The sequence below is a fragment of the Adiantum capillus-veneris genome, chromosome 4 (genome assembly GCF_014529385.1).
Source record: "Adiantum capillus-veneris isolate H3 chromosome 4, ASM1452938v2, whole genome shotgun sequence".
NCBI lineage: Eukaryota > Viridiplantae > Streptophyta > Polypodiopsida > Polypodiales > Pteridaceae > Adiantum > Adiantum capillus-veneris.
This window is the reverse complement of record NC_140934.1, coordinates 37,815,238-37,887,326: the sequence shown is the minus strand read 5'-3', so window position 1 is coordinate 37,887,326 and position 72,089 is coordinate 37,815,238. Positions and strand designations below refer to the sequence as shown.

Here is a 72,089-nt window from a genome sequence, read left to right as displayed (position 1 = left end):
ATATACCATGTCATACGAGATGCATTGACTGACAAGCGTATCAAGCTTGTCAAGGTTCACACTGACGACAACCCCGCAGATGCTCTCACAAAGAGCCTAGCTTCGGAGCGATTTACACATTGTATAGAACTTATGGGTGTAGGATGAAGCCTCGGCAATGCTTCATCAACTTTGTATAGACTAACTATACTAATGCAACTATTGGCCACCATGAACATTAAGTGGGAGGTTGTTGGGGTGTAAGCGAGGTGGCCGTGGGAAACCACCCTTGTATACTTGATTTCACCTAATCAATATAGGGAGAAAAAGAGAGAGAGTTGACTCCTCTCTTTCTTGTCCACTAACCCAAACATAGGCTGTCTGTGTATCATCCCCTTCCCCATTCTCTTCTTCCCCTCTCTTGCACACACACCACGTACACGCGCACATCCTTTGGTCATCCTTGTTTTAGACCCTAACATAGATACACATCATCCTCTTGTATATATTTCTTCTACATCAACAATAAGGAATATCTACCCATATCAATCGACAATGACTTGGAGCAAGAGTTTCAAATCCCATCATACTTATCAAGATCATACCTTACATTCATTTTTATGGCTACAGTATCACAACTATGGAGCTTTGTGGTCACATGGAAGACACTTTAGAGTGCAACAGATAGAGGAACAAAGACTCACCTTTGGGTTAGGGCAAGCTTCGTCCAAGAAAGTAGGAGTAGTGCCAAGGATGACAACACAGAGACTAGCCAGCTTGAATACTTTGGCTACATCCAAGACATCTTGAAGATTAGCTTTAGGAAGTTTGATATATTTATCTTTGATGTCAAGTGGTTCAAAGTTATTATTAGCGGCCCTTATAAAATTTTGTGCAAAGATAAGAGTGGACTGATTGAAGTGAACTCTAGGTGGGTGTGGACATATGCGCGGGATACATTCGTACTTTTGCAGCATTGTGAACAAGTTGTGTTCATAATAGATACACTATGGAAAGAAAAAGATGAAAAACATATGTCTAAACCGCGATGGCTCTATGTTGTTCAAGTTTCTCCACGCAGCAAGCAAGTGTGTGAGGGATTGGAGGTCAGTGAGGAGCAAATGCCTGAACCGAGAGATGAACAAAGTGCACGGCCAAGGGATGATGTAAGTGAGTATTTTTTAGTTGGAGGTCAGTGGGGGGAGTAGATACATGAACCTAGAGATGAGCTTTCAAATATGCAAGTTGACGGATAAATCGATGAAAAGTGGAGTTTGAACAAAAAAGCTTCATCAAACAAGGCCAAGATAAAGAAGCATTCAAAGCCAAATGGAAAGCAATGACACTTCACCAAGCGAGCTATCCATTACAACCACATGTAGTTCATAGACTGCTTCAACATTGGCTACCTATTGCAGAAATCTCAAATTGCAGTGGACCTTGAAAGCAAACTAATACAGTCCACACCACAAAGAGGATCAAATCTACAAATAGACACATCAAAATCCATCTTCATGGTGTCCCAAGACTGGCAAAACAAAGAGGTGAATGCGCAACAAGAAGAAAAGTTGCCTTGATAATCAAAGCTCAAATCGCATATCAACAACACGAAAAATATGAATCACTCAAGGAAGGGGGAGTGTCATCATTGACAATGCACTTCCCAAGCTAAAGACCAACCTTGAGAAAAAGCTGAAGACAACCCCGATGACAAGGCTGCACATGGTCGTTTCAAGGGACGACACAATCAGGTAAGGGGGGTATGTTTGTGGATTGGCCCACCTGGTCGTACACATAGCCGGACACCACATTTGTACTCTATTATTTTTCCAAGCTAGTGTAGTGATAGTCTGTGTACATCCTGATTCCAGAGTAGCACGTCAATTCTCTGAGTTGTAATTATGTCATGACAATTGTAAAAGTCCATGTGAGTCAACCAACTAGCCATTTAGAAAGCCCTATGTATAGATGTCAATAACCTTAATGTGAAAGGAGGCTTATCTGTTGGAAGAAGAAGGATCTCTGAAAACCTACACTCAAGATACGAAGCTACTCCAACTTGTAATCAACTTTTCTAATGATTAGGTAATCCTTTTTTTATTCGGAAACTTGCATTGTGTTCCTCTTTCCATGCTCTTTCAATTAAGTGTAAGCATTGTCAGTTTTGTTGTGGTTTGCAACTACGCATTAGTGAGCCTAAATTACAGATTTGATTGCTTAAATCACTATTTTTTGATGTCTTGACCTTAGGAGAGTGTTTCTAGACCATAGGGTGACCTTTTTGGACTAATATGTTGCAATTTTCAAGACCTTTTTCATGATGGATTGTGATTTTGGTACCTTGTTGGATTGCTATCAGATTAGGTAGGATAGTTCCCTTAGGTGTCCTAGACCTCCTCCTAAAGTTCCGTTGCATTTTGAGTCTGTTCAAGTGTCGAAATGGCATGATGACCTAGAGCAGTGAGAGAGGACATAGGCACATTTTCTGATCATTGAGTGATTGATTTTCTTGTTGAGATGGTGTGATTGCTTGTTAAGGTTCACTTCTTGAGATCGACAACCTCAAAGAGTCTATGTGCCCCATCCGAGTCACTTCCTTGAGTATTGACATTATGTTAGTTTCAGATAGCTATGCTACAGACGTTTGAAAGGGGAAAGGGGGAAGTGAAAAAACACCCAACACTCACAGAAACGCCTCTCTATATCTCAAGGCTTTCACAACACCCATATCCTCTAATAATCACCTTCAAAACTTCACATTTACACACACAAACATCGATCACATCATGCAGCAACGCAAGCACATGCACTAATCGGGGAGCACGAATGCACACCACAAACTTGCTTCGATTGCACACACCCAAACACCACCTTTTTCCTCTTTCTTTGCACCATACCACAAGGATCTTGAACACGGGATGGATGCAAGACATAAAGAAGTGGTTTGGGAGATGGGATGCATTACACTTGCTACATGATGCCTCAATTGACTCCCAAGTGGATAAAGCTTTTCTACGACGCTAATGTATTACGACTTGGGAGGAATCTAGCGGGTCATGCTTCATACATTACAGCACATATATTGCCCCCAACTACAAAACCATGTTCTTTGTTGAAAGGAGAAACCGACCTCACTTACATGCTTGAGCCTATCCCCTTGTCAACAATATACACTATCGCATCCATTCGGCTTAGCTCCCACTCCCTTCAATGTGAGACACGACATTGGGGCAATGGAGAAGAGTCAAATTGATTGTGCACATTATGCTCACTGCAAGTTCAAGAGTTTGAGTACCACACACTACTAGAGTGCTCAGCTTTTGGTCACATCCAAATTTGTTTCTCTCACATTTTTAGCAATAACTTAGACCTACACACTTTCCTCTCCCAGCCACAATGTGGGATCTTAATTGCGACTCTCATCACCACAATTTTGGAGCATTGAGAGTCACTCATCAGTCACACGTATACTACATCACGTGTAACTTTGGTCCCATATGTCATATTTGACCTTCGAGGATGATAATAAAATCTATTTCTCTCCCTCTCTCTCTCTCTCTCTCTCTCTCTCTCTCTCTCTCTCTCTCTCTCTCTCTCTCTCTCTATATATATATATATATATATATATATATATATATATATATATATATATCTATCTATCTATCTATCTATCTATCTCTATTCTCTCCCTCTCCCCCTCTCTCTCTTTCTCTATCTCTATCTCTCCATGTTAGCGGGTTGCCACGACGGACGTTGGTACCAGCAAAGTTTGTCCGTACAAAAAGGAGCGCTATGCAAAACTGGAGATGTTGGTAAGGCAACGTGCAATTGAAATGTATGTTTTATGTGATTTCTTAGGCCAAAGGGCCCCAGAAAGGGCCTGACAGGGTGGTAGATGAAGGATGTTTAAAGTGCAAGTATTTTGCTTGAATATTTAGAGCTTGAAGTTTTGAAGAAGCTCGTCCATACAGCTCATCAAAGGGAGCCATGGTGTGCAAGATATGGTGCTCCGACGTTGGGAGTGGTTGCAAATCCATATCGGGTTGGGCAGTTAAAAATAGAGGACCAGCAATGAAGTGAATGCATGGGCCTCAAATTCTCATAATGTGGAGCCTTTCGATCCTTTTAGAGTGGGAATTGGAGCCCGGATGAGAGAGATATTAACAAATGAAGTTTCATGGGGGCCAAATCTGGGCCGGTTTGGCCGCCTTGGTAGGTGTCCCATCTGAGTTTTTTTTAGCCTCGCCAAGGTTTGTATGTAGACTATGTAGCATTTGAAGGCTACAGGAAGTGAGGACACGACAATCGGACTCCCGATAGGTGAGATATTGAAGGTCAAAGCCGATGACAGTTGTCAGCGGGGCTATGGCAGATTATTTTTTTCAGATTTTGGGCTCTCAATTCAAGGCCCACGGACAATCAAAATGCGTCGTTACCATGTGAAATGGAGGCTCAGTATGTAAGTTTTTTTGTGCGAATTGACAACTTGACCACTGGATCCTTGGGCACCAAGTTGTGGGCAATAGAATTTGGGGGAATAAAAAATTTTAAATTTGTGAAATTTTTTGGAGCCTTGGGGGCCAGGTCATGGGAGGCTACCAAAAGGCCAAATATCATCCCACATGGGTTGTGACCACACTCAAACGTGGGCTATAAGATCTAAGGTGTGTACATTCTATGGTCAACACAAGAGAGAGAGAGAGAGAGAGAGAGAGAGAGAGAGAGAGGGGAGATCTCTTGGCTATTACATTCGATGCCGACGTCACTATGTGCGCCCGCGTGGGGGCGACGGTGGCGGAGATGGTCGTCCGGCGGTTATTGCGGTGGCCTTTGCTGTTAACGACGCCCGCTGGAAATTGATGATGTGGCACCCCGTTCGGGTTTGGTTCACATGCCCACATGGGCAAAGCTTTTTGAAGGGGGAGAGAGGGAACAATGACGGTGCCGTGTTTCCCCCCTCAAGTGGTGGTTCATGTGCTTAAGGGGAGGGGATATCCAGAACCCATCAAGGGGTGGTTCTCATGAATTGTAAGTGGAAAGCCGATGAGGTGTCTCAGACATGCATGGGTTGCTAAAATAAGTGTGCCACTTGTAGACAATGCACAAGAAATTCCAAAAGAGGCTTGAGTTGCCTGCATGGGTCAGATAATACCCATTTTTTTCTTTTTTATGCTTTGTAAATCCCCATAAAAGGGAATTCACATGGATTTAGAAGAAATTTTTGGCCATTTGCTTTTGGGAGAGAGCTTTGTACCGGTTTTGAAAAGAAGCCGGAGTTCACCACCATTGAAGCTTGGCTAACAATTCTCCCCTTCCCCCCTCTTCTCTACTCCTCTTTGCCTCTCTTGTCGGATTAGTGTGTGTGCGTGTGTACTTGCTTTTATGCATCTTTTGAACTTTTTTGCTTGCTTCCCACGCGATTGTAGAAAGCCGATGTGAGGGGTTTTGATGCATATTTATTATGTACTCCACAACTGTTTCCATGCCCATAACCTCAATTGGAAGAGATCCCCGATCAAGAAGTAGGAGCATATATGGTGTTTTTGTGTCTTAACTTGAAGAAAGTTTGTAAGAAAACGCTTTTGGACATTCTCAAACTCTTTGCAAGTAGACTTTGAGATGCTCCCACCCCACGCTTCAAGTCCATGAAGAAGAACTAATTTCACCAATGTGTCACAAAGGTGCTTCTTGAGAACCCAACACTTGATGTTTCCTACATTACACATGTTCTCAAATGCATAGTATGCTCTCTTTCCCACTTCCAAATGACGCATAGCACATTCATGCCACTTGTGATTGGCTAGAACCTCAAGGCCAAGGTACTTAAAGCTCTCTACAACTAACATTTATGACACTTTGTTGCCTCTTTTCAGTGGTGGAAATACGAATGTAAGTTCCAATGAGGAAAATGTACACCTAAGGGGTTTCTGAAAATGTTACAGATCAGCCTATTACTAATGCAGATGTACATGATGTACTTGATGAGGAAAGGGCTGAAAATAAGCAGGCTAGAGGTATGCCAAAATGGCTAGTGCACACTTTGCGTGACAGTAAATTGGATGCACCTTTGTCTAGTCATACTCGTTCAGGCTCTCACCATGCATCTTATGCATCAGATTGTTATTCTTTGGCAATGTCTAGCTTACATGATGTTGAGGAGCCTCTATCTTTTGATGAAGCACAAAATTCAAAAAATTGGATGGCTGTTATGCAATCAGAATACGATGCACTTATAAAAAATGACACATGGACTTTATGTGATTTGCCTCCTGGAAAAAAGGCCATTGGTACGAAGTGGGTTTACAAGTTGAAATGCAAGCCGGATGGTGAGATTGATCGCCATAAGGCTTGACTTGTTGCAAAGGGTTATGCACAGCAAAAAGGCATAGATTATGAAGAGACTTTTACTCCCACTTGTAGTATGGCTACTGTGCGTTTTCTATGTGCATTGGCAGCTCATTTTGGTTGGGATGTACATCAATGAGACATTGTTACTGCTTTCTTAAATGGTGACATATTTGAGGAAGTTTATGTAACGCAACCTCGCGGTTTTGTCAAGAAAGGACAAGAGGACAAAGTGTGAAAATGTAACAAGGCTTTGTATGGGTTGAAGCAATCTCCTCGTGATTGGTATAAGAAAGCTAACACTCATTTGGTCAAACAAGGTTTTCGTAACAGTCAACAGAAAGCACATTGTATGTAAAGGGTGATGTACCTCTCATTGTGCTTCTTTATGAAGATGATTTGCTGATCACTGGACCAAATGAGAGACATATTGCTGAATTTAAGGCTGATTTGAATGCTACTTTGAAGATGAAAGATTTGGGGCCGTTGCATCATTACTTGGGTATACAGTTTAAGCAGTGATGGTGGTATTGCCTTGTGTCTGAGAAGTTACATAGAGACATCGCTATGTAAATTTGGACTCGAGGATTGCAAACCTATTGCCACTCCCATGGAAACGGGTTTGAAGTTGATTCTACATGATGTTGGCAATCTTGTTGATGTCACTCTTTACCCAATTGTTGTTGGCTGCCTCATTTTTGTATGCAACACGAGGCCAGATATTCAGTTTGCAATTTCACAGGCCAGCAGATTTATGCATAGCCCAGGGTCTAAGCATTGGCAGGCTATCAAGAGGATTTTCCGCTACCTTCGTGGCACTTTACATCTTGGCTTGTTTTATCCCAAGGGGGGATCATTGCCGCCAGATTTACATGCTTTTTCGGACTCAGATTGGGCTGGTTGTTTTGACATGAGAGTGTCCACAAGTGGTTTTTGTTTCATGCTTGGTAGTTCATGTATATCATGGTTGAGCAAGAAGCAACCTACTGTGGCCAGTTCAAGTTGTGAGGTTGAGTACAACTTCACAGCTACGGTTGAGTGTGTATGGCTCAGACGCCTTATGGCTGATTTGGGTGTTGGACAGGGCACTGCCAAACCTATCTACACTGACAGCCAGAGCGCATTGGCAGTTGCGAGGAACCCAATTTTTTCATGATCACACAAAGCACATTGAGGTGCATTACCACTATGTCAGGGAGAGGCTCTCAGCAAGGGAGATCAGCTTGGCTTATGTGCCAACACATGACAACCTTGCAGTTCTTTTCAAAAAGGCATTGTCTCGTGAGAAGCTTGAAGCTTTCCGCAAAGCTTTGGACTTACTCCCCTTCGTGGACTGATCATGTCCTCAGGGCATGGCACTTCCCTTTACTCATTTGCCACCTCTCGTTCACCGCATCACTCCAGGGGGGATTTGTTACCATATGCATGTGGTAGTGATGTGTGTGAACACACTAGGACCGCCGGGGCATTTTTTCCCTCTTTAGGAGGTTTTTTCCCCCGTGCATTATATATACACCCATCACTCTAGGGCTATCTATCTTTCCATTGCACACTAAGTAACACACTCTCTATTGTGTGCCTTGAGCTTCCTTCCTCTTCTCCAAGCTGTGTGTGTTTCTCTACAACCCTAATTCCAACAAGAGGGACAACTAAGCTAGAAAAGATGTACACAAGTGAGAATGCTGCAGACATGTTTAGAAAGGTGGTCAACAAGGAGAAGTTGAGATTTCTCTCATCTTCAATTGGCATTCAAAGATAGGAAGCCAAGATAAAAACTAGTCACAGGTTTGGTGTGGAGATGAGTCTCCAAGTGGGAGATTGTTAAGTATGAAGCCTGATTTAACCCTTGTAACTTTGTCTAAAACACGAACACTTGTAAGGCCCTTATTATGAGGAGAACCGATCGTGCATACGAAAAAACACTCGCCAAAAAACCAAAAATTCACACCCAGTCTCCAGCTTTGCTCGAGACTGGGTTCGCTGGAACATTCCCTTTTTGCTGAATTTTCATGGTCAGAGAGCGACCGAAAAGTGTTCAAAAATGACCGGTCAGTTGTCCGGTTGGCCAGTGGCCAATAGCCAATGGTCAGTGGGCGAAAGCCTTTGGCCGGTGGTCAATTTCTAGATGGACTTGTCTTTTTAAGGACGGCCATACATGGGTGCGTGGGAGAGTCCAACTTGGACTTTTCTACACAAGGGTGGCTACACATGGTTGCCTCTCATGAGAGAGGGCAGCCCTTTTGGCCTATAAAAGGAGGCCTCTTCTACACACAAAATAAAATTTTGAAGTTGATGCAAGGTGCATGTGGGGTGGTGAGAGTGACGCAAGGCGGGAGCTCCATTAAGGGTATGATCCCTATGCAACCTACTTCTAGTTTGAAGTACTAAATCCATTGAGTGGCTACTTTCCCATGGACATAGCTCATATTGGGTGAACCATGTATATTGTGCTCTCTCTCTCTCTCTCTCTCTCTCTCTCTCTCTCTCTCTCTCTCTCTCTCTCTACTCTATAATCTCTCGTGTGTGAAAATTATCTCTCTCCATTAAGTAAACTACTCCAATATCTACTTAGCTATATCCTATTTCCTAACAATCAGCTTATGTAATCTCCCAAGAAACCACACTTGGATGCAGTGAGATGCACATTGTGCTATGTGAGTGCTACTTTGGGTTATGCACTCTTTTATAAGGCTGATGTCGATTTGTAGCTCTATGGTTATACATATGCGGATTGGGTTGGTAGCACATATGATCGCAAGTCTACTAGCGGATTCATGTTTTCACTTCGAATTGCTGATATCACATGGAGTAACAATGTAAGATAGAGGGAAGATAAAACTACAAATAGCCAACCGTCCTAGATATAGGCCTCGGGTCCCATGGCTCTTAGCTATATATAGACCCATGTACTGCAAGTGTGTCCAGCACTTTGCAAGGGTTGTGCCCTCCCAGTCCTACCCTTGGCATGAAATTACTACCTCCTTGGAGAAGCATTTTTGTCCTCAAAAATAAAAGTGGTAAGATCTTCTCAAGAACACTAATGTTTTCCATAGTGGAACCTCTGAGAGGTCCAGTTGTTCATGTGGCCAGTACACATCTCAGTAGGAGGTTCAATGAAACGAAGAGAAACATCATGATTTTCCACATTGTTGTCCATGTGCAATTGTTTTCGTAAGTAGCTTAAATCCAACATAGTGTGTAGACTCTATTTATAACTCACTTGAGTATTGTAAACAAGTTACCACAACTAAGAGGCGTCTAGATGAATGACCAGGAGTCACACTTTGTAGAGATATTAGAACATTCAGAAATACATCTTCTCAACTTTCCATGAAAGTGACCTATTGAGATAGCTCATAAGCCAATACAAAGTCCTTGACTTGCTTTCATTTCTGTCAGTAGGCAACCCCACCATAACAATGGTCAAGGTTGACAACATTACATAAACATGCAGGGACTAAACCTAGTCGCAACATGCTTTGCATTATGATAAACAAACTCCAAACTAGAAAGGCTTGGTTGCTTCTTGCTAACGTATGCTCTTAGCATATGCTTTAGTACCAGGTTAATACATACCAATTTCCCATCTGGTAGTATGGGAAATTAGTATGTACTAAACCTAGTCGCAACATGCTTTGCATTATGATAAACAAACTCCAAACTAGAAAGGCTTGGTTGCTTCTTGCTAACGTATGCTCTTAGCATATGCTTTAGTACCAGGTTAATACATACCAATTTCCCATCTGTCTTTAGACGAGTGGTAGTATGTATTGTTGTTTCTCCCTAACCGTTTACAAACGGTCCTCCAAAAATGATTGATAAATGTGGATTCACGATGACTTATACAATGCCGTATAATCTATACAAATTGTGATCAACCAACTTGGTGATGAGTAGACTTGATTGAATAAATGTATACATCAAACGGTCCTCCAAAAATGACTGATAAATGTGGATTCACGATGACTTATAAAATGCCGTATAATCTATACAAATTGTGATCAACCAACTTGGTGATGAGTAGACTTGATTGAATAAATGTATACATTTTAGGAAATTTATCTTTAGGAAATCTATCTACAAACATCCATACCAAGTTCTCACTTTGTATGGTGGGTGGTAGACCACAACAACTCGCAAAGAAGTAATACACATGTGGTGCAATATGCTTCGTAAGCTATCATGTCCATGAATTTTCATGTCGTTCCAAACAAGCCTATGTTAATACTAGGGCCCATAACACTTAGTGTGCATGCATTTGACACAAACTTATTCAAACCTGCATTTTCATGACTAGACTATTCACGGTACGTATGTGAAAGCCTTGCAATAAAAGTTGGACCATGATAGAATGTGAAAACTCAATCACATCTAAGTACCAACAATGAAACATTTTCATTAACAAAACATGGCCTTGCTATATACGTAAACAACCATCTGTCAATGTTGTTTACCGTACTTGCAACCTCAACAAGTCTGTACTTAGCACCCAACAATTTTTAGCCACTGAAATTGTTTCTGGGTACTGTGTGCTCATAATGGTCTAAGAAATGGATGTGACCAGCACCTAGGGACTCTGTCATGACACATCATTAAGAAACAGGTGCCAGTGTCAGTCGTAGACACTCATATTCTCCACATGTGAAATATGTCTCAGAAAATGATGTCAAGAAAAGTGACATCTAGCAAGTATGAGATGTACTTGTATCTGGAGGTAATTGCAAACACTCAGGGACATGAGTGTGAGGGACCCTCATATACTTTCTCAACACTAGCTAAACCAAAATCCATGAGTTCCTGAGCCATGTTGTACACCGTGTGACTAACAACATGTGCCAAACAATATCCTACCATGTAGGTCTGTAACTCTTTCAATAGGGAACGAACCAGTCATGGTATCTTTATGAAAAATTAAGAGAGAAAGTGACAGGCTCCCAAAATGGTAGTTGAAACACTACTTTCCCAAAATACTATTCACTTACATCACCTTGTCATGTGGCTGAAGACCAAATTGGATGAAAGCCTTCTAGCTTATGCATCCTTGTTGCATAGCTTAACCAAACGTATTTTGGAATGAAATTGAACCAAGCCCATATACTTACAATAGGACAAGATACTTATTCAACCGGTAAGGATACATTACCAAAACTCCTTTGACCTACTAATCACTATAAATAGAGATTAGTGAAGATAAAGAAGTTGAAACTTTTAACCATGGGTGTTGCCTTGGCAATCCAAACCCCTTGGTTATATCCAAGAAAGAACTTATTGACTTCCCCTTGGCAGATGGAGAATTTCTTTCCCTTGAAAACAAAAGTGTGAAGGTGTCCAAAATTGACCATCAACACTTATGGAGTGATTTAGTAATCGCCATTGCGTCCTATCCCAAAAACATTACTCCTATAGACACTCCTTGTGCTATAAACAAAGCAGGAGATCCGCTCCAATTGGACTCCTAGTTCTTGTAAACAGTCATGCTGTATGAGATACTTGTTGCATCTATACATCATGGTATAGATAAGCCTATATGAGTTTAAGGTCATAAAAAACTCAACTCGGTCTCCTCATTGTGGATCTTAGCTCTTATGCCAACTCTAAATTAGTATCCAATCTATTGACCAATGAATACTAATTTTTGTGGTGTCATTGCCAACTTCTTGCCGAGAGTCAGAGCACCCTGGCTCATGACTATGCACATCCAAAACATGTATCAAAATCCTACTTATAAGGTTATCATTAGTCCTTGAGAGAAAGAGAAAAGATAAAGAGAATGTTGGGCCGAGGAACATTCCTTAAGTTGATGTACCGTGTATCCTTTGTGTATGCTATTGTGCATCCTTTGCCTTGTTGGTAGCTTACCCTATAAGCAGGTAACATAAGTCACATGCTGACCCACCTACCTTGTATGTGGTCGTGGTTGCACCAGGGTGACTTAAGTAATGTAGGCCAAGGGAAACCCAAGGAGTCACGGACCTAGGCCAAGGGCCTGGCCCGCTTAGATGTGGACTGGGGATTTGTACTAGGCAAGGGCTAAGAGACATAGAGCCTATATATAGGGTGGTAGGGAGGTGGATGTCTCAAGCCAGACTCTTGGGTCTCACATTGGTATCAGAGCCTCAATTTTTTGAGAAATAATAGGATGTGGTCCTTCTAGTTCTTGCATCCCTTGTATGCTCATGCAAATCCTAGAACAGAGGACGGTCTTGTGCAGCACCGCTTAGGTGGGGAGAGAGCCAAAATTCGATCTAGTTGAAACACTACGAGGGTGGGCTCGTTGGGTTCGTGGTGCCAAGGGGAGGAAATCTTGACCCTGCAGAGTGGCCAGAGGAGTGACACAGTATGTTGGTTCTCCCTTTCTTCCTCGCACTACTCTGTAGCAAACGGCTTTCCATCGCTACCAGGGTTCACATTATTATTATTTTAAAAATTTGGGCACCCTAGGGTGCCCACGAGGTCACCCAAAAGCCCCATTTCACCACGAGGGCTCTCAAGGGTGTGCCCAAGGGTCCGTTCCTTCCGAGGGGATGTTCCCTAAAGGGGCCGAGGTTGGAGGCCATGGATGGAACAAGTCATTTGGCGAAACCATCCATGCAAGGCATCATGCATGGGCCTATCAGGCAAGACTTGGCAATTTTTTATGATCAAAGTATTGCCAAAAGTATGTCACATACAAGGCAACATGATGAATCCATCCATATTTGAATAGTCATGAGACAACAAACGAAGGGCTTTTTGTATAACTTCTATTGTCCAAAGATGGTTATAAGTTTGTAAAGCATGCAGAGCTTTGGGAATGGACGCAATCGGGGGAAGTTCTCCCCATTTGGCTGCACAACTATCCATGAGATAGAGCAGTCAAGGATTCCTAACGGAAGTGGGTATCTGTTGAGGGTTCTTTGGCGTATTGCACGGCATAATAGTATATCCAGCAAGACTCCTGGTACTCATATTTAAGTTTTCACTTCAATTTTTTATTGGTCATGCAATCATTTACATTTTGTTTGGGTTTGTGAATTCCAACTTGTGCACTCATTGCTGCCCAAGGGGTTCGTTGGTATTGAACTTAGTCGATTCCTTTTCTCCGCTATAGATTGGCAAGCATGGTTAACCGTTCAACCAGAATTGCACATGCATATAACTTGTGCATATACAATATGTTTGCACATTATTTCAAACAAGCATGACTTGTGTTAAGTTACATCAACGCTATAAACCCATTACGATGTTCCTCAATTGATGCAAAAATTGATACGCAATTATTGCAGCATCTCTACATAAGCAAGCACGGGCTGAATTTGTAACAATAGGGCTATGAATGGTTTACAAAGCATATTTTGTAGCTTGTAGGAGCATCCGTTGGCTATGACCATATCGGTTCCATCCTTTTTATTCTCTGGACAAACTTATGCAAAGCAAGGCTTCAACTTTAAGTACTGAAGGCACAAGCAAGGCTTGTGGAAATTACCGTAAGTACCATATTTTTTCCAACTCTCGCAAAGAGAGGTAACATAAGTCACATCCTGACCCCCCTACCTTGTATGTGGTCATGACTGCACCAAGGTGACTTAAGTCCGGCACTTTGCCTCGTCTTGACAGAGTAGCTGGTGTTATAGTGGAAGCGTAAACAATAATGAGGTGAAATTATGTCTACCTTGCTCGCATGTCGTGCACGCAGAGGTGTAAGCCATTGGCGACATTTCGGCCCCTACAAATTGAGTCGATATCTTAAGTGTCATGCACAATCTGTACTAATATGTATTGCCAATTCCCCAAACTTGTGTGTGAGTGCTCATGATCCTGAGTCAATGGGCAGTACCTTGGCACATGTTAGAAGCCTTGCTTCTCATGAATGTTGTTAAAGAACTTTGCTTTGTACAACAGGCAAAACCTTGACAATATTAAAGGTCAAAACATAGAAAAACTTGAAATTATCTAAGTTGGTCATCCTACTGTAGCCAGTTGTCTTGAAATTTTGAAGGAAAAACTCGCTCGAATCTGCCTCATAGCCATATTTACTGTGAAAGTGAGAGCTATTGTATGTACCATATACGCGCTCTTGGCTTGATCCATGCCGACACCCAAGGAAATAACATGTAGACATATTGCAAAGTTCCCCCATGTTCGGTTGTACATATACGCACTCTTGGCTTGATCCATGCCGACACCCAAGGAAATACCTGCAAACATATTGCAAGTTCCCCCATGTACGTATGTTGATATCATATACCAAACTTTGGAAGCCTCTCTACAATATGTCTCAAGGAGAAGCCTTGCTTCGCACAACAACAAATAGACCTTGTTGAGTAGTACCTTAAAGTACTCAACCATTCTTGGTAAAGCAACCTTTGGTTCTTGGGTTAAATCATCATCATGGAGCAAGAATTCTCGCTTGAAGTGGATTTCTTGAATTCTCTCCACATAGCCCTTGGCCCGAGTGTGCTTTGATTGAATCTTGCAGGTTGTGTGAGGTTTCCTAGCTTTCCTTGAATGATAGGCCATGCCAAAGCCTTTGAAATTCTCTTCATGTTGCACCATGCATACTTTGGCAATGACTTCTGCAGTTTGTACGCCTTGCATGGCCCATGCAGGCGGCCTCAAACGCCTCCATGCAGTATTTACGGGGGAAAGGGTCCTTGGCCAAAGCAAAACCCTAAATTTTTTATGGTTTTGACCATGGTTGTGTGAAAAGAACCCAAGGCCAATGGAGGCCTCTTGCGGAGAGGACGTGGAGGCGATGGCAACCGTAGAAGGCTCCTCTCACATCGTTGTAGAAGCGCAAAAGGTTGTCATCCCCAACGTGTAGCTATCAAGCCCGACTCAGGCGATTTGGTGCAGATCGATCTCGTCACCGTGTGTGTGTGTGTGTGTGTGTGTGTGTGTGTGTGTGTGTGTGTGTGTGTGTGTGTGTGTGTGTGTGTGGATTATTTCCCACGATCCAAATTCGTCCCTTATAACTTCTCTACTTGGCATCCATTCACGTGGCTTTGTTTGTCATGGAAACTTCAATGATATCGAGAGAGAAAGAGAGAGAGTATGCACACCTCATGCAACAATTCCCCACCTTTTCTCAATAGCTTCGTCTTCACGGCCACCAAATCCCACCTCCATGGCAAGAGAGGGAGAGAGCATACATGCCTCGCCCCATGCAAAGCTCCATATTATCTCCTCCCTCCCTTCCGTGTCGCTCTGATACCAGTGTAAAACAGAGGGAAGAGATACCTACGACGAATAACCCACCCAACCACCCTATATATAGGTCCCTGGCCCTCTGGCTCTTAGCTATAAGAAGAGCAACATATAGTTTCTCTATTAAGTACAAAGGCAGAGTACATAGGTGCTACATTGGCGGCATGTGAGGTAGCATGGTTGGGATTGCTACTTCAAAAATTTGGAGTACAGATTCGGATGTCGGTTGTCGGTTGTCATCTATTCTGACTACCTATGCAGCATATTGGTTTGAAACCCAATATTTCATGCAAGAACGAAGTACATTTAGGTGCATTCCCACATCATTAAAGAGAGGATCTTAGCAGGCGACATCGACCTTCAATGTGTGGCGATGGATGAGCAGCTTTCAAATATCTTCATGAAGACCCTTGGAGCGAAGAAGCTACGGTGATTTTGAGCGATGCTTGGCATACGAGAGATGGCATTGAGCTTGAGGGGGAGCGTTGAGATATCAAGCTCAACATGTATGACTCCTAGATCGCTATCATCGATAGTCATCATCACTGGCACGCCTTAATGGATACACATATTTTCATTGGGGTAGATCACACTAAACAATTGTACTAGTTTCCCTTTATGTTGTTATTTTTCCCCGATCTTTTTTTGTAGACCTCTTATCTTGAGTTAGTGAAGAAGAAGAACAGTTCTTGTCTCCATCTCTGTGTGTGTGTGTGTGTGTGTGTGCACGCGCGCTTGCAAGAGCTTAAGCTCTCTCTCTCTCTCTCTCTCTCTCTCTCTCTCTCTCTTAAGAGGATCCAAGCATGGGTACCACATGAACAAGTATAGTTATATGAGCAACTTTTCAAAGATTCATAGTAGTGATCAAAATACATACTCAACCAAGGCTAAAATAGAGGTTCCCTAAGCTATACAAGCTTCAATGAGATTGAGTGGATTCACACATGTAAACATTAGCAAAGGATAAAGAGTGCTACTTATAAATATATCACAAACCTCCTTAATTATTCTACATTTTATGTTTAAAAAAACATAAACTTTTTGCATACCTAAACACTCAAACCATTCAAAACTACGAGCAATTTGCACCGCACACATGACAAGCATTATGTACCTTACCACCCTGCTATATAGTTCCTTGTTGTGCTTCGGTGGCTATAGAAAGGAAGTTGTTAGGTATGGGAAATAAAAACTATTGAAAAGTCAAAATTGTTCTCACCACCCATACAAGAAAATGGGATGGTAACTCTACAACGCGGAACAACTGTGATTCACAACAAATTAAAAAGCCTCTAAAGAATTGGCAACAAGTGAGTGTTCGATATGCAATAAGTGTGATAGACATTTACAAAAAGAAATTACACCATAGGGATACATGACTCTTTTATCATATAACGATAGGGCATACATTGTGGTTTAGCGTTCTATTGAGATGCGTCTTGGGAGATCAAACCATTGCGTCGGCATGGGATGATAAAACTTTTTATTGCCTATGATTTTCAAGATTTGTTGAGGAAAGTGCTACTATTAAATAGTCATGACCCAATGTCCTTCCAAGAGCACATAATGCCAAATCCATGCTTCAAACAAGGATTCTCCCATTTCTTTGTAAGTTTTGTCGATGGCACCTCTAGGCTATGCGCTTTGTGCCTACGCTGGTCTCTAAGATGTTATCTTACGTTAACCTGACATAGCTAAGGTGAGGTGATGAAAATAAGCATTATCCATTGCTATAAGTAGTAGATCTCTATCTAAGTGAAGAATACATTTCATAATTTTGCCAAACCATTTGTCTAGAATGCCTTAAGCATTTAATGAAGCTTTAATGAGTAGGTGCTACCTCGAAACAGTCATAAGCTTATGTCCTTCCAAGAGCACATAATGCCGAATCCATGCCTGAAAAAAGTGTTTCCCCATTTCTTTGTAGGTTCTGTTGATGGCAGATCTAGGATATGTACAATGTGCCCGAGTTGGTCTTTAAAGTAACTTATTTGTCAAACCATCAATCAAGAACCAAATCCCTTATGCTTTTAATGAAGTGCCTTCATTTGGTCATATCTTCCCCAAGCTTCTTTAATGTAAGGAACATGTTCTCCATCCTGAATAGAAACGGATTCGGGGTGGCATGAATAAAGGGGCAAAGTAGAGGTGAGGAAGTTTGGCATCCTTGGCTTGAATGGCATAATTCAAAATATAGAGTCAAATTCTGTTCCATGTAATTGTGCGTTCTCTCCAAATTAGACATGTTAGGCAAGACTAATTTACTGTTGGACCATCTAAGGGTAGGAGGGCCTAATCTGATGTTTGAAAGCATTCCTATCTATCTCATTAGCTTCCTAGTATTCAGCTGTTTACACCAGACGTTTTCAATGCATAAATAGTAACTCAAGTTGAACAATGAGAGATTCAAAATTGTTAGTATTATGCTTGCGGGTGAACCTGACCCCTTTGCCGACGTCTCCGAGGACAAGCTTGCTTTTTAACAAGGCATTTGCCAACCTCATGGGTGAGAATGTGAGGTACCCATTGACTACTTCACTGAAATTACCCAAAGAAACATAACATCTTTGAAATTAGAAGGGCAAGGGTGCCCATTAAACATCAACCAAGGCTCGAGGGTGACCTTGGTTCATAACCATAATACTTATTCACTATTAAATAACCCCTATCTGCCCAAGCCTCTCATCTTTGCTTGGCCTTTGCCCAATCAATGTTGAAAGAGCTTATGGAGATACAATTTCCTCCAACTAGCAGCATCTGCTAGTCATGATATTTTGAGTAATGATTTAGTGCACAACCCAGACAGTACACATTTGAATCATTGCATATACATTGCCTTTGTGAGATTCCAATCGACATCCCAAGTTTGACCGCAATTCAGTGCCGAATCTCCAAACATTGTGTTGGCACGTCACCCACACACTGTTGATAATCAAATGCTTCCAAAGACGATAATCAAAAGCCTCGGAAGAGTATTCTAGAAAACACTTCCAAGAATTTTCATCTGGGATGCTGGAAATGTTTCCACACTCGCATCACAAGGTCAGAGAGAGAGAGAGAGAGAGAGAGAGAGAGAGAGAATCATAACCTATTGAGAGTTCAGTTTTGGTCACATTTCAGCTTGCTTCCCTCCTCCGTCAGCCAGCAGGACACTCGCCCTACACCTGTCTCCCCCATCCACTCCATGAACTCTCAATTGCCGCCCTCGTATCCACAATCCACGAGCACAAAATTCATTGATCAGCTCAAGAGCATGGGACATGTTGTCCCATGCTTCATTTGGGCCCATAGGTCATATTTGACCTTCAAAGACTCTCTCTCTCTATCTCTCTCTCTCTCTCTCCCCCCCCCCCCCCCCAAACACACACACACACACACACATGCATGAGCCTTACAATGCCACAACAATATAATACACTTCGGTGGAGAAAGTATCTTGGTGTGGATCATAATAGAGCCCAAAAGAAAGACAAGCGACTAATATACTAAGCTAAGATTACAACACTTCTAGAATTACAGCACTCAGTGATGATGCGTATAGACATATGCACATATTTGGAGGACAAAAACAGAAAGCACACTCTGTTCTTGTTGTCTCTGCAACAATGGATAAGAGCCGGGTGTACAGGCTACGGCTCCAAAGCCTGTCATCTGCCATCTTTCATCTCTCCGTAACATCAGGTTCAAGATCCCCACACAAGCTTAGTGTGCGACTAAGCTCTAGGCGATACTCCAAGCCTCTCATGTGATGGCCCAACAACATACACCTGAAAAATTGTTGAAATATCATTCATGAACCAACTTAAAACAAAATAAACACAAAAGGATAATCCAGTGTCAGCCCAATTGATTATGAGGGCGATATGTTTATCCTCAGATTGTGAGTTCAACCCCTTGCTGGTGCAACCAGAATCATGCAGTCTTGTAAACGTTGAATGTGTATTGTAACCTGCCCACGCTCTTTAAGAAAATGTGTGTGTCCTCATCGACTACTTGTCTACCTTCTAAATTGCCAAATTTTAACAAATAAATGTACATGGATGTAGAAAGGTTGCGTTCAAAGGAGGCATGCAAATTTCAAAGGAAGTGATAGAAGCTCAACTGTTCCCAAAACAAAACAACAAAACGATATGGATAAGGGGGGAAAAGTTCCATTCACCAAAAGCCCATCAATTGAGTTTTTAGGACATACCAGAAAAGCAGCCTTGCAAGATGATCCCGACTCACAATCACTGCAGATTGAGATTGCAGGGGCGATGAGCTTAGCTTTTTGATACTCTCATCTTCCCAGGGAGAACTCAAAGAACTGACCGTCCCATTATCAAGTTGAGTGCCCTTCTGCTGGAGCTTAGTTGCAGGACTGTCCAACAATCCATTTATGACTTCTTGAATCACCTCTTCTACTTCTGGGGAAGTGGGTTGTGATAATTCTGCTACCTGAACGAGGTATAGCATGAATTCCTCCAAATTAAATTTCGACGCGTACAAAATGTTTCTGCAATTGCACGTATATGAAACATTACCTTGTCAGGTGATAAACTTCTCAAATAATCCAGCAGGTCATTTTTTTCTTCACCCACCAAGCTCTGTACTTGTAAGCCAGTATTGATTTGTTTGCATTCTTCAAGCTCCTAGTAGCACAAAAACCATAATCATCTAGCTGAGTACCTTAATCAACATTTGTGAAAATGTAATTCAAGAGGTGTGTGTGCGCGCTCACACAAGCAGCCACCAAGTTTCCTCTATTGTCTACTTGGAGTTAGCCTCCCCAGATTTTTCAAGTATAGGGCAACACGTGGGCACCTTCTTTGATAATATCATTGGTTTCTCCAAGTCCGAAGCAGAGCATGGAGAGCACTTTTCAGAGCACTAAGAGAACACAGATTCGTGATTGAAGGCAAGATGAGAGAATTTTTTATTCAAGAGATACACATCTTAGGGCATATTGTATAGCCTGAGGGTGCTAGTATGGATACGGTTGAGGCTGAGGCTATTCGGAATCGGCCACCGTACATAGTTTCTTGGGATTGTGTTCTTACTATCAAAGGTTATCAGAAGTGCAGACATTTATTTGCCGTTGCATGCCCTTACTAATAAAAGTGTACCATTCACCTAAGAGCCTACTCAGATTACAGCATTTGATAGACTTAAGGAGAAGTTGACTACAGGACCTCTTTTGATAATTCCAGACTTGCAGAAGTCTTTGAGGTTTACTGCGATGCATGTGGTCGCATTTTCGGAGCGATCTCAATGCAAGAAGGCCACGTAGTGCTACTGAAGCAAAAAGGGTTGCAGAGATTTACAAGAAAGAACTCTTCGCAATGATACATGCTTTGAGTCAATGAAAGCGTTATTTGAAACATGCAGATTTTACAGTGTACACGGATCATCAGAGGTTTAAGTACTCATTGAGAAAAAGGCCCACAATCAAAAGCACAAGCGGGTCAATTTCGAACAAGGCATTGAGTTGATGCTAGTAGGAATAAATGAGTTGAGCACGACCCATGGGTCCCTGGATGCAATCTCCAGGTAGCCCTCATCATTAGAGCTCTTGATCCCAGAGAAAGAAACGAGGCATGAAAAACCCTAAATGCATAGATGCAATGCTAACACAGACTCCTTTACAAGAAAGCATTTGCTTTCCTGAAAAGCAACTCGCTTTTTCAGAAAGCAACTACATTCCTCAAAGCTTACTCAGAACCCGTCTTCATTCAAGTGCTTGTCATCTCTTGTGCACAACTCTATTCAATTCGGAATCCCTCCCGACTATTAAATATTCCCTTTCCGATGCTCTCGTCATCCACACCATGTGATGCATCAAAAATACCCATCATTTCGTGTTACAGGTTTGGACACTCCAAGTGAGAAATCGATAGCAACATACAAACAAAAACTGCAAAATCACTGGACTAGGAGAGAGAGAGAGAGAGAGAGAGAGAGAGAGAGAGAGAGAGAGAGAGAGACGGAAGTTGGAATGGTGGAGTTCTGTCCCAGCTGCACTAGCCCCAAAGACTAACGCCCCTTGCGGTATTTCTTTATTATTATTGCTTCGCAAAGGTACAACTCTCGAGGGTCCAACTCTCTCCGAGAATCTGCGTATAGATGCTCTACGGAAGAGTGGCCTTCAAGACTCCAACTCTCTCCGAGACTCTGCGTCTACATGCTCTACGGAAGAGTGGCCTTCAGGACTCTTTTAAACTTACAAGGGATCAAAGGCAGAGCCCAAAAGCATCGGCGTGTTCCGCGTTTTACGACGGTAGATTTTGGCAAGATTTCTGCGTGGATTTTGAGAGAAGATTCTTTTGGGTGTTTGTGCTTTTAGAACCGGCAAGGTTAGAGTTTTACAATTCTAACCCCCTAGGCCCCACAGCCACGCCTTTAGTTCTTCTTGAGTTCAATTTTCCTTGTCCTCTCGGACTATTTCTTTCCACTTGGGCACGCCACATCACCAACTTGTGACATTCCCCCCTCTTGAAAAAAACTCCCACTGTTGGCACCAAAACAAAGAAGGTTAGAAAACTCCAACTTCATGCAAATGGTAAAATGCCACTCATGCAGTAGTGCCAAAACTGGCTCTAATATGGTACTATAGAACCATCTTTGGTAGTCTACCAAACTTTAAAAATCTAGAGTACCAAAATGTCATGTTGGGTAGCCAAAATGATTCATTTCTACCTTCTTTGGTACAATATAGAACCAATACACAACGAAGTGGGTTCTTCCATATTTGGTATTGTCTATACGCTTTTGGTACTATGTACAACCATTGGCATGTAGGAGAGTACCAAATTGGGTAGTTCAAAGATTTCAAAATAGCCAAAGGACAAAAACTTTCTTCAGTAGACACTGACTCTATGTACCCCTGCACTAGACTCCACAAATCCAACACTCCTACAAAGACATCAGTCACATTTCTATCGAGGGTCTTAGATACAACCATGATCATTGTAACATATTTAGCAATCTCATCTGAATTGTGTTGATCTTCTCACGGATGTCTTGATCTACTAAATCTCGTTGTTACTAACAGATTCATATCCTTTCTTGTCACATTTCAAACAAACCATGCCCATGATCATCCCCACAAGACGGTACACTCACAGAGCATGCAATTCACAAAACTTAGTTCACACTAAACAATGTTTCAATCATTCAATCTAGCCATCTCATCTGTCACGAGGACGTGGTAGCTATTAACTATGTCACGAGAACGTGGCAACTGCTAACCTCAGTTGTTGGTTTCTTTCCAATGATTTTTGTTTTATTTTTTAGACCCTCTTTTTGAAGTTGCAAATGGTCGGACATTGTATGGCCAATGTGAACGGAATTTTCACCCGCCGACGGGAAGTTGGTCGGCACTGGAACTCGTATGGTAAGAGGATGTCTAGGCTCAGTTCAAGATCAAGTAGGTCCCCCCGTCGCACTTAGCAAGTTGGTGGATACTAGGAAGTGAACTCAATAGAGGCATAAAGTCAAGGTGGGATCACCAGCAGAAAGTATCCGACAGTTGGGCCACATTGCACTTTTGGATGCGGTCCCAATGAGGATAGATGGTCAGAAGACCAGAGGGAGCCCAACGGAAGCATCTCCTAAAAATTAGGGAACTGCTATTTTGGGCCGTGAAATGTGTTCGCGTCATTACCTTCGGTATGACAAGGGGAACATTCTACAACTCTGCCGCGAAGTCAACTGGACAACCAGTCGGGAGATTTTTAGGCGGCAACCCCGAAACGGGAAAATGCCTGTAAACGCACCAAGTGGCACATTTCTGTGCACTTTTCTCTTGCATCAAGAAGTGGCGCTGAATTTGTAGCTGGGAGACTCATTTTTCAGCTTTTGTCACAGGTTAAGAGCTATGGAGTGCTCTCTTTCCCTCTCATGTACAGTGTGGTGCTAGGAGTGATGCCCTGCACGCTAGACACTGCTCTCTCTCTCTCCCCTACGTGCAGTTATGTGATGCCCCACAAGAGCCTCTTCATTTGACTGATGTACAGTTGTGTGGTTTCATGCTTTTGTGTCGAGGCAAGAGCCTCCTTGAGCAGGAACACGGGTAGCTAGCTGCTACTCCAAAGCAAGCATTGGTGAGGGTCATAACCTCACCCTACAAGTGCGTTTTCAGCGCTGTATATGCACTGTAAATTGACTGTTTTTCAGCCATGCGGACGCCAGAATGGTTGGGAATAGTGCTCCACTGGCAGAGGACAGTTAGGGGACTGTTTGGGGCTGAAAATAAAGCAAAAACCAGTAAATACAGCATGCTGAATTTATTATTTTTGGGCAAGAATGAGAGGGTCTATGCCAATGGAAGTCAGTTCAAGCAGGGGAATTGGTTTCGCGCAAATTTTGGGGCTGTTATGCTGCCGAAATTTGGCCAAAACAAGTGGTATCTAAAGGAAACTGGTAAAGGATTCCCAGGACTACTTTGTAATTTACACTCTCAAAGTATAAAGAAATACCGAAAGGGCGCCAATTTTGGGGCCTACGGGTTGTCCACGTCTGCTCGGAGCATGCCATCTTCCGAGCCGTGTGTGCTTAAGTGTTAATTCCCGTCGCAGGTTTCCTTTGCAGGTTCTCTTTGTGTGTGTCTAACGTAAAGAATTTTGGGTGAAAGCCAAAGCCTACCGCTCCACGGGCCGGTTTCATGGTTCCATTGCTGGGACATCAATCACTTTTTCCTCAAGAAGTGAGCCTCGGTTGTTTTGGGTAAAGACAGAGTACAGGAACGCGGGATCACACTATGGCTGACAAAGGGAAGGGCATTATGGAATAAGGTTCCTCTTCGAAGGACAGACAAGAAACTGCTATGGTGTTCGAGATTGGCGAGAGCTCACGGCCACGTCACTCTGTACCTCCTGTTGATGTGAATGTCCATCTTTTCGCAACAAATTTGTTGTTTCTCCTCTCATGGAATGTCATATGATTCTCGGCATTAAGTGGTTGGCACGATCCATAAATTAGTTGGCAAGAAAACCCACTCACTCTCTCACCTGAAGGTGCGTCTCCCGTGGTCATTCGCGGTGAGCAAGGCCTCCATTCTTTACCTCTCATCTCTCATGTGCACGCAAAGCATGAGCTACGACAAGGAGCTCAAGTGGCATTCATTTATGCCACTCTAATAACTCACGACCACAAGACTCCAAAACAGTAATCACGTTTGTTTAAGAAGTATGAGCATCTCTTCTCGCAGGATGATCTTCCACCCGGTCTCCCTCCCGAGCGTTCGAAGGTTCATCGCATTGTACTCATGGAAGGAGCACAACCCGTCAGCAAGGCTCCTTACCGCTTGAACAAGTCTCAAGAAGAAGAGTTAAGAGCAACAACTCACTAAGTTAGTGGCCAGGGGATTCATATGCACTAGTGTAAGTCCTTTTGTTGCTCCTATTTTGTTTATCCGCAAGAAAGATGGGTCTTCTCATTTGTGTGTAGATTATAGGCCACTCAACAAGATGACAATCAAGAACAAGTTTCTGATGCCTCGCATTGAGTATATTCTCGATAGACTCAATAGAGCTAAGGTTTTCAACAAAGTAGATCTCAAGAGTGGATACCATCAAGTGAGGGTATTCAAGGGAGACATCTACAAGACTGCCTTCCGTGTCGTGCGAGGACAGTGGGAGTATGTTGTTATGCCTTTCGATTGACAGGTGTCGTGGGTACTTTCAACCATCTCATGGTAGGTCGTTTTGGTAACATGATCGACGTATGTGTGTTTATTTTTCTAGATGACATTCTCATTTTTTTGCATCATGGGAACAGCATGACCGGGATGTAGAGAAGGTTTTAGCCCGTTTGGATGAGTGTCAATTGTATACTACAGCTAAGAAGTCGGAATTTTTTCTAATTGAGGTTATGTATCTGGGTTATATCTGTCACAAGACGGGCACCACGTGCCAATAGCAAAGAGCAGACTGAACAGACTTTTAGCACTTCAATAACAATTGAACTAAGATATAGAGAGAGAGAGAGAGAGAGAGAGAGAGAGAGAGAGAGACGACATGCGACACGGAGTGGCGGAATTCCACCCCATAGAGTATTGGCCCCAAACCTTGGCGCCCCTTTCGGTATTTCTTTATATTGCATCAACTCAGTACAAGTTGGTACTCTAGACTCTACTCCTTCTCTAGGAAGCATGCCAGAGAATGAGCCCTAGCCTCATATTTAAAGGCCGTAGGCCCCAAAAGCAGTTTTACATGAAAAGCCTTCACACTCAAAAGCTTATGGTCCAAAAGCAATGCCAAAAAGCTACCAGCGTAATTTACGGATAAAGTCCTGCCACGTCAACACTGCCAACGTGAAAAGCGGAAATCCGTACAGTTCTGTCACGTCAACAGTCAACGGAATTTCCGAAAATATGCCACGTCATCAATTCCAACGCTTCTTTCTGTGTGTGTGGCTCCTGCTTTATTTCAATCCTTTACGTCACTTGGGGCCCCATCGGACGGGGTCCCCATAAGTTGGTAGGACTTCTTCCTCTATTACTTGTTCATCTTAGGGTTTAGGCCCCTCGACCGGCATCTGTAAGTTGGCTCCATTCTTTAGGGCTTTGACACGTCAACAGTTTGTGACATCTCCCCTTCCTCAAATAGAATAATCGTCCGCAATCATAGCATATCTGCAAAACAACTCAAGCTAGCTCAAAAATTTCCGAGGGACAATCAATTTGCTCTTTTTGTTAAGGAGTTAGCTTCTCCTATCGGCTCTTTTGATCAAGGAGTTAGCTTCTCCTTTCATTCAAATCGAAACTCTTGATATTCCGACGTAGTAAAATTAGCCATCACACCCAGACCGTACTGATCTTCCATGAGTGTCTTGATGCACTAAAATTACATACCCAGGCAATCTCATCCAATTAGGAATATTCAGTGATTGGCACATCACAATGCAACACAAATGCTTACATATGCATGTTACAAGACACAACAAACAGCGCCGTTGAGCACTCCCTCAAGACAAACGGTCTGCGGTGTGAAGCTACTCAACGACTACCTCGTCACTCCCCCTACAAATAACCTAAAAAGGTCGGGGCCATGAGCTCAAAGGACTGTACAACCAAACGCTCCCCAGACCACAGTCTGCACCGCTTGGAGGTTCAAGCATACAACCAAACGCTCCCTAGCATCGGCCTGCATCGTTCGGACGTTTTCTAGCATATAACAGAACGCTCCCCAGGCATCGGCTTGCATCGTTCCAAGGTTCAAACAATACCAAAACAATATTTCTCACTTCTTCGCCCGGGAGTAAAATCACCAATCATTAAAACCAGGATTAAAACCAAAGTCAAACAATTCAAATCGGCACCAAGACAGGTTCAAAGTAGATACCATCTATTTCAAACAGGATCAGCAAACAAGTTCTCAAACAGATTCTCAAACAAAATTCAAAAGTATCTAACTAGAAAACAACTAGAGAGGTCATTCAAGGCTTTGTTCGGACAACCGAACTTTGAGGACAATTGGCTTGCCCTTCTGCATCACGGTGATGGTTCGGTTCCGAACCTTGAGAGTTGCATCATTCTTGTCGTGCCAAGGCATACCAAGAGAACGTCGCAATTGCCCAACTTCATAATGTGGAAATCGGCTTTTCCATGATAATCTTGTATAATCATTGGAAGTGCACCAATGAGAAGTACCACTTTCTGAGTTTGCCCCGTGGCTAGCTCAGATTCAATTTCTCCACCCTCTGCATCATAATCAAAGTGCATCTGCTTCAAGAATTCTAGTGGATGAAATTCTCCATAGCTCCGGGGTCAAAGAAAATAAGGGCTTTCAAGCTGTTGACTTTTCCATAAGCTCTGCATAATTCATTAAAACTCTCGAGGTGTATACCATAAATATCGGGTACCAGTCCAATAGCAGGTCTAGCCTTCTTGGTCGGAGGTGGCCTCGGGGATCTGTCTGACATGGGAGCAGAAGGTTACACTGAGGACGTCGAGACTCGCTCAGGACATGTATTGAATGTATGCCTTGTTTGGAAACATTCGAAGCATCGGCCTTCTTGTAACAAGGCGTCTTGTTGACGTTGTGTTAGGCGAGGCCGTTGAGGTTGTTTCTCACGGGATTCCAGAGAATTTGTTCGTTGTTGCCGGGAGTTCTAGTTAGTGGCCGGAGGTTCTTCTGTGGTAAACTCCAACTTTCCTTTCACGAGCTTGTAGCCGACCACGGCATGGTCCATAAGCTCTTGCATGGTAGAGACTTGCTTGGAGAGACAATATTCCTGCAATGGTGATGGTAGTCCAATGGTGTAGCGCTCACACTGGTCCTCCAAGGAAATGAAATTAAAGAAAGACACCGGAAGGTACACGTCGAGAAACCTTTGGTTATAGTCGTCCATGGTTTCGGTGGCAAGCATTTTCAAGTTGCCCCACTCTACCAAAATCCGGACTTCAAACATCGAAGTCATGTAACTACGTGCAAAAATTGTCTTCAAAGCTTGCGAGGCCCTTGGAGCATGCAGTTGTGTCGCGATTGAACTCCACCATTGCATAATATTATCTTTAAGAAATCCTGTTGCTCGAGAAATCTTGGATTCTTTTGTATAGTTCCCCAAAGCATAGAAGTTGTCGAATTGCTGTAGGAACTGCAATGCTTTCTTGCGATCTTTCACCCCGGAAAAAGTGAAAAATTTGAATGTCCTGCCGCCATCTTTGAAATCTTTCGGTTGGTTAGGCGCATATCCCGCGTATGGATAATAAGGGTATCCATATGGGCTCCAACCATTGTAGCCTGGTGGCGGTGGTGGTAGTGGAGGTGGGGGCAATGGCGGTGGCAAAGGCGGTTGCACTGGATCGGGTCAGATGGCTGCACCATATTCCTGTAACTCCCTCGATCGGAACAGACGGCTGAGAAGGTTGCCGGTTGGAATCTCTCGTACTTTCTAATGCCCGAGGAGGAGGTACCATCTGGGGCATCAGAGGGGTAACATGTAGTTAAAAAATTGTTGAAAACTTTGCAGCATCGGAACATTCTGTTGAGGATGCCACGAAAGAATGTCGTAAAGCTCGTTGAGCAAAAATTGCGAATATTCTGTTGAATCCATGAATTCCAAGTCTTGGGTTCTTTATGGCTTATGCCCTGTAGGACAGAGCAATGAAGACGAGAGCGCGCTTGATGTGCGATGAAGTAAGGGTGGGAGTAGCTAATAAGTCCGGGGACGGAGCACGAACCTAAAATTTCCAATGAGCTTTGCAAGTGCGATCTTGCTCTGTCTGCTCTTTGGTGGGACTAGTATGCTTTCAGAAAAGCACACGCCTGATGCTCTGACACCACTGTCACAAGACGGACACCACGTGCCAATAGAAAAGAACAGACTGAACAGACTTTTGGCACTTCAATAACAACTGAACTGAGAGAGAGAGAGAGAGAGAGAGGGAGACGACGCGCGACACGGAGTGGCGGAATTCCACCCCAAAGAGTATTGGCCCCAAACCTTGGCGCCCCTTTCGGTATTTCTTTATATTGCATCAACTCAGTACAAGCCGGTACTCCAGACTCTGCACCTTCTCCAGGAAGCATGCCAGAGAATGAGCCCTAGCCTCATATTTAAAGGCCCTAGGCACCAAAAGCAGTTTTACATGAAAAGCCTTCAAACTCAAAAGCTTCTGGTCCAAAAGCAATGCCAAAAAGCTGCCAGCGTAATTTACGGAAATCCCTACACTCCTGCCACGTCAGCACTGCCGACGTGAAAAGCAGAAATCCGTATAGTTTTGTCACGTCAACAATCAGCGAAATTTCCGAAAATCTGCCACGTCATCAGTTCATACGCTTCTTTCTCTGTGTGTATGGGTCTTGCTTTATTTTAATCGTTTATGTCACTTGGGGCCCAATCGGATAGGGTCCCCATAAGTTGGTAGGACTTCTTCTGTTACTTGTTCTTCTTAGGGTTTAGGCCCCTCGCCGGCATCTGTAAGTTGGCTCCATTCTCTAGGGCTTTGACAAGTCAGCAGTTTGTGACAATATCATTTATGCAAATGGTGTCAAGTTGGATCCCACCAAGTAGAACAAGTTCGTAATTGGAATTTGCCCAAAACAGCATATGACGTGCATTCATTTTTAGATTTGTGTCAGGCGTGTAGTTCGCATATAGAAAATTTTAGCTCAATCAAGGCACTAACAGAAGATGTGGGTTCTTTCTTAGGTGCTTCCTTAGGACAATATCTTTTCATGTAACCCTTACTGCGACACTGAAAACATCTTTCCTTCTTTTCATACACGGTTGTGTCACGTGCGCACTTCACTTGCGCTACGTGGACACGCTTCTGCCATAGTCTAGCATGAGTCTTAGCTTAGGACTCAACCTGGCACCTTTGTGAGCCTCTAGCAGGACGTGCATGTCCAGGCCGCTCACACTTGCATACCCTCTCTTGCACAAGAACAATCATTTCATTATGCAGGCATTTTACCGCGTGAAACACCTCTTATAGGTCATTTTATTAAAAGTGACTTGGAATTCCTTTTGTAAATTTGTTGGGATGCTTGCCCTACCGAGCATATAATTCCTATAAATGAAACCCATTGGGTACTCAGTAGAAGCAGAAGAAGCATGGACACAAAAAGGGCAGGCACCACAGCAGACCGGCAGGCATTATCAAGCTCCCCAACCTTTTCTAAGCAGTTCAGCCCAACGTTTCCAGCATCAGTAAATCAGCGTTTTCAGCCATCAGCCACCAGCATTTTAAGTTTCAGCCCTTAGCTTCGCCGGACCACAACTCCCCCTTGCAATTCCTCGCAGCATTGACCAACCAGTAGTAGACCAGCCTGGCGTTTTCAGTTTTCAGCCAAGACAGCCAACGTTTTGCATTTTCGACAGATCAGCCTAGCGTTTTTGCATTTCAGCCCGAGTTGCACGGTTGCAGATTCAAGCCGCAGTACCGCCACGGTAGCAAATCCCTAGCAGAACATCTAGCGTTTTCAGTTTTTAGCCTTGATGCCGTCGTCGTCGACACCATCGTCGTCGTCGTCATCATCACAGATCCCTATCTTGACGACAACTGTAACATTTAATGGTCTAGTAACTTGTGTGTAGCGGAAAATAACATAGACATAGTGAGCATTTCATTACAATAGCTTCCTAATGAGCATAGCAAGAGTGCTTGGATGGAGAGAGCAACAAAAGCATAACACCTAGTTAGATAGGCATGAACAATACTTCAAAAAGAGAGAGAAATTAAGCTATTGACAACAGTTGAGGACCAAATTTACATGGAGCCGGTCCCCCCTCCAAAAGGCTTTGTATTATAGGTTTCCCCCATCAAGGGAGACATTTTACAATACAATACTTCGTGTTCCTTCAATAACTTGCTGGTGCAATGAACATGGAAGCTTCAAGCACCAAGCTCACACTTATAAAACAGAACATCAATTCCCTCACTGTCTCAGACCCAAGACCTCACACACCTTCGAAGATGGTGAGAGCTAGCGGGGTATGAGAGTAGATCGAGAGGAAGAAGGAGTATTCTTACGAGAAAGAAGTATGTCTCCTCACATAATCACTCACAATAGCTTAGCATAGCTTAGTAATTAGCATGGTAGAGGAGATGAACTTCACACATGAGCTTGTCTAAGTGTGTAAGTGAGAATGCCTTGCAAAAATCAACCCCCTCTCTCTCTTGGTCAACCCCTCTTGCTAATTTGCACATGCTGGCATCCTATTGGATCCTGCAAAGCTTAGCCAATGATAATTAAGAAGCATAAGTGATAGCCTTGTGACATGTATCCCCCTTTCCCCTTTTGTGAGAGCTTTAGGTATTTAAATAATGCAATTAAACTCTCATTGAACCTCTTAGTCTTCTGGCCAATGAAATTAGGCAAGCCATTGGGCTGTTGAATGCTCATTGGACCCCTTGGGAGACTGTCCAATAGTCTTCTAGAGAGCTTAATTTCTATTGGTTCTTTTATCAAGTATTTTTAAAAGAATTAAACTAAGTTTACTCTGGCCTAATTCTCATTAGTCCACCTCTATGGCCATCCAATAGGATATAAATGCACCTTGGGGGCAACTGGGCTAGGGAGCTAACATGTGTCCACTATGCCCGTAGTCTAAAGGGAGCTTGCAAGAGTGTTTCTCTCTCATCCCCTACTAAAAGGGCTCGCCCCCTCAAGGATAGGGATGTGGAAAGACTTTTGAGTCTTCCCACAAGCATCCGATTTACCCTAAGCTTGACCGTTGGACATAACCTTTGAATTTTGGAACCTTAGCATTTTGGAAGCCTTAATGGGCTGAACCTTAGGGTCTTTGAAGCCCATTGATGCACATTGCTCTTCTGCAGATGGCCCCCCTTTTGGATCCCTATTTTACCTCCTTCGGATCCCTACTGTGACCGGTCTGGCAACCTAACCAATATTCTAGATTTTTCTCCCCTGGTACTTCCCCATATTAAATGATCATTTTAGCATGAGAAAATCATTTAAGAGAATTAGATATCAGTTATTATGACATTACCTCTCTCTCAAAATCATAGTCGTCCTCGACTATGAGGTAGAGAAGACAAAGCCTAGTCATTAGTCCTTTTTCTAGCGGGTAGAGGATCCCTATCTTACCCTACGACATCATTCCAGGAAGGGATGACTAATCCATTTGGCGCTTGAGAGCCTAAGCTGCCACAAGCATGTCTGCGCATTAGTCCTATCAATCTTCCATAGTAGAGTGAGAAGCTCTACTTGGTTTTTGAAAGACGTCGTCTCCGCAAACTTGATCCTAAGCATGCATACTTCTTAACATTTATGCACAATTTTAAAAAAAGAGTCTTATAAGACAAAAACTTTATTCATTTTAAACATTTTTACATTTGCTTACTCTAGGGAACCATTGTAAGCATCGACTCCTTTAGTTGTATGCCTTGTATCCATCTAGCATCTTCAAAAGGATAGTTCTTAAACTTAATAGAATACCGTCGGATAATCTTACCGCCTCTCAACACCTTGTCTTCATGTGGGAGAATGGACTCGAGCTACAACACCTCTTCTTGGTCCTCAATCTGCGGTGGGTCTTCGATAGTTGGTTCTTAAGGTGGCTCTCCTTTGTAAGGCTTTAGTAGGCTCACATGGAAAGCATTGTGTATGAGCCAATGACTCGGCAATTTAAGTCGATAGTGTAACAAACTTGGACACTCCAAGTCAAGAATCTACCGCGACAGCACCAAATAACCACTTCAAAACAGCTCACAATTCACAATTGATTTACACTGGCCCGGTGGAGTTCCGTGCCTAGAGATATTGGCCCCAAAGACTGGTGCCCCTTTCGGTATTTCTTTTTGTATAATCTGAGTTCAAAGTGCAAGAGTGCGGGCAGGCGCTCACACTCAGACTCTGCGTCCAGATGCTCTGAGTTGTGAGAGGCCTACCCGTATATTTAAAGGTTAGAAGGGTTGCCAAAAGTAGAGCCCCAAAAGCTGAATATCAAAAACTAAAGCAAAAGCTTTCTCTGACTCTCATAATCTTTCTCTCTCTCTTCAGAGGGAAGAAAAAGAAAACAAAGCAGTTCTCTCTCTCTCTTTTCACATGCGTAGAAAAAGCAAAGAGGCTTTTTCTCTTCAATTTGTGTCGCCCAAAAGCTGCCAGCTTTTTTCCGCAAATAGCGCCGCAAAACACGGAGACTGACACGTCAGCATGTACGGATTAGGGTTTGCTGATTTTTAGGGTTAGGTTTAGGGTTAGGGTTTTTAACAGAATTAGGGTTTTTGCAGTTAGGGTTTTCGAACAGCCACGTCATCACTTTGTGACATACCCCCGCTCTTGAAAGCATTGTAATCGCCCTCGATTACGCCTGCAAAACAAACAGAAGCCATAAACTGTCTTAGCAGACACTGACTGTTAGTACCTACGTACTAGGAACACACATCTAGCACATGCACCAATCAACAGTCCTCACAGCACACGACATCACAGGACATCACATGACATTCAACATTCATTCGGATCTTAGACCATGATTTATCGGCAATGTAGCTAGCAATCGCATCTAGATCCAGTCGGGACCTCATCGATGCTCGATTGACTAACCCCTATTGCAACCATGTCTATTCGAGATCAATTAGACCAAAATGTTGCAGTCATTTCGTCTATCAGTTCCTGCACTTAAAAACAAGTCAAGAACAAATCAGTTTCATATTCAGGAATTCCATTTCATAAAATCATACAGCAGAATATTGTCAGCTCTCAGTATCCTTGAAGGTCAAAGAGACATCAGTGACTCTAGTATCAAAATCGAGGCATCTGTTGACAAAGGAGCGGAGTAATTCTCCTCTTGTGCATCCCACTGCACTAGATCTCCGGCTAAGCTGAATTCTGGGTTCCATTTGGAGTAGACTATGCTAAACCAAAAGCTTCGAGGTAAAGTTTCACAATCTGAGTATCTGCTAGGTCCTCCTCCTCCATCCACTTCGCATCCAATGCATGATAGTTCTTGAACTTAACCAAGAACTGCCTTCGGAATTTACCTTTATTCTTTGTCCTTATGTGCCAAAATCTGTTCAGGAACAAGGATCTCCTCGTTTTCTTCCACTTCGGATTGCTCATCAGGCTCTCCGTCATCAGGCACATCAGCCTGAAAAGGTTTCAAGAGACTCACATGGAAGGCATTGTGAATCCTCCAAGTGTCAGGCCGTTTCAGTCGGAAGGAGACATCATTGATCTTTTCAGAGATCTGGAAACGTCCGTAGTATCGAATACTAAGCTTTGGAAAAAGCCTTTCCTTTCCCTTCTTCTTTCTCAGGCGTGCCTTCTCAAAACGTAAGAGCACCCAATCATCCTCCTTCAATTTCAAATCGCGACGATAGCGATCCGCTGCCTTTTCTCTGTCGTTCTTGAGATTTCTGCAAAACCTCGTGGGCCTTGGCAAAAGCCGTATCTAAGTCGCGCGTATACTCATCCGCTTCAAAAATCTTATCTTTCGTGCTTAGGAAGGGTGGAACCTTCGCAGCACCTTCAACAATCTCAAATGGCGCCTTCCCGTCGAAGAGTGTATCGTGTTATTGTAGGCAAATTCCACCAAAGGTAGATACTTTTCCCATTGAGTCTTCTGATCCGAGATATAAGACTTCAATAAATCTAAAACCACTGAATTGGCAATCTCAGATCGCCCGTCAGTCTGCGGGTGGAACGATAACGAGAACTGCAACCGCGTGCCAATGTTCCCCAAATTGCCTTCCAAAACAAACTCGTAAATCTGGGGTCCCTGTCGAAGACAATCGTCTTAGGCATGCCATGTAATCTGAAGATATGGGCCACAAACAATCTCACTAAGTGATCCGGCTTAACTGTGTTCTTCACTGGAATGAAATGAGCCTGCTTGCTAAATCTGTCAATAACAGTCCAGATACCATCATGACCACTCTGTGTTCTCGGGAGATCAAAAATGAAATCCATCGCAGTACTTTCCCAAGGGCGGGTGGGTATGGGCAAAGGCTGTAACAATCCCTGTGCTTTATAACTGTCAAACTTGACCTTCTCGCATACCACGCAATTGCGCACAAACTCTTCCACATCCTTCTTGAGTCTCGGCCAAAAGAAATATCTCTCTACCCTTTCATGGTGGTAGCAATGCCGCGGTGACCCGTAAAAGGTGGACAGTGGCATTCAGTCATAACCTTTTCCCTCAACGGCTGTGTAACGCACAACATGGTTTTTCTCATCAAGTAGCCATCCCGAATGGAATATCTTGCTACTCTCTCCCCATCCCGTATCCGTGTGAAAACGTATGCAAAACCTGTATCTGTGGCATATTGGTCGACCATTTCCTCGAAGGTCCTATGATGTATCGCGGAAATAGCCAGAACCAAGGCTTCCGAGACAAAGCATCTGTCACCACATTCTTTTGTCCCTGTACATGGACAATTTGGAAGTGAAACTATGACTGGAGAGCAACACGGTGAAGTACTAGGCTGGACAAGACCCTTTTCCAAGAGGTCTTTCACTTGGATCATAATCTCTTCATTCTGTGCTCGGCTCACACGGTAAGGTGGCCTGTTCGGTGGTGTGCTTCCAGGTATCAGATCAATGGTATGATCTTCAGTATGATCTTCAGGATGAGCAGGTGGTAACTCGCCTGGTAGGCCCTCTGAGAAGCAATCGGCGTGAGAGGAGAAAATCTTGGTGTTCTTTATCAAGTTTAGACATATTTGTCCTATCCTCATCACTCAACTCTTTCATAAAGATCGAGTAAACAAACAGACTGGATTTCATTAATTTAGAAATGGCCGAAGCCAATACAATAGGGACAGACTCGCCCTTCAGTTTAATGTCAAGTACAATGGTTCTGCCCCTCTCTGTAGTCAATGTCGCTTTCCTCGCCCTATAGTCGACCACGGCATTGTTCTTGTGGTACCAGGGAATTCCCAAGAGAACATCACAACCTTCCAAAGGCATTATGTAAAAGTCCTCATGCCCCAAATACCCCTGACAATGCAACCGAAGTTTGCCAATGACAGGTGTAATGGCTACGTCCATGCCGAGTGCCGCTAGAACTGCCTCCACAAGTGGTCCCATCCGATCGGCAATGATCTCGAGCCGCGCCGCCAATTCCGATGAAATGAAGTTGGCCTTGGCTCCTCTATCAAAGAAGATCAGGGCCTCTTGGTCTTTCACTTTGCCCCAAGCTCAGCAAAGTTTTGTACTCTCGTCCATTGTGTTGGGATCGGTACCCACACAATCTAGAACCAGTCCTGTTTTCATCTTGCCTTTTCTTCCACGTTCCTCAGCTGCTCTCGAACTCTCACGCCTTTCGTCATCCTTGTCGTTCTGTTCTTTCTGTGCCTTTTTTGGGCACGTTGCGGAGATATGTCCATGTTCCCCGCATCCAAAGCACTTTCCCTCCCTGATGAAGCGAGCTCTCTCCTGAGGAGTAAGCTTGGGTCGAGCATCCTTCTTTTCTGGGTTGCTCTTTCTCTTTCTACTTTCATTTGCTGAAGTCTGTTCGGCTCGTTGTGTCATGGCCTCATCGGTGGGGAAGGTCAAATAACCAGAGTGAATGGCAAAACCCCGTTTCGCACAACTCATTAACTCTTGAATAGAAGCTGACTTCTCTTCCAAACAGTGATCTCGGATCTCTGTAGGTAGACCCAAGCTAAACCGCTCAATCTGTTCTCTGAACGAGATCTTCTTGAATGAAGAGGTGGGTAGAAAAGAGCTTCAAAATCTCTCGCAATAAGCGTCCCACTGTATCTTTCTTGGTCATCCGAAGATGGTTCCAAGCAGCTCGTATATCGCGTTCATACTCTTGAGTCAGCCAAGAAGAAATAAAAAGCTTCTTAAATCTCAGCCATTTAACTGGCGCAGTCTTGTTTAATAGAAGCGTCGACCACCAAGTTCGAGCATTCCCCTTAAAGTAAGAGGCAGCTCTCCAAATCTTAAGAGTGCTCTGAGTAGCGTCCTCCCGCGAAAGCGATGTCAAACTGCTGTACAAAAGACAAAGCCTTCGAAGCATCTCTATATCCCGAAAACGAGTCAAATTTAATTGACTGTCCACCTTCCTTAAACTCTCGGATCTTCTTGCTTTTATCTTCCAAAAAGTCATATTGGTTGGCTTTATAAAAACTCTTCTTCTTTGCATAAAAGTTGTTATCGTCAGAGTTTGAATTGTCTGTAGACGAGTCCTCTGTAGAACTGTCACTCACTGGACAAGATTTAGACTTCTTTGCCTTTTTCTTGCCCTTTCCGAAGCGTTGTTTCTTGCTTCGCTTTTTGCCTTTGCGGTCTTCTTCGCTCGAGTCAGATGAGCTAGAAGAACTGTCAGAAGAAGAAGAAGAAGAAGAACTAGGTACTTCTTCAAATCGAACACGCTTCTTCTGTTTCTTTGCCTTTTCAAATGTCGACTGATGACCCAAATAACCGAGGAAGTCAATGCCCTTCTTCTGCTTTTTGCCATGCTTTTTAGCTTTGCTTTGCGCGTCAAAAAGCTAAGCAATCCATACATCAACCACCTCTTCTAATTCCTTCTCTGAATACTTCTTGTGAGCAGAAGGTTTCTTGAGAGCGGGTTTCGGGGGTGGTGTTGTGGTTTTCTGTCAGTGCTCATGCACTTCTTGAAAAGAAGTCTCGCTCATATATTTTGCAAATTTTGGGTCCTTCGCAAAATTGAGCATCATCTTTGCTGCATCCCCAATCAATTAATGACGCTCCATCTCTCGACGCTCCGCCTGAGTAGGCCAAGGCGGGCCATACTCCTTGCCGGAATCTTCGTTGTGATCCCTTACTGCATCTCCGGATGCAGAGGGAGTCGACTGATCCTTGCGTGAAGCCATAGGTGCCGCGGAAAAAAAAAGATGGGATCGGATTTCCCATAGAAGAGAAATCGGCCGTGCTCTGATACCATTGTAACAGACTTGAACACTCCAAGTCAAGAATCTACCGCGACAGCACCAAATAACCACTTCAAAACAGTTCACAGTTCACAATTGATTTACACTGGCACGGCGGAGTTCCGTGCCTAGAGATATTGGCCCCAAAGATTCGCGCCCCTTTCGGTATTTCTTTTTGTATTAATCTGAGTTCAAAGTACGAGAGTGCGGGCAGGCGCTCACACTCAGACTCTGCGTCCAGATGCTCTGAGTTGTGAGAAGCCTACCCGTGTATTTAAAGGTTACAAGGGTTGCCAAAAGCAGAGCCCCAAAAGCTGAAAATCAAAAACTAAAGCAAAGCTTTCTCTGACTCTCATAATCTCTCTCTCTCTTAAGAGGGAAGAAAAAGCAAACAAAGCAGTTCTCTCTTTCTCTTTTCACATGTGTAGAAAAAGCAAAGAGGCTGTTTCTCTTCAATTTGCGTCGCCCAAAAGCTGCCAGCTTTTTTCCGCAAATAGCGCCACAAAACACGGAGAGTGCCACATCAGCATGTACGGATTAGGGTTTGCAGATTTTTAGGGTTAGGTTTAGGAATAGGGTTAGGGTTAGGGTTTTTGGCAAAATTCGGGTTTTTGCAGTTAGGGTTTTTGGGCAGCCACGTCATCACTTTGTGACAGATAGGCCATCTCATTGATTGGTCTAAGAATCTGGAAGGGACCATAGTACCTTTTTGCTAATTTAGCATAGTATTTTTGGTGTCCCATAGGATTCTTGCCCGTTGTGTGCCTTAATCGAGCCTTGGGAAATTTAAGCAAGACCCAATCATTTTCTTTAAAGGCTTGGGCTCTTCTGTGCTTATCAGCAATAGCCTTTTGCCTTTGCTGTGAGATAGAGATAGCATCCTTAATCTTTTGGAAAGATTCTTGTAGGTCTCGGCTATACTCATCTGAACCGAAGGCCTTCCCATGTACAGGGACTTTTGAATCTTCCCTCAATTACCTCGAAAGGTGCTTTTCCCGTGGAGATATATACAGTATTATTGTAGGCATACTCCACTAACGGTAAGTACTTCTTCCATTGGGACCTTTGATCTACTTCCATTACATAGGCTTTTAGTAGATCAAGAATTATTAGGTTAGCTATTTCACTTTGGCCATCCGTTTGAGTGTGATAGGCCGAAGAGAAGTTTAGCCTTGTCCCTAAATTCTCAAAGAGACCCTTCCAGAAATTACTGGTCATTCTGGGATCTCTATCCGACACTATGGGCATTGGCAAGCCATGGTACTTGAAGATTTGTGATATGAAGAGGGTTGCCATTTGATGGGCTTTGATAGTCTTTTTCATAGGTATAAAATGAGCTTGTTTGCTGAATCTGTCTACTATCGTCTATATTCCAATTTTGCCATGGATAGACTTAGGCAATCCAAAGATAATGGATATGCTCTCCCATGGTGAATTAGGGATTGAAAGGGTTGAAGCAATCCAGGTTGCTTCTCTCTATCAAACTTCGTCTTTTGGCATACCACACATTTAGAAACATACTCTTGTTCGTTTGCTTTCATGGCAAGCCAATAGAAATATGTTTTTATCCCCTTTAGGGTAGACTGAATCTCTCTATGCCCCGCATAAGGAGGAGCATGAGATTCATACATTACTTTCTCACGTAATGAGTTAGTAACGCATAGTCTATTGCCATAGAGAAGATAACCATCTTGTAAGGTAAATGGCTCCTCTTTCTACCCTAGTGCAAGGGCTGAAATCACATCTCTAAAATCGGGATCAATAGCGTACTTATCTATCATAGAAGATAGATCATTGTGAGTTGCTATGGAAACCGCATTCACTCTCGGGCGTCTTGAGAGTGCATCGGGCCATCGGCTACTTGATCATGCTTACCAGCAATGTGAACAATATGAAAATGAAATTGCGAAAGGAAATTTGCCCACCTCGTTTGTTTGTCGGAGAGCTTGGTCTGCGTCATGAAGTACTTAAGGCTTTGGTGATCCGTCCGCAGAATGAAAGGAGTCCCCAATAAATAGTGCTTCCACGAGTCTAAGGCATGTAGAACTGCGAGGAGTTCCTTTTCATATATGCCTAGAGTTTGCTCAACAGGGTCGAGCCTTCGACTTTCGAGCGTCACATTGGACCTCAAATGGCTTTGAGAGATCCGGCAGTGCAAGCACAGATTGAGAGATAAGCTTTTCGAAAGCATTGTTCTCCTTGGCAGGCCATGTATACCTAACGTTTTTCTTTGTTAGGTCATGTAATGGTCCCACGATTTGTGAGAACTTTTCTATGAAGTCTATAGTATGCACACATACCTATAAAGCTTCTTAGTTCATGTAGATTCCTTGCCATCCTTTTATTACCTCTAGCTTTGATGGATCCATTTGGATGCCATCTTGAGAGATAATGTGACCTAAATATTGAATCTCTTGTAAGAAAAATTCACTTTTCTTTCGATTAAATATAGAGTTTATTCTCTTGTAAGACTTGAAATATCACATGGAGATGTTGCTTGTGTTCGTCTAGTGAATTAGAGTAGATGATTATATCATCAAAGAACACTCCAGTAAAGGTTTGGTGAGGCCTGAACAGCTTCTCCATCAAGCGGTTGAATGTGGCTGGTGCATTGGTCAAGCCAAAAGGCATGACAATGTATTTGTAAAGACCAAACGTAGTGCGAAATGCGGTCTTTACAATGTCTTGATCAACTATCCTTATTTGATGGTAGCCACTTTTTAGGTCAATCCTGCTGAAGTAGGTCGAACCTTGTAGCTTATCAAATAGGCCTTCTACCCGTGGAAGGGGAAACCTATTCTTGATAATGATCCTATTTAGTGCTCTATAGTCAACACACATACGATATGTGCCGTCTTTCTTTTGTACTAATAACACAGGTGAACAAAATGGAAATGAGCTAGGCCTAACCATGCCCTTCTCAACTAACTCATGCACTTGCCGCATAATGTCCTCTTGTTGAGCTTGAGAAACTCTATAAGGAGGTTTACTAGACGGTGAACTTCCTGGAAGAAGTTCAATTGCATGGTCAGCATTGCCTCGTTTAGGAGGTAGTTCACAAAGGATGTCGTCAATAAAGACATCTTGAAATCACTTGAGAAAATTGGATAACTCTAATTCCTTGTGATTGTTTATATTTTTTTGCTAAAGCATTAGGTTCATTTTGAGAATCTTTAACAAAAATCATGTACACGGAAATAGAGCTCTTTATTGACTTATTGGAAGTTTGCGTATGTACAATGGGTATGGTGTTACCCAACTCCTTAGCATCTATGTACATATCTTTTTCCATGAACCTAAAGTAGATTTGCCTTTCAGGGAATTTAACATTGGCAGCCATGCAATCAAACCATGGTGCCCCTAGGATTACATCCTCGTGCTTGAGAGGAGAGATAAAGAAATCCTCCTTGTCCACATAGCTTTGGAATGGAGCCTCAATTTCCCAATTAAGGGAGTGACTCAGGCTTCTTGCTCCTTGAAAGCACCATCGGCGGATAGGACATCTCCCATCTCATAGGCTTGGATGCCTAGCTTGGTGGCCAACTCTGTGGATATGAAATTGTGAGTAGAACCAGGGTCAAAGAGAATAAAAGCATCATGTTCTCTTACCTTCCCCCAAGCATGGCATAGAGGAGATCCTTTGTGGTGAGCATCCTCTTCTTGGATTTCGACCAAGGTAGCTCTAGGAGGCTCATTTCGTGTATTCTTGTGGGGACAAGCATGATAGCATGCCCTAGCTCCAACTCCCTTCTCCTTAGCTTTATTGTTGTTGGCGTTGCCTTTAGGAGACTTTTGGACAGTGTCCTTCCCATTAGGCTCGTTATTACGGTCCTTGTTCTCCGTGGGCTTAAGATTTCTCTTAGCCCCTTGTTGGAATTGATTCATGAAGCCACCATGGTATGGTGTATGACCGCAGATATGGTGTGTGGCCTTTGGGAGTTGACATACTCTGCCATATCTTCACTTACACTCGCACAAAATTGTTGTTTTTGCTCTCCAAAATCATCTTTTTGAAGACATTGGCTTTGAGATGTAAGTCCCAAAACTTTTCTACATATTTATGAATAGAATCGTAGGGAGAGAGCTTCAAGCTTCGCCATTCAGTGAGTACTTTGTCTTTGGCATTGGTAGCCAACAGCTGCTTCATGATAGAAGCTCTTAAAGCTTTCTATGTTAGTGGAGCTTCACCGTTTGCCCGTAGGCTAGACCACCATTGCCTGGCGGACTTTTGAAAATGCATAGCTTAGAGGACTCTGTGAAGCCCTCATCTCCAAACGTCGCATCGAATTGTTGAATGAAGGCCAAGGCCTTGTCCGTAGCACCAAAGGTGTCATCGTAGGTAAGGAAAGAGATGTTCTTTCCTCCCTCTTTGAACTTTTTGAGCTAGGACTACCTCTTCCACGCGGCATAGGATTTCCTATGGCCTCTTCTTTTTGGTGGTTCGAAAGTTTCACCATCACTTTCTTCAGAAGAGGAAGAATTTGAGGAGGATGGAGAAGAGAGTGACCTCTTTCTCGAATTATTCTTCCCTTGTTCCTCCTTGTCTGCACCATCACTTTCTTCAGAAGAGGAAGAGGATAAAGAAGATGGAGAAGAGGGTGACCTCTTTCTCGCCTTTTTCTTCTCTTGTTTTCTGTCAACCCTCTTTGAATTATGGTATAGAGAAGTGTGCGATGGTCTTCTCCGCTTAGGGGGTGTTGGAGAGCGTTTTGCCCGCCGTCTTCATGGAGCCATCTTCGCCGAGGTGACAGGAGACTCACTTCTTTCTCATTCTTTCTGTGAGGGCTCTATCATTGAAACTTGATTTCTCCTTTAGGAAGGAGATACGTCGTCAAGTAGTAGATTTTGAAGCCCTTCGTACAGATCCTCTTCTTCTGCCCTTATCGGAGAGAGGTCTCTTTTGGAAGTCTCACAAGGAGGCTTCCTAGGTACTCTCTCTTCTTAGTGGGGAGTCTGGAGTCTGGAGAATCCCATGCGCACGTAGTTACCATTGCACTTCACTTTGGAGGGACGGATTGCCCATGGCTTGTTGAAGCCTAGAAACAAGGTAATTAACCAGCATAGGGGTATCATTAGTAGCCTATTCATTAGCAAAAGCAAAGCTATCAACATTAATATCACTCTCTTTACTATTGTAGCCATTCTAACAACTTTTAGGTGTAAAATTTTTAGGTGTACTTTGGCACTTCAAGCCCTAGTTGCTACTCCTCTTAACCCCTTTAAAAAGGACTCAAGCTCCTGTACCCGTGGCTCGAATATCATTAATTGCAAGGAATAGAAGAGAGGGTCTTTCACCACCAAAACAGTATCGGCTCCTATCAAGCTTCTAATAGCTCAATAGTGGTTAAGCCGTAGGCAAGCCGCCCCCGTAGGACTCCACTATTAAGACCATAGCTCTCGATGGTGATGCCCCGTTATCTGCACGAAGCAGGTGCACTGCAAGTCTGAAAAATCCCTATTCTACTTACTCAATTGCAATTAATAATACCAACCATTTATAGTTAGCTTGAGAACCTCCCTTCTTGACAAAGAAAAGAGTAACCTTGTGCTCTGATACCAATGTAACATTTAATGGTCTAGTAACTTGTGTGTAGCGGAACATAGTGAGCATTTCATTAGAATAGCTTCCTAATGAGCATAGCAAGAGTGCTTGGATGGAGAGAGCAACAAAAGCATAACAGCTAGTTAGATGGACATGAACAATACTTCAAAAAGAGAGAGAAATTAAGCTATTGACAACAATTGAGGACCGGATTTACATGGAGCCGGTTCCCCCTCCAAAAGGCTTTGTATTATAGGTTTCCCCCATCAAGGGAGACATTTTACAATACAATACTTCGTGTTCCTTCAATAACTTGCTGGTGCAATGAACATAGAAGCTTCAAGCACCAAGCTCACACTTGTAAAACACAACATAAATTCCCTCACGGTCTCAGACACAAGACCTTAACACACCTTCAAAGATGGTGAGAGCTAGTGGGGTATGAGAGTAGATCGAGAGGAAGGAGTATTCTTACAAGAAAGAAGTATGTCTTCTCACATAATCACTCACAATAGCTTAGCATAGCTTAGTAATTAGCATGGTAGAGGAGATGAGCATGCATTGGAGCTTGGCTCTTGGTTGAATTTGCATCATAAAGCCAAGAGTTGTTGGTGTAGGCCTCCCTTCTCACAAGCTTCGAGTAGATTATGAGCTTTCCATTAAAGCTTGAGAAAGAGAGATAGTCTTCTTTACTTCACACATGAGCTTGTGTGAGTGTGATAAGTGATAATGCCTTGCAAAAATCAGCCCCCTCTCTCTCTCTTGGTCGACCCCTCTTGCTAATTGCACATGCTGGCATCCTATTGGACCCTGCAAAGTTTAGCCAATGATAAGAAGCATAAGTGATAACCTTGTGACATGTGTCCCCCTTTCCCCTTTTGTGAGAGCTTTAGGTATTTAATAATGCAATTAAACTCTCATTGGACCTCTTAGTCTTCTGGCCAATAGGAATCAGGCAAGCCATTGGGCTGTTGAATGCTCATTGGACCCCTTGGGAGACTGTTCAATAGTCTTCTAGAGAGCTTAATTTCTATTGGTTCTTTTATCAAGTGTTTTTAAAATAATTAAACTAAGTTTACTCTAGCCTAATTCTCATTGGTCCACCTCTATGGCCATCCAATAGGATTTGAATGCACCTTGGGGACAACTGGGCTAGGGAGCTGACATGTGTCCACTATGCCCTTTGTGTAAAGGGAGCTTACAAGAGTGTGTGTTTCTCTCTCATCCCCTACTAAAAAGGTTCGCCCCCTCAAGGATAAGGATGTGGGAAAGAAGACTTTTGAGTCTTCCCACAAGCATCCAATTTACCCTGAGCTTGACCATTGGACATAACTTTGGAATTTGGAACCTTAGCATTTTGGAAGTCTTAATGGGTTGAACCTTGGGGTCTTTGAAGCCCATTGATATACATTGATCTTTTGCAGATGGTCCCCCCCTTTGGATCCCTATTTTCCCTCCTTTGGTCCATACTATGATTGGTCTGCCAGCCTAACCAATATTCTAGCTTTTTCTCCCCCGGTACTTCCCCATATTAAATGATCACTTTAACATGAGAAAATCATTTAGGAGAATTAGATATTAGTTATTATGACAACACCTTATCTTGATGGCGATACCTTCGTCATCGTCATCGCAGTCCCAAACTTGACAACAACACCATCGTCGTCGTCGTCGTCGTCGTCGTCGTCGTCACAGTCACCATCGTCGTCGTCGACATCATCGTCGTCGACATAGACTAGCAGTACCCGTCGTCGACATCACCGTCTTCAACACAGAACCGTCGTCGGCTTCACCGTCTTCGACACAGTACCGTTGTCGACAAAGACCCTTAGTACCTCGTGTAACAAACTGCTGACATGTCAAAGCCTTGAAGAATGGAACCAACTTGCAGATGCCAGCCGAGGGGCCTAAACCATAAGAAGAACAAGTAACAAAAGAAGAAGTCCTACCAACTTATGGGAACCCTGTCCGATGAGTGACATAAAGGATTAAAATAAAGCAAGACCCACACACACACACACAAAGAAAGACTTGCGCCAATACTGACGACGTGGCAGTTGTACGGTCAATTTCCGAAAATTGCGCTCATAGTGCTAACATGGCATGCTGTACAGATTTTCGCGTTTTGCACTGAATGCTGACGTATTCCGTGATTTACCCTGGCAGCTTTTTGGCATTGCTTTTGGACCAGAAGCTTTTGAGTTTGAAGGCTTTTCATGTAAACTGCTTTTCATAGGCCAAAGGCCTTTAAATATGTGCTAAGGGCTCATTCTCTAGCATGCTTCGTGGAGAAGGTGCAGAGTCTGAGTACCGGCTTGTACACTGTTGATGCAATATAAAGAAATACCGAAAGGGGCACCAAGGTTTGGGGCCAATACTCTCTGGGTGGAATTCCGCCACTCCATGTCGAGTGTCCTCTCTCTCTCTCAGTTCAGTTGTTATTGAAGTGCTAAAAGTCTACTCAATCTGCTCTTTTCTATTGGCACGTGGTGCCCATCTTGTGACAACTAGTCGTCGACTTCATCGTCTTTGACATGGACCTCATCGTCGACCTCACCATCTTCGACAGAGAACCCGTTGTCGACATCATCGTCTTCGACATAGACCCCTTCAGTACCTCAGTATCATCACTACCCTTCAACATTAGTAGCATCAGTACCCATTAGCATCAGCATTATTGTAGTCGCATTTGTGCAAGAATAAAGAAAGTACTTGCTCTGGCAACAGAGCAAGGCCACCCGTGAGGGTTGGGACCCGACATTCCTGTGTCGTCTCTTTTCTCTCTTTCGTCTCTCTCTTTCTTTCCGTTCAGTTCAGTTCTTTCAAGTGAAGTAAAGTGTCCCTTGTGTTTGTGTACGAAGTACTAGATCCGAGCAAATCCCTATTCTCTTCTGTTGCACCTGACAGGTTCGTTCTTCAAGACTTAACCATCCTCCTATTCCTTTAGGAGCTTTTTCATCAAGAGTTAACTTAGGGGTGTCCTGAGATTTTAGCCTTTCCTTTATTATCACTGTTAGAGTTTTGTGCTTTAGGTGTAGAGGAAGATTGAGAAGAGAAAGAATTACCGTTGTTCTTACCATTGTGCTTACCATTCTGTCGATTATGAGGGCTTTGCAAGGTACTTTGAGAGGACATGTTCTCCATAGGCTTGCCTTTGTTATGCTTCATTTCTTGCTCGAGAGCAATTCTGACGCCATCATTATAGTCAGAGGGTCGTAAGACTTTCACGTCGTATTTGATGTACTCCAAACAAAAGAACAAAGCCTCCTTACGATCCGCATCCTACTTACACAATTGCACACCAATCTGCAAAATATGGTTAGATAAAGATATAACAGGAGTGCCATTTTACTCAAGGCCTCTCCAATCCCCGTTCAACCAATCAGATACTACGGTGGCATAAAACGAGCCTTGAGCTCGTCTTGGAAGTCGACCCAACTAAAAGAGAGGGATACACCATCTGCGGCATGCTCAAGATGCTCAGCCAAATGTTCCTCTTGCCACGCTTGATGCCAATTAATGGCATCGTCCGCTAGATACATGGCAGTAGTCAAAATTTTACTATTACTAGTTTTCTTGTTAGTCGCAAAGTAAGCATTAAATTGATGCAACCAAGAATGAATCACAAAAGCATCCATCTTACCATCATACCAGTCGTCTCTACCTGTGCGCTATGTGATGACTCGTCGACCTCCATAAGTGGCTCGCTTTTCGTGGAGAGTAACTGTAGGACTAACTCTTTCATGGGTTGGTCCCGTTGCGCCTAACGCTCTAGCTCCATAGCCGCTCGCTTTTCTTCGACTGCTATGCGTTGAGCTCCGTGTACTTGCGCACGCTCTAGCTCCATAACTGCCCTCTTTTCTTCAGCCGCCGCTATGCGTTGAGCTTCACGTGCTTGCTCACGCTCGAGCTCCATAACTGCCCGATTTTCTTCAACCGCTATGCTTTGAGCTTCGCGTGCTTGCTCACCCTCAAGCTCTATAGCTGCCCTCCATTCTTCCCGTTCTCTATCCATGGCAACGCGTTGAGCCTCTTATTGTAGCATCATATCCATCATAGACTTGACCAAAGTCTTTGTAGGGTTTGGTGCAATCCATTGCATAGATGGGGATGGTGGAGGATCTCGAAACAATCCTCCTGGTGTAGGGACTTCTTCTCCAATTCCACTCTCACCATTTTCACACAAAGTATTCATTCCGCTTCTGGTGATGACCATGCAGTCGATACTTGGGTACTTCAGTACTTGGAGTACTTGGGTTCTTGTTGTACTTGGGTACTTGGGTTCTTGGGGTTCTTGGGGTACTGCTTGCAATCTGCGTTTAAGAAGGCTTTTCTCTTACCCAAGCTCAGGCTGCTTACACACCGCATGCCCAACCTTGGGCATGCATGCGTGGAAGCCAGCTGGCAAAAATGTGTTGGTTGCGAAAAAGTGGCGATGGACAAACTCTTGGACAGTCACAACCCCCTGTCCAAGGATGGGCGGGCATTGATCTGCTGAAAGCTCAACCGGGTATAGACGTCAAACCAATAAGGTAAGCGGACAAGCTGAAACCAAAGTCTTTGTTTTTTAAATAAGAACATCTCAGTCTCTAACGCATGCCTACCCACCCCCAAAAATGATGCGGCACAAACAGCGGCAATATATATCCAACCTCAACTCCTTCCTACGGGTGCACCCCTTGGCGGCCTTGCGCTCACAATAAGGTTTCTTTTTCCCACCTCACATCGATTGGCCTGCCACAATGTGCAAGGTCCGCTCTCAATGAGAGGAAAAGAGGAACGAGGGAAGGCAGGACAAGCCCTTCTTTTCTAGGTTACCTGCCCCTCTTCAAAAACACAGATTAGAGATCGACACGCCCAAGTGGTCTTTGGTTACATGCGATTGCTAACAAGCCAAAAAAAAAAAGTGGTTGTTTATAATCCTTTTGACAGATGAAACCGAACACTGCCAAACAGCTCTCATACCAATGTTATGTGCAACGGAAGTGATTTATGATGTATGCTCAAGATGAGTGCTCAGTGTGTACTCAAGGTTCCTTTTTTACTGAAGGGGAGAGAGAGTCTCCCCTTTACTTCAAGAGGGTTGTGCAAAGACCAAAACAAGAGAATGCAAATTGTGGGTGAGTGCTCTGAGTGAAAAGGGGAGAGAGAGAGAGAGAGAGAGAGAGAGAGAGAGAGAGAGAGAGAGAAGCCCGACACCAAATGGGGTCGCAAGCCCCCCTCCAAGGGCCCCCCTCTCTATTGCTAGAGAGGTATTTGCTTTAGATTGTACACAAACTGGTACAATGGTACTAATGTTGTGATCCTGACGATGCTTGCGGTAAACGCAGGTACTGCAAGGCTAAAGGCTGAAATCTGGAAACGCTAAGGATGCTGAGGGCTGAAGATTGAAAACGCTGATGAGGCTGATACTGAAATCTGAAAACATTGGTTCGGCTGGCTGATCGCTGAAATCTGAAAACATTGTTGAGCCTCATCGCTGACTCTGAAAACGCTGCTCAGGCTGATCGCTGAATCTGAAAACGCTGATTCAACTGATCTGCAAGGGCTGAATGCTGATGGCGATGCTACGATTGAAAAACACTGGCGTTGGGGCTGAGGTGCTGGGCAATGAGGATACGGGTATTGCGGGTATTTTGCCCTTCTGCTGCTTCTTGCTTTCTCTAGCGCCCAGTGGCTTGATTATGTACTGCCAAAGAGATGGGTCGAGCAGCATCAATTCAGCCCCACGATTTGAATAAAAGCCCAATTGTCACTTATAATTTTAATGCTTCATAAGATATACCTAGATGAATCCAGGATAAGCCCAGATTCACCCTTAAAGGAAAGTGCAAGGTATAGACCCAATTGTCACTTATAATTTTAATGCTTCATAAGAGGTGGTTCACACATGGTTAAGAGGCTTGGTGCTAATGGGTTGTGCAATCAGAGGGTATGCAACTACTCTTAAGTGCCTGAACATGCACGTCCTGCGTACAGGCTCACAAGGGTGCCAGAACACTTCCAGAACACTTCCTAGGCTGACCTAAACCCCCTAGAAGTAGGTGTCAGAGCTTGTCCACATGCACATATGGTTAGATGTGCACATGAAATGCAAGAAGGGTTCGATATATTGGCATGGCTTGCAGTAGGTCATATGTTGATAGAGCTTTTGTAGACGCCTCAATTGGTATCAGAGGCGTGAAGGTGCTCTAGTAGTACCCAACATTGCAGCTCGTACTTGACTTCATTGCTAAAACAAAAAACTTAAAGTACCTACATCTGAAGAATGCTAAGTGACACTAAACTTAGGTCCAACTTCCCTCTCATCTAGCATTGTTGGCTTGCTGAACTTCCACGTCTTCAAGAAACCATCATCTTTGCGATCTTCTTGGCGACCAGTGGCTACTCTCTCTCTCTCTCTCTCTCTCTCTCTCTCTCTCTCTCTCTCTCTCTCTCTCTCTCTCTCTCTCTCTCCACGCCCCTTCTCAACTCTTATCATTCGCAAAGGAGATAGGTTTTTGTCAAGAGCTTAAGCTCACCACCATGATCGCCAAAATGGAATGAGCTGGTCACTTATATATACCTTCATAAGTTCAGAATAGTCTGAACTCACGAATTATAAGAGGGAATAAAGCACTCATAAAACTATAAAAGCAAGGGACACACGAAAAGAAAACAAAAACAAAAACAAACTAACTAACTAACTAAATCACTTTGATTGCTTCGAAACAAAACTAGATAAAACAAAACATTATTAACTTAAAAATGAAATGAGCTGGTCACTTATATAATAGTTATTCTAGGATGGAGATTCAGAGTCGGATATCAGATCTCATGGATAGAGAAGATAGATCCGGACTTACGGTGGACAAGGAAATCATATATGAACTCAATTGAAAGTACAAAGTTAGATATCAGATACAAAGTAGTAGAGATTTTATATCCATATAACAAAAGAAAAGTACAATTGGCACTGAGTGCTGAGTACAATAAAGCTTGATGACAAAAAGAATAGAACCTTGACAATTACAATGACTTGAGATAGCCTAATAGAGTGACCAATAATTTTTCTGGGTAAATATCAAATTTGAATGTGTACAAATGCATGTATAAGGCTAGTTCCCACTATCTCTAGACATTTTTGGCAGTGCAAGCCATAGTCTTAAACATACCCATGTAAACCTGGCCAGCAAAATTGTCATTGTACAAGTGCATAAGTTTTCTTTATGCCTAGGTACCTTGCGTTGGGACTGTCATGACATTCATAAAGAATTTGGCACCGAATTTCTGCATCCATCAATACACAAACTCTCCCCTTGTGGAGTAGGTACCCATCGTCAATGGAAAAACTCTTCTATCTATACAGCTCATCACTCAAGAGAGGAGAACCAAGGGTGGAGGAAGTAGACACAGTATCGACATTGAAGTGAGAGGGATCCCTCTTTTTGACATGGCTCCCTATCTTGGAGTATGCATCACCATCTTAACATATACCCTTCAAAGATTCCAAAAACTCTATTCTAAGTTCTGTGAAGAGTACAGAGTTAATCTCAGACATTTTACTAAGAGCATCAACTACCACATTGTATCATCTCTTATGATAATGATGCTTTAAATCATACTCCTGAGGAATCTTAGCTTTCCTGGCCTTTCGATCCTTCAAGTCAGTTTTTTGTGTAAACCACTTTATACTTTCATGGTCAAACACTATTTCAAATTGAGCACCATATAAATAATGTTGCCACGTTTTCAAAGCGAACACTATCACATAGAGCTCTCTTTCATAAGCACAATAATTCTGATATGTAGAATCGAGTTTCTTGCTTTCAAAGGCAATAGGCTTGTCATCTAGGAGAAACTATCTCAATAGCTTGATTGCTAGCATCTATCTCGAGCACAAAAGGTTTTATGGAATCCACGATAGCTAAGATGGGTGCAGTAGCTAGACGACCTTAAGTACATCAAAACTTTGTTATTGAGCTTCTTCCAATGAAATGCTTTGCCCTTGGCTTTCAATTGGTCCATCATAGGAACATAAACATGGACATAGTTTTAAACAAATCTTCGATAAAAACCTTCTCTCTCTCTCTCTCTCTCTCTCTCTCTCTCTCTCTCTCTCTCTCTCTCTCTCCAAACAAATTTCAATGTTAAAGCATTCCACAAGCTAGCCCTTATAGACTACTCTAATTTGTCAATAACAACTCTTATCCCAAAATCCAGTGACAGTACCATTCGTATCCCAAAGTCTAGAGTTTCCACCTACGCTAAGTCTAGAGTTTCAACCTGCCTCAAATAACTTAGGTCCTAGCTCCAAAATCTTTGCTTTGAAAGTAGTACTAAATCAAGTCCCCCAAGGTAGCTCTATGATCTATCAATGGAAACAAGTAGAGTCCACGCTTATGGGAATTGATTTTTGACCAAATTTTGGAATTTTTTGCTCGACTATACGTTTTGACAACCATTATTATTAGTAATTAAATCATTGCTGGTCAAGGTGTCACAAGACGAGAACCACGTGCCAATAGAAAAGAACGGATTTTTAGCACTTCAATAACAACTGAACTGAAAGAGAGAGAGAGAGAGCACACAAACACGGAGTGGTAGAATTCCAGCCCAGAGAGTATTGGCCCCAAACCTAGGCGCCCCTTTCGGTAGTTCTTTATATGGCATCATCAAAGTACAAGCCAATACTCCATCCTCTGCACCTTCGTCCAGAAGCCTGCCCAAGAATGAGCCCATGGCCTCATATTTAAAGGCCCTAGGTCCAAAAGCAGTTTACATGAAAAGCCTTAAACTCAAAAGCATCTGATACAAAAGCATCTTGTCCAAAAGCTACCAACGCAAATTACGGAAATCCATACAGTGCCACATCAGCACCTGTCATTGCAAATCACGGAAATCCGTACAGTCTGCCACATCAACAGTCAGAGTGAAAAGCGGGATTCCGTACAGTCTACCAGGTGAGCAGTCAGCGTGAAACATGGGATTCCGTACAATCTGCCACGTCATCTTCTTCTACTGCTTTTGCTTCTTAGGGTTTAGGCCATAGTCACATGGGGACGGGGACAGATATGGAGGACGTGGCGGGTCCCGGGGACGGGGACGTGGCAAAACAAGGGACGGGGGGACGCGACAGGGAACACGCTTTAAAAAACACTAGTTCTTTGCAAATTTAATACTCAGACAACAGTGAACACTAAGAGCACAAGATTGCAAAGAAAAAGTGGGTTTTGCACTCATATTACATAATACCGAAATATAACAAAGGGCGTGCGACGTGCGCGACACGGTACACCATTCGTGTGGTGATCAAGCATCAATCATCCTCGCCAAAGGGCAAAACATAATAATGTACAAGTGAAGAGTGGATAACTAGAGTTTAGCATAAATGGGAGTCAAAAAGGAAAGGACTCCAGTCAAGAGTCAAGACTCAAAAGGTCTAGACTCTAGACTCTACATGTTGGCCCATGGTGACAACTGAAAGACAATTGGCTCTGCATAGTCCATTTGATCCAAAAAATCATCCTCAAGTGGTGTTGTCTCAATCTCTGCCTCTGCATCTATCTGTGTCTCAAGGATAGGATCATCCTCTGCAAGTGCCCACTCCGCGAAATCATCACTTTGGTCTGACTTGGAAAGCATCTTCAAATTTGATGAGACATATATGAGATCATTGGCTCTCTGCACATCAAGACGATTCCTCTTCTTTGAGGCTACATGAGCACACACACTCCAAAGTTGCTCCAAGCAACTCGTAGTGCACGCTTGGCTAAGAATGCGAATAGCCAAATCCTGTAAACCGCCCATACCCGCCCCAAACTCCTCCCACCAAAGAGCACTCCCCATCTCAAAGCGAGATGCTTGTGCATCAAGCATGTGACAAATTTCTCCCTTTCCATTCCTGTAGACATTGATTTGCCTCCGAATCTCGGTTCTTTCCTTTGGGTCGGGCACAAGGCGCGCAAGGATGGTTTGCCAACCATTCATCACCTCTTTATCCTTTCATTGGTTCCCTTGTTGGAATTGTGGATCCACTACATAAGCGGCCGCATAAAGAGGAGAATGGTAGGCATTCCACCTTGACACACACAATTCTTGGATCTCCTCGTACCTACGTTATCAAGATTCAAAACAAAGTTACAAACTCAAGAGAGTAAACGTGTAAAGCATAGGGAAAACTTAAAAGTGACTCGTGCAACGTGAATACCTATCGGGGTCGGTCACAAGTTTTTCAAGAGAGTCAATCATGGTGTCCATGGCCTCATATATCTTGCCGATGCAAGGCTTCATGGAATCCAACACCCGCAAGAGGTGGATGATAGGCTTTACCATTTTGGAGATTGTCTTTACTTCTTCCCACCATTCCGACATTCGGCCCGTGCTAGGCATGCCACTCTGTTGACACTTTTTGACTCGGGCATTGCCAAGAACTCATCTCTAATGAAGAGTCCTCTCAATGTCCCACTACATGAACTCAAGCGATGGAGCATAATGAAGTTGTAGGCAAAGCGAGTCTCCAAGTATTTGACAAGAGCTAGCTTTGACCTCTTTGAAAATTCACCCCTCACCTATTTAGAAAAATCAAATTTCAACATTCAAAACGAGAATTGGCCTTTCATATTGAAATTAGATTCGAATTGAAATGAGATTTGTTAACACTTAATGGTTACCTTTTGATGATTATTCACAAAAGTCACCGTTGAATTCGCATGCTCAATGACGGGGAAAATCCATTCCAAGGTGCCTATACCTTTGAGAAGATTGTTGAGGCAATGAGCCATGCAATATGTGACCGTGGTTTGTGGATAAAGGGATTCGATGATGGCTCCGACAGCACGATTGCTATTTTCTCCATCGGTGACGATGGCAATGACATCATGCTTTCCCACCTTCTCAATGGTAAGCGCCCACTCCGATGCAAGTACTTGCGCACTCTTCCCGATCCCCGATGCATCATGGGAGTCAATGGAATACATCTCCCCCCGAGAATATGCGACCACGCCATGAATGGAGCGACAACGGGTATCACTCCACCCATCCACAATGAGAGATACCCCATTCTTCTTCCATGAAGCCCTTGTGGATGCACATGCCGCCTCCACCATTATTTTCTCCCTGTCAAAAAGAGTGGTGAGCAAGCTCTTCAAAGAGAGAGGGACATATGTGGGTCCTAACTCTCCGATCTTCCGTGCCATTTCTTTAAAATATGGAGATCTTTTATGTCAAAAAAAAAGTGTAAATGAGACCTGAGTGATATATATTGTATAAACGAAAGATTAAAGCTTAAGCCTTCGAAGTTAAAGTCTATAGAGCTTACCATGCTGCATTGAAAGCAATATGGTCGTGGTAGAAAAATCTTGCTACGGCGACATCTACCTCCTCTTTCAAGGCCGGTTTCCAACTATCTCCAAGAGTTGCTTGCCGCTTGGGTGGACGAGAATGAGGGAAAGATGACGATGAAGGGTTGGTAGAGAGTGGAGGTGGGCGCTCACCGTCAGTGCCAGTTGATGCACAAAATGATGCCGAAGAAGGGGATGCCGATGCTCGATGAAAGCCGCAGTGGCCATCTCCCTTGGATTCAGCGTGCAACGCTTGGTACAATTCTTCTTGGCTTCTTTTATATCCTTAAGAGTCTTCTCAAGGTTTAGGAGCTTTTGCTTCTCCTCTTCCGAGCCGGTTTGCGGGCAAAATTGAACTTGATGTCCTTTTTTGTGAAGGAAGTGGGCAAGCACCTTCCTCACAAAACCATTGCGCTTGTAGCCACAACGGCGGCACTTCCATGGCTTGCTCCCACCTCCAACACCGGACTTGCGAGCCATCACCTCATTCCACCATGTCCATGTGAAGTCGGCGGAGGAAGGGGGTTGAGAAGCGGCGGCGGGGCCAGAGGAAGGAGAAGGAGGAGGGCTTAGAGAAGCTTCGGATCCATCTTGAGATGCCATTGATGATAGATATTAGAGAAAGCTTGAAGAGAAGGAAAGAGGGGTAGGCTTCAAGGCTCAAGCCTTCGACTTGGAGAGGAGGGGAGATGGGAGAGGGAGAGGGGGAGAGAGAGGAGAAAGAGACTCGAGAGTCAAGAGACTCAAGGGCAGAGCCTTGGAGGGCAACTTCAAACTTGGCTCTTGGCACTTGCAAGGCTTGGGCAATGGGAACTTCAAGGAAGTGGCCTTGAGGCTTGGGTATGAGCCTTGAGGCTTAGGTGCTCTTAAGTAGAAAGAGCTCCCCCCAAAAAGGGCGTTTGAATTTTGAAAGGCCCCCCAAAATGGGCGTTTGAATTTCAAAAATCCCGCTCCCTGCCCGCGTCCCATCCGACAATGTCACCGGGGACATGCGTCCTGGGACCCGTCACCACCCCCCCCCCCCCCCCCCCCCCCCCGTCCCCTGTGAGGGACGTCCCTTCGTCTCAAAAACACGTCCCCGTCTCCATCTCGGCTTCCCCTGTCTCGTCCCCGCACAAATGGGCCGCGCCCCCCCCTCGTCCCCTGTTTCTATGGTTTAGGCCCCTCGATCGGTAGCTCCGTTCTTCAGTGACTTGACATGTCAGCAATTTGTGGTATCCCCCTTCTTGAAAGAAAGTAATCGTCCGCAATTACAGCATATCTGCAAAACAACTCAAGTTAGCCCAAAAAAAAAAATCCAAGGGACAATCAATTTGCTCTCTTTTTTTTTCTTAAGGAGTTGGCTTCTACTCTCAGCTCTTTTGATCAAGAGTTGGCTTCTCCTTTCGTCCAGATCAGAATTCTTGATATTCCGGCGTAGTAAAATTAGCCATCGCACCCAGACCGCACTGATCTTCCTCGGGTGTCTTGATGCACTAAAATTACATACCTAGGCAATCTCATCCAGTTAGGAGTATTTAGTGGTTGGCACATCACAATGCAACACAAATGCTCACATATGCATGTTACAAGGCATAGAAACATAAAGTCGCCGATGAACACTTCCCCCCGATAACCATCCAGGTACGGGCCATGAGCTGTTCAGCAACTCTCTCATCACTCCTCCCGCAAATAACCTAAAAAGGTCCAAACCATGAGATATAGAGGCCTTTTACAACCAAACGCCCCCCAGACCGTAGCTTGCGTCGTTTGAAGGTGCTGAGAGTAACCACTGCTCAAACTTCTTAATACTCCCCCCGTAAATAACCACAAGGGTCCGGGCCATGAGTAAAAACAACACTTTTCAAACATTCAATACTCCCCCCGCAATTAACCACAAGGGTGCGGGCTATGAGTATGAACAAGCAATCTCAAACATCATTTCTCACTACTCCACCCGGGAGTAAAATCACCAATTATTGAAACCAGTATTAAAACCAGAGTCAAACAATTCGAATCGGCACCAAGACAAGTTCAAAACAAATACCATCCATTTCAAACAAATTCCAAACAAGTTTTCAAACAGAACTCAAACTTAAAAAGCAATCTCGACATCAGCCGAGCTCGAAAAGTCAACTAACTTTCCATCCTGAAACCTGCACCAAAAACATTAGGGTTAAGTTCCTTCCATAAGGTCATAGCCGACCACAGCATGGTCCATGATCCATCGGCTCTTGGACAGACAGTCTTCCTCTGGGAACGATGGTAGTCCCAAGACATAGCAATCACACCGGACCTCCAAGGTCATCAGCTCGTAAAGGGACATCTACTGAGAGATATCGAGAAATTTCAAGTTATAATCTGCTAGGGTTTCCATGGCAAGCATTTCAAAATAACCGACCCTGCCAGAAGTTGCACTCCGCAGAAAAATGCCAGAAACCATATAACTTCGGGCAAAAATTTTTTGAAAGCTTGCCGAGTCCTTGGAGTGTGCGGCTTGGTAGCTATACACTTCCACCACTGCATGGCACTGCCTCTGAAAAGAACTGCAACTCGAAACAAATCTTGGATCATTCTCTTGCAAGTGATCTTTATGGCTTATGCCCTGTAAGACACGAGCGGTGAAGACGGAGCGCGCCCAATGCGCGATGAAGTAGGGTGGAAGTGACTAATAAGTCCGGGATCGAGATCCGAAGATACTTCAAATAAAATTCCAGTAGTCTCTGGTCTGCTGTGTCTGCTCTTTTGTAGGACTGGTATGCTTTCAGAAAACCACACACCTGATGCTCTGATATCACTGTCACAAGACGCGAACCATGTGCCAATAGAAAAGAGCAGACTGCATAGACTTTTAGCACTTCAATAACAACTGAATTGAAAGAGAGAGAGAGAGAGAGCACACGCGACACGGAGTGGCGGAATTCCACCTGTAACAGACTTGGACACTCCAAGTCAAGAATCAACCGCGACAGCACCAAATAACCACTTCAAAACAATTCACAGATCACAATAGATTTGCATTGGCCCGGCGGAGTTCCGTGCCTAGAGATATTGGCCCCAAAGACTGGCGCCCCTTTCGGTATTTCTTTTTGTATTAATCAATCATCAAAGTACAAGAGAGCGGTTAGGGTTTCACTCTCAGACTCTGCGTCCAGATGCTCTGAGAAGTGAAGCCCTCACCACTAATTTAAAGGTTACATGGGATGCCCAAAAGCAGAGCCCCAAAAGCTTTTAAAATAAAAAGCATCGGTTCTCTCTCTCTCTCTCTCTCTCTCTCTCTCTCTCTCTCTCTCTCTCTGAGAATCTTTTCTCTTTTTTTTATTAAAAAAAAAAGCAAAATTCGCGTCGCTCATCATTTTCCAAAAAAAAAGTTTTTTTTTTTTTCAACCTCCGCGATTTCCAAAAATTAGGGTTTTTGGCAGAAATTAGGGTTTGCAGGAATTTTAGGGTTTTTGGCAAAAATTAGGGTTTCTGCTATCCGCCACGTCATTACTTTGTGACATACCCCCTGTGACATACCCCCCTCTTGAAAGCATTGTAATCGACCGCGATTACGCCTGCAAAACCGACAAAAGCCATAAACCGTCTTAACAGACACTGATTGTTAGTACCTACGTACTAGGAACACACATCTAGCACATGTACAAAATCGACAGTCACATCACAGGACATCACATGACATTCAACATTCATTCGGATCTTAGACCATGATTTATCGGCAATGTAGCTAGCAATCACATCTAGGTCCAATCGGGACCTCATCGATGTCCGATTGACTAACCCCTATTGCAACCATGTCTATTCGAGATCAATCAGACCAAAATGCTGCAATCATTTCGGCTATCAGTTCCTGCACTCACAAGAAGTCAAGAACAAATCAGTATCATTCTCAGGAATTCCATTTCATAAAGTCATCCACTAGCAAAATACTGTCAGCTCTCAGTATCCCTGAAGCTCAAAGAGACATCGGTGACTTTAGTATCAAAATCGAGGCATCTGTTGAAAAAGGAGCGAAGTAACTCCCCTCTTGTGTATCCCACTGCACCAGATCTTCGGCCAAGCTGAATTCTGGGTTCCGTTTGGAGTAGACTATGCTAAACCAAAACATCGAGGTAAAGTTTCACAATCCGAGGAGTATCTGCTAGGTCCTCCTCCTCCTCCATCCACTTCGCATCAAATGCAGGAAAGTTCTTGAACTTAACCAAGAACCGCCTTCGGACTTTACCTTTCTTCGTATCATTATGTGCCAAAATCTGTTCAGGAACAAGGATCTCCTCGTTTTCTTCCACTTCGGGTTGCTCATCAGGCTCCCCATCATCAGGCACATCACCCTTAACAGGTTTCAAGAGACTCACATGCAATGCATTGTGAAACCTCCAAGTATCTGGCAGTTTCAATCGGAAGGAGACATCATTTATCTTTTCAGTAATCTGGAAAGGTCCGTAGTATCGCATACTAAGCTTTGGAAAAAGCCTCTCCTTTCCCTTTTTCTTTCTTAGGCGTGCCTTCTCAAAAGGTAAGAGCACCCAATCATCCTCCTTCAATTTCAAGTCGCGACGATGGCGATCCGCTGCCTTTTTCTGTCGTTCTTCAGACTCTGCAAAGTCTCGCGAACCTTGGCAAAAGCCGTATCCAAATCTCGCGAATATTCATCCGCTTCAAATATCTAATCTTTCGTGCTCAGGAAGGATGGAACCTTCGCAGCATTTTCAACAATCTCACATGGCGTCTTCCCCGTCGAAGAGTGTATCGTGTTATTGTAGGCAAATTCCACCAAGGGTAAGTTCTTTTCCCATTGAGTCTTCTGATCCAAGAACAAGACTTCAATAAATCTAAAATCACTGAATTGGCAATTTCAGATTGCCCGTCTGTCTGCAAGTGGAACGATGACGAGAACTGCAACCGCGTGCCAATGTTCTCCCAAATTGCATTCCAAAACAAACTCATAAATCTGGGGTCTCTGTCGGAGACAATCGTCTCAGACGTGCCATGTAATCGGAAAATCATCATGATCATTCTGTGTTCTTGGGAGATCAAAAATGAAATCCATTGCAATACTTTCCCAGGGGTGGGTGGGTATGGGTAAAGGTTGTAACAATCCCTGTGCCTTATGCCTGTCAAACTTGACCTTCTGGCATACCAAGCAACTGCGCACAAACTCTTCCACATCCTTTTTGAGTCTCGGCCCAAAGAAGTATCTCTCTACCCCCTTCATGGTGGTAGCAATGCCGCAGTGACCCGTAAGAGGTGGATAGTGGCATTCAGTCATAACCTTATCCCTCAACGGCTGTGTAACGCACAACATAGTCTTTTTCATCAAGTAGCCTTCCTGAAGGGAGTATCCAACTACTGTCTCCCCATCCCGTATCCATGTGAAAATATCTGCAAAATCTGTATCTGTGGCATACTGATCGACCATATCCTCGAAGCTCCTATGATGTATCGCGGAAACAGTCAGAACCAACGGTTTCCGAGACAAAGCATCTGCCACCACATTCTTCTGTCCCTGCACATGGACAATCTCGAAGTGGAACTGTGACAAGATGTTCGCCCATCGCATCTGCTTTTCCGAAAGCTGCTTCTGTGACAAGAAGTCGCGCAAACTCTGATGGTCTGTAAAGACAATAAAATCCGCTCCGAGTAAGTAATGCCGCCACTCAATAAGAGCATGGATAACCGTCAAAAGCTCTTCTCATAGATCTGTGCTGTCATCTCCGGCCTAGAGAACAAACGACTCTCGTAAGCTATGACATGGCCTTCTTGCATCAAGACCGCACCCAAACTACGACCACAAGCATCACAATATACTTCAAATGACTTCTGCAAGTCCGGCAAAGTCAAAATAGGTCCCGTAGTCAATTTCTCTTTCAATGTCCGAAAGGCAGTCACCTCTGTGGGTCCCCACGAAAAAGGTACTCCTTTCTGTGTCAAGGTATGCAAAGGGGAAGCAACCTCTGCAAACTTTCGTATGAACCGCCTGTAGTACGAACACAGTCCCAAGAAGCTTCTAACTTCATGGACATTCCTCAAATCGGGCCAATCACGGATAGTCTCTATCTTGGCCGGGTCCATTTGCACTCATGCTGCTGACACAATGTGTCCCCAAAAAGTGTATCTTTGGTAGGACTTTTCTTTGCATTAATCACTAAGTGTGATCTCGTAATGCCTGAAAGACGTGAAGCAGCTGATCTCTGTGTTCTGCCTCAGAAAGTGCCAACAAATAGCCTGTACTCTCAAAAAATCCAGTCCATCATCCGATTAAATGTCGCAGGAGCATTGGTTAAGCCAAAAGGCATCACCAAAAACTCAAATACCCAAAAGTCGTCTGAAAAGTTGTCTTGTAGACATCTCCTGGCACTATCCTGATATGATGATATCCACTCTTCAAGTCAATCCTCCTAAAGCATGAGGATCCCTGTAACCTGTCGAGAATATCATCAATCCTAGGAATCGGAAATCTGTTCTTGATGGTGATTTCGTCGAGAGTGCTATAATCGATGCACATTCTCCAAGATCCGTCTTTCTTCAAAAACCAACAACATTGGAGAGCAATACGGTGAAGTACTAGGCTAGACAAGACCCTTTTCCAAGAGGTCTTTCACTAGGTTCATAATCTTTTCATTCTGTACTCGGCTCACACAGTAAGGTGGCCGATTCGGTGGCGTGCTTCCAAATATCAGATCAATGGTTTGATCTTCACGCCCTTTGAAAAGCAATCGGCATGAGTGTGGAGAAAAATCTTGGCGTTCTTTTGATCGGGTCAAAACATATTCAAACTTTATCTAGCGTTCAGTTCTCTCCCAAAAGAATGAGTAAGAAACTGAAGTTCATCAAGTACAATCTCTAAGTCCTTCAATTATCAAAGTCGCTTTCTCGGCCCGGTAGTCAACCACAGCGTAGTTCTTGTGGTACCAAGGGATCCTGAGTAGAACGTCACTCGCGTGCCCTAAACACCCCTGTCATTGCAAACAAAGTTTGCCAATGCTCGGTGTAATGGCAACATCCCATCCAAGTGCCAGTCAAACTACCTCCGCCTGTGGCGTCTGTTTGTCGGGCGTAATTCCAAATCGAGCCGCCAATTCCAAGTGAAAAGAAGTTGGCCTTGGCTCCTTGAAAAGAGCTTCCTGATCCTTCACTTTGCCCCAAAAGCGACAAAGTTTGTACTTTCATTCATTAGATTCCGTACAGGTCCCACGCCATGTGGTACCAGTTCTGCTTTTCTATCTGCCTTTTCTGCCACATTCCTCAGCTGCTCTCGAACTCTCAGGCCTGTCGTCGTCTTTATCATTCTGTTCTTTTTGTGCCTTATTAGGGCACTTCACGGAGATATGTCCCTGTTCCCCACATCCAAAGCACTTCCCCTCTCTGATGAAGCGAGCTCTCTCCTCAGGAGTAAGCTTGGGTAGTGCATCATTTTTCTCTTGGTTGCTCTTTTTTCTTTCTACTTTCATTTCCAGAAGTCTGTTCGGTTCGTTGTGTCATGGCCTCATCTGTGGGGTAGGTCAGACTACGAGAGTGAATGGCAAAGCCCCGCTTCGCATGACTCATCAACTCCTGAATAGAAGCTGACTTCTGTTCCAAGCAGTAATCTCGGATCTCTGTAGGTAGACCCAAGGTAAACCGCTCAATCTGTTCTCTGAACGAGATCTTCTTGAATGAAGAGGCGGGTAGAAAAGAGCTCTAGAATCTTTCACAATAAGCATTGATTGTATCTTTCTTGGTCATCCGAAGATGGTTCCAAGCACCTCGTACATCTCGTTCATATTCTCGCGTCAACCAAGAAGAAATAAAAAGCTTCTTAAATTTCAGCCATTTAACTGGCGCAGTCTTGTTTAAAAGAAGAGTGGACCACCAAGTACAAGCATTCCCCTTAAAGTAAGAGGTAGCTCTCCGAATCTTGGAGTGCTTTGAATAGCGTCCTCCCGCGAAAGCGATGTCAAACTGCTGTATAAAAGACAGTCTTCGAAGCATCGGAGTATCCCGAAAAAGTATCAAACTTAAGTGCTTGGCCACCTTCCTTAAACTCTCGGACTTTCTTGCTTTTATCTTCGAGAAAGTCATACTGGTTGGCTTTGTAAAGATTCTTCTTGTTCGCATAAAAGTTCCCATTGTCAGAGTCTGAACTGTCCGTAGACGAGTCCTCTGTAGAAGTGTCACTCACAAGGCGAGACTTAGACTTCCTTGCCTTTTTCTTGCCCTTTCCGAAGCGTTGTTTCTTGCTTCGCTTTTTGCTTTTCCTGTCTTCTTCGCTCGAGTCTGAAGAGCTAGAAGAACTGTCAGAAGAAGAAGAAGAAGAAGAAGAACTGGGTAGGCCTTCAAACTTGACACGCTTCTTCAGTTTCTTTGCCTTGTCGAATGTCGACCGACGAGCCAAGTATCCCGGGAAGTCAGTGCCTTTCTTCTGCTTTTTGCCGTGCTTTTTGTCCTTCTTTTGCACGTCGAAAAGCTGAGCAATCCGTGCATCAACCACGTTCTCCAGTTCTTTCTCCGTATATTTCTTGGAGGCAGAAGATTTCTTGAGAGTGGGTTTCGGGAGTGGTACTCCATCTGTACCTCTTCCAAAGAGGTCTGGTTCATATATTTTGCCATCTTCGGGTCCTTGGCAAAATTGAGCATCATCTTTGTTGCATCGCCGATCAACTGGCGACGCTCCATCTCTCGCCGCTTCGCCTAAGTAGGCCAAGGCAGGCCATACTCTCTGTCGGAATCTTCGTTGTGATCCCTGCCCGCATCTCCAGATGCAGAGGGAGTCGACTAATCATTGCCTGAAGCCATAGGTGCTGCGGAAAAAAAATTTGGGGATCGGATTTTCCGTAGAAGAGAAATCGGCCGTGCTCTGATACCACTATAAAAGACTTGGACACTCCAAGTCAAGAATCAACCGCGACAGCACCAAATAACCACTTCAAAACAATTCACAGATCACAATAGATTTGCACTGGCCCGGCGGAGTTCCGTGCCTAGAGATATTGGCCCCAAAGACTGGCGCCCCTTTCGGTATTTCTTTTTGTATTAATCAATCATCAAAGTACAAGAGAGCGGTTAGGGTTTCACTCTCAGACTCTGCGTCCAGATGCTCTGAGAAGTGAAGCCCTCACCACTAATATAAAGGTTACAAGGGATGCCCAAAAGCAGAGCCCCAAAAGCAGAGCCCCAAAAGCAGAGCCCCAAAAGCTTTTAAAATAAAAAGCATCAGTTCTCTCTCTCTCTCTTAGAGTCTTTTCTCTTTTTTTTATTAGAAAAAAAAAGCAAAATTCGCGTCGCTCATCATTTTCCAAAAAAAAAAAAATCAACCTCCGCGATTTCCGGAAATTAGGGTTTCTGGCATAAATTAGGGTTTGCAAGAATTTTAGGGTTTCTGGCAGAAATTAGGGTTTCTCTGTCCGCCACGTCATCACTTTGTGACACCACCCCAGAGATTATCGGCCCCAAACCTTGGCGCCCCTTTCGGTTCTTTATATTGCATCGTCAAAGTACAAGCCGGTACTCCATCCTCTGCACCTCTGTCTAGAAGCCTACTCGAGAATGAGCGCCAATGCAAACTACGGAAATCCGTATAGTGCCACGTTAACACCTGTCAACGCAAATCACGAAAATTCGTACAATCTGCCACGTCAGCAGTCAACGTGAAACGCGTGTTCCGTACAGGCTGCCAGGTCAGCACTCAGCGTGAAACGTGGGATTCCGTACAATCTGCCACGACATCTTCTACTGCTTCTGCTTCTTAGGGTTTAGGCCCCTCGGCCGGTAGCTCCGTTCTTCAGTAACTTGACACGTCAGCACTTTGTGACACAAGGAAATCCTGGTTTCCAAGTATATTTTGCGAATTCTAGAGTTTTTCATGGTCTCAATTCAAAAAATTGCATATGTAGGGTATTAATGCCCAATAAGTATGCAATGCACCTTCATAGCCACCACGTTTCGTGCCCGCAGCCACCATCATACGCTCTTCAGTAGGACTTCCATCTACTCAGAGGACAACCTAACCAAGAAGCAATCTAGAACCTTGAACTACAAACCCCTAAGGTGAAGAAGCCACAAGAGGAAGGGAAGAGAGAAATCTACAAAGATGGTTATCTTGTGATGACGGGAGCAACATACCAACGTGTGGCCAATGGAATTGCCATATAGGTTACATATCCAACACAAATGGAGCAATGCGGTCACGTCCAAGGCATTTGAGGAGGTTAAAAGAGGGAAGACAAATCATGTTCTTCAAGAATAACACCATAACCTAGAGAGGGTGCTCCCCTGCACACATCGCAGCAAATATACCAGGAATTTGGAGGGCATGCCAAAGTGCAACCTCTTGCATTTGGAAGGAGACATGACAGCATGCTTCGTGTGGGTCAGACTATAGGTAATGTCACACACAAGTTATGCGGCCACATGCTATTTCTTGCCACAATTTACTTTCACAGAGCCCAGCACTTTCACAGAGCCCAGCAGGCAGTACCAGACAAAGAGGAGGAAGAGATGGCCAAACAAAGAAGGGGAGAAGCAATAGTCTCGAGGTGCTACAAGTAAACGCTAGGGGACATTCTGATTATCGGGAGATTGTAATGGCATGAACCGAGTGTGTGCAGCGAGAGGCATTGCATTGACGACTTGCAACTTCCACTGAAGAGGCAAGGGGTTAGAGAGAGTCAACCTACACAAATTTCTCTTTATTATCTGAACTTTTCTGAAGTCATTGCTTGCCTACCTTTCCTTTACCCAGGAACTCTCTCTCTCTCTCTCTCTCTCTCTCTCTCTCTCTCTCTCTCTCTCTCTCTCTCTCTCTCTCTCTCTCTCTCTCTCTCTCTCTCTCTCTCTCATCTTTATCCTCTGGAAGCTTCACATTGGCAGATTAGCTCTAGAAACTTCACCTTGGCATATTAGCTAAGGCAACTAGCAGGCTGATCTCAATGATAATATTTCGGTGCAAACTTCGTACACTGCAACCACAGCAGCACGTCTATGTGGTCTACACTAAACCCAACTAAGCCTATACAAACTCTGGCAAACGCACAGATACAACTAAATAAGAATTTGCTATTTTTTGAAAGACCATCTAACCAAAGCAAGCTTGGCATCCACCAGGTAAAAGGATGCAGGAAACAAACAAATTATTTGAACTACTGGTTACCTTTGTAACTGCAGCCAACTTTTGTTGCAGATGCTGAATGTAGAGCCTTGCATCATCACCGAGAGAGTCAAGAAACTGAGAGGTGTCCTTAACAGCCTCCAGTCCAGGATGGTCTCCCAAGAGATCCTCCAATGTCTTCTCAGCAAAAGAATCACCTTCTCTGTCACGCAAGATGGCCTCAAGCATACCTTTGACATCTTCTTGGCCTGCTTGAAAGTCTGCGAGTCCTCTGTCACCTCCTCCTACTTCATCATCACCAGAAAACTCTAAGCTTTTTTGCAGGCACAGTCTGTACTCTGCATTTCTTAGAGTGTAGCTGTATTCAGCAGTTGATAAAAAAACAGTAAAGTAACAGCTGATAAAACACGAGAGAAAAATTTGCCAAACAAGCATGCAGCCATCATTGGACATACCCTGTCATCATGGAAGACACAAAAAGCTTTCCAAGCGGCTCGCGGGATGTTTCCACGGTCACATGAAACTGGTCAGATGGCAGCAGACCCAGCATGCCTGAAATTGTCCGTTTCATGGCATCGGTGCTATCTGCAGAAACCTCTTTGCTGATTTGACTTGCATCTAGAGGTTGAATCTCTTGCACTAAGCTCAACAGCAAGGAAGGTTCCTGCACTTTCAAGGAAAGATCTGCACCTGTCAAAACTTTGAAACAGCCTCGAATGCAAAAATCAGCAATTCACTATGACTATGGGCAATCATCCAGTCCCGGAACAAAAATGTTCAAAAAAATCCCTCATTCAAACACCAATTAATTAGAATCAGCAGCTTCTAATTGAAGTTACATTTGAAAAGTAACGAAAAGCTTAATAATGAATCAACCAACTCAGAAAACCGCCCTAGACAAATGCAGATGTGCTACTAGCAAACTACCTTCTTCAAAACACTATTTCCAGAATCGAATGAAGGATTGCTGCCTTTACTCTCACTGTCAGCTCCGCCTTCTCGAACACGGCTACGTGGCATCAATGGCAGGCAATTGTGCTGCTCTGAATTAGGCTGTGAGTATCTGCAAAATTCCGCAAAAGAGACGGTCCAATCTTGCTGGCCCAAGACAGATTTCTTCCTTGCAGCCGCAAATTGTTGGCGAGGATGCAGCCATGCACCCTTCTTGCCACAACTGCTGGCAGTGTTGTAAGAGGAGGAAGTACAAGAAACTGCAGATTGAAGAAGGGCTTTCACATGCTCTGCGCCATAGAGAGGGCGAGTAAATGCTGCACCTGCCGCAGCTGACATGGATATTCGACTGTGTATTGCTCAATGATGGTCAATGAAGAGGAGAGACTGACAGTGAGGACTTCGTGGCAGAGGCATTGGTGGGCGGCTATGGCGGAGTGAAGTGTGCGAACCCTAGAATCTAGATTCACAGAAACCGCGCACACAGCCTTGTTTTCGCCTCCTGGTTCTGACCGAGGCTCGCAGATAAGACCTTCGTCTTGACTTTGGTCCCCACCAGCTGACACGTGGCGTGCTATGCTGCCTCGACTGATCTTGTGCCTCATTGCCACCAAATCTTCTTGCATGAGCCACTCAAGCTGGGTCGCGAGGAAATGGAGTCATAGGTCGGGTTCAAACGAGCACGGCGGCAGACTGAGGCGTTTTTTCCTGCCTTCACTTGTGGTGTTCACAAAGGACATCATCCTTGAAGATTTTGATATTGGCGAGAAGAGAAGCAAGGAGGTCAGAGTAGCGCAGCGGATCTGTCATTTGCTACAGCCCTGTCACCCTGAGCTCGAGCGCGTTTTGCGTCGTAAAAGTATCTGGTAATTTGTGTCTTCCGGGGGGGGGGGTGACTATTGATACTGGGCCGTAGGAATTGGATAGGAAGAAGAGAATGGTAAAAGGTATGCAAGTGTTAAGTTCTTCACAAAGAGTATATCCACATGTTAAGAGAGAACTTTGGAGTGTTTCTACCACCCTAAAATGTGACAAAGAATATTTTATGGGTACTACAATGGTGGTAGAGATGGATTGATATCTCTTCTTGGAGTGATAATGAATTGATCACTACTAGATATTGCCATGTCACATTGGCTTACTTACATTAAGGCTCTAAATCTTGAATTTCACCACATTGCACGAAAACATAATCAAGTTGTTGATATGTTATCAAGGGCTAGGTTTGAAGACAAAGAGGATATGATTAGGGAGGGCAACGATGTATGTAGGAAGTTTTTCACTTTCTCACAGTTGCATGCAAATGGTAGGAAAATGGTTTATGCTCTTCCGGCTTTCTTTAAAGAAATATATGATGGATGTTGACTCTTGGTTGGCCAATATTCGGACACATTAACAAAGTAGGAAGGATGGAGCGACCATGAATACAAAAGGATATGAAAGAAGGCTTATGTTTATTTATGAAGGATAGGCATTTATGGAAGCACCCAAAACAAAGGAGGCAATATGTGATAAGACAACTCAAGTACAAATAATCGAAGTTCATGAGAGCTTGTGGGTTGGACAAAGAGGAGTTTGGGTTACTTTTGCAAAGATCAAGGATCGTTTTTTATGAAAGAGCATGTATAAAGATATGGTTTAGTTTGTGGAAACTTTTGTCATATGTCAGATTTATTCAACGTACATCATGATGGTTTGTATCCTATATACCCTTTGGTTATGTATTTTAAGTGGATTGTGGATTTGGTAACTATGCCTATAGGTTTATGGTAGATGTGGTATATTGTTCTTGCAAGGGAATATTTGACTAATCAGGTTAAAGGAAGGGCTTTGAAAACTAAAGCTATGAGCATAGTGTGTAAATTTTTGCTTGAGGATGTTATATGTAGGCATTGATGTATTGAATGAATTGAGTGTTGATAAAGACAAGGATTTATTTTTGTTACCACCAAGCGACCACCTTTTATGTAGCCATGGGTCGGGATTGTCGGACCCGCTAGTAGTGTATTATGTTATTGGCCGGGCTTGTCAGTCAGGTAGGAATGGTTAAGAGTGATCGCCAATGAGAGGCGCACTCTAAAACTGGAACCTATGATTTTTTGGTAAGATTGGTTAAGTGTGGGCGCCCAAATGTGAACGGGCAAGCCCATATAAAGTCAATCTAAACCTAAAATAGGTCATTCTCTCATTTGTGCAATGCAAGAAGAGTGCTCTTGGTCCATCTCCTTCTCTGTCTCCTTTGTGTACTAGTGTGTGTGTGTGTGTGTGTATGCTTGAGAGAGAGAGAGAGAGTGTGTGTGATCGAGCATTGCGGCGGCACGACGGCGGCGAGGCGATTGAGCGCGGCGCAGCGACGGCTCCCTCTTCTTTGCGACGAGGAATTCTCCACGACAGTAAGCTTACAACGTAAGTGACACACCCATTGTCATCTTTGAGCTTACTAGTTTATGCTAGTTGCGTGCTTGGAGCCATCTATGGCTCGCACACAGTGTTAGGCAAGTCCCTTGCTTCGATACGTGCGGCAGAAGCCCACATTTTTGGCGTCGTTGTCGGGGAATCGCCCTGCACTAAGCTCAAGAGGCACTCTGTGCTTCTTCTGTGAGTGTTTGTGTTAGAAAGGAAGAGGAAGAAAAAGAAGTTATTTTCTGCGAGTTTTTATTTCCTGCATAATCTCTGTTTTCTGCCAATGTCTGCTTGCACATAATCTTTTGCACAGTTAGTAGTTAGTGTGTTAGTAGTGATGAATGAGTAAGTAGATAAGACAGTTAGCTTGTTTTCTGCCAATGTCTGCTTGCACACAGTCTTTACATAGTTAGTGAATAGCTTGTTTTCTGCCAATGTCTGCTTTTACACAAAAAAAAAAAATTGCACAATTAGTAGTTAGTGCGTTAGCTAGTGAATGAGTAAGCAGTTAGCAGAGTAGGTAGCTTCACTGTCAGTTAGTAGTCAGCAAAGTAGTTAAGCTTAGTTAGCAGAGTAGTTAGCTATAGAGGAGATAAGGTTAGGTTAATTAGGAGAGTAGGTAAAGGTTTAGTGTGTGTGTGGCCCAAAAAGGCCATTGAAACTGCACGCGATCGTCCGTGGTATTGTTTAAAGAATAATAATAAATAAATAAATAAATAAAATTAAAAAATATAAAAAAAAACACTCGGGATATTTGGGACCAAAAAGAAATTCGGGGATTAAAATTAAAAAAAATATTATCTTGAAAGGAAGGGATCGGGATCATTCCCCAGGCCCAGGCCTCAATCCTCAGTCTTATGATATACTACTACACTACCTTATATATAAAGACTATGATCTCAAGTGAAGAGAGGGCATGTGGGACAAGTTCCTCAAGTCCTCCACCATCCCCTTCACACTCACCCTTTGGACTTACTAATTCTAGTCCTCTCCCCACCTAGGAGAAGACTAGTTTTAGGATTCCGAGGGTTGTACGTAACCAAATCGGGGGCTGTAAATCACGGCACGTTCCTCTAGCCAAGACGCTCGTTTTGAGTTATCGCACGTCATATTTTGTGGCTCTGTTAAAAAAAAGAGAACCAAAAATACAAAAAATTAGGTTGTAAACACCTAAAAAACTAGGTGATCGACCTTCACGGGCACTCACCAACACCTCTAAAGTGTCGAGGTCACGTGCACCTATGCTCTGGTCGTGTGCTAAAGGACGAGCACATCGAGAGTGTCTTCATTTACACGGGCACTCATTATTCCTCTACCTTAGGCTCTAGGCCCTCAGCGGGAACCTAAGGTAGTACCACTCAGGACCCACATATTGCGTATAGTGATTCTTCCTCTGACTACGACGTCATGGAGGGTTACCTGATGTCTAATCCCGATAGATCAAGCCAAGACATGCATGCCATGGGCCCACGGTCTGGGCCGAGCGTGCTTAACCACTTGAAAGAAACCTTTAGTAGAGCCACTCACTCCGAACATGGGGCTAATGATGTAAAAGAGGGGGGTGGGGAAGTAAATTCGCCATTCATAACCAACGTAGACCCCATGCTCCTGGAGAGTGTGCACATGAATACTCCATTCACTACAACCCCTGACTCTTCAAAGCTATTCTCGTCCGAGGTTATATTACCTGATGGTAGAAGCCTTGCCGAAGTACAAGAAGTTGAGCGGTATATCATTGCGGCTAGGGAAAAGGAAATCGAGAGCTTACGCAAGGCAGAGCAACGAAGAGAGTTAAAAGTGAAATCCCTTATGTCAATATCATTGTTAGGAGAGAAATCGAGTGCTCCTAAATTAGCGACCAACTAAGGGTCAACCCATAGAGAGCCACATTGCATCTAGTTCAAAGGAGACCCTTCGCACCTCCGTTCCTTAATGAGAATTGGGAGTACGAACTACAAACGGAAACTCTAACCGACCTATACACAGGTCACACCTATCACGTAGGTTGGTGTGCTACAATCCACAATGGGTGCTACTAGTGTAGAGGATCAACAACAAAGAGTTTGTGAGGTCATCCATAGGGTTATTAAGCTAGAGAGACAGAACAAGGGGATCCACATGCCTTTCAACGGGTCACATGAGATTCTTGGATACAGGGAAGCCTAAACAACCAACCTTATCGTAAATGGAGACTCCCTCGGTAAGTCCAATGGATCCTCCATATGTTGTTTCGCAAGGGGTCTTAGTGCAATCTGAGCCCACAAGTGATAGATTTACCTTTCCACGTCTAGCTCATCTTTCCCTTGATGACACCACGGCTACCATGCCTACCCCAATGATGGGCATGCCAAGAAACATGCCATGGACCTCATTTGTTAGTAAAGCAACACTACATGGTAGCTCAATGCCTGCAATAGTATCTACAAGTGTGTACCAATCGTATACACCTATGGGTCCTCGTACTCATGTAGCCCCTAACCCTCCCATTGTTTCAACAACCTATGCTCCACAACCACAACACCCAAGCTCTTATTTCAATGGAACCATACCGGCTAGCATTAGCATGTCACATTTGACGTCTGCTATGCCTAGTGCCACACATATGAACTTTGGGCCACCACATGGCACAACACCGTACAAAACTTGGAACCCAAGGGCTTCCTATGCGCCAAGCCCAATGCCAATACCTACTCCACATGTAGTCTCTCGAGCACCTTCACCCACGGTGCCTGCTCACTTAGGTGACCTGGCAACATTTTCTCAAGCTATCGATCAATCTATTGCTGAGTGTCATAAAATATAATATATAACTTTACCAAATGGTTTTCTCATATTAAACTGATCACTTAATACGGGAAGATAAAACGGGAACAAGAGTTAGTATATATATGTGTGCTTCTAGACCTGTCTCAATAGGGGACCGAAAGGAGGAATGCTTGCATCTCAATAGGGGTCCAAAAGGAGACGGTCTACCAAAGAGCAATGTGCAATAAGTGCTTCTAGATT

General features: G+C 43.7%; 1 protein-coding gene and 1 pseudogene across 1 annotated transcript; both read right to left on the bottom strand.

Annotated features, from left to right (window-relative positions):
• Positions 1–18,964: 18,964 nt before the first annotated feature.
• LOC147458994 (uncharacterized) lies at positions 18,965–67,192 on the bottom strand. Its single transcript, XM_086510389.1, has 6 exons — positions 66,657–67,192; positions 66,185–66,393; positions 65,772–66,087; positions 20,034–20,141; positions 19,703–19,947; positions 18,965–19,277 (listed from the first exon to the last, which is right to left on the bottom strand). The coding sequence occupies exons 1-6, from the start codon at positions 67,017–67,019 to the stop codon at positions 19,172–19,174; spliced, it is 1,347 nt and encodes a 448-aa protein (XP_086366515.1). The 5' UTR covers positions 67,020–67,192; the 3' UTR covers positions 18,965–19,171.
• Positions 52,494–55,671, bottom strand: LOC147458995 (uncharacterized; annotated as a pseudogene).
• Positions 67,193–72,089: the final 4,897 nt, after the last annotated feature.

Excerpts from the sequence above, each read along its gene's own strand:
- LOC147458994 (XM_086510389.1), bottom strand. The coding sequence starts at position 67,019 with ATGTCAGCTGCGGCAGGTGCAGCATTTACTCGCCCTCTCTATGGCGCA. Across the intron at positions 66,088-66,184 it reads GTGTCTTCCATGATGACAGG|CTACACTCTAAGAAATGCAG; the intron begins GTATGTCCAATG and ends TGCTGAATACAG. Across the intron at positions 19,278-19,702 it reads CTTGCAAGGCTGCTTTTCTG|GTGTATGTTGTTGGGCCATC; the intron begins GTATGTCCTAAA and ends ACAATTTTTCAG.